At 44.6% G+C, this 72089-nt stretch overlaps 3 protein-coding genes across 3 annotated transcripts; 1 reads left to right on the forward strand and 2 right to left on the reverse strand.

The window, feature by feature from the left end:
* Positions 1–10900: 10900 nt before the first annotated feature.
* Positions 10901–43880, reverse strand: NSFL1C (NSFL1 cofactor). The gene is made up of 9 exons (XM_069751046.1): positions 43723–43880; positions 33971–34068; positions 19590–19664; positions 17831–17996; positions 17591–17683; positions 17368–17477; positions 16322–16459; positions 16055–16219; positions 10901–11289 (listed from the first exon to the last, which is right to left on the reverse strand). The coding sequence occupies exons 1-9, from the start codon at positions 43825–43827 to the stop codon at positions 11127–11129; spliced, it is 1113 nt and encodes a 370-aa protein (XP_069607147.1). The 5' UTR covers positions 43828–43880; the 3' UTR covers positions 10901–11126.
* Positions 43881–54724: 10844 nt separating this feature from the next.
* On the forward strand, positions 54725–56538 carry LOC138664391 (uncharacterized). The gene is made up of 3 exons (XM_069751047.1): positions 54725–54905; positions 55307–55463; positions 55554–56538. The coding sequence occupies exons 1-3, from the start codon at positions 54725–54727 to the stop codon at positions 56536–56538; spliced, it is 1323 nt and encodes a 440-aa protein (XP_069607148.1).
* A 60-nt stretch (positions 56539–56598) lies between these two features.
* Positions 56599–58715, reverse strand: LOC138664392 (uncharacterized). Its single transcript, XM_069751048.1, has 2 exons — positions 58032–58715; positions 56599–57779 (listed from the first exon to the last, which is right to left on the reverse strand). Exons 1-2 carry the CDS (start codon positions 58421–58423, stop codon positions 56879–56881), a joined length of 1293 nt encoding a protein of 430 aa, XP_069607149.1. The 5' UTR covers positions 58424–58715; the 3' UTR covers positions 56599–56878.
* Positions 58716–72089: the final 13374 nt, after the last annotated feature.

Below are 72089 nucleotides of genomic sequence, written 5' to 3' on the forward strand. Positions count from 1 at the left end.
GGTGGATTCCAGGTGTGTGGTTTTGCATTTGGAAGCTGTTGCTGTGAGCAGACAACATGCGGTCAAAGGAACTCTCAATTGAGGTGAAGCAGAACATCCTGAGGCTGAAAAAAAAGAAAAAATCCATCAGAGAGATAGCAGACATGCTTGGAGTAGCAAAATCAACAGTTGGGTACATTCTGAGAAAAAAGGAATTGACTGGTGAGCTTGGGAACTCAAAAAGGCCTGGGCGTCCACGGATGACAACAGTGGTGGATGATCGCCGCATACTTAATTTGGTGAAGAAGAACCCGTTCACAACATCAACTGAAGTCCAGAACACTCTCAGTGAAGTAGGTGTATCTGTCTCTAAGTCAACAGTAAAGAGAAGACTCCATGACAGTAAATACAAAGGGTTCACATCTAGATGCAAACCATTCATCAATACCAAAAATAGACAGGCCAGAGTTAAATTTGCAGAAAAACACCTCAAGAAGCCAGCTCAGTTCTGGAAAAGTATTCTATGGACAGATGAGACAAAGATCAACCTGTACCAGAATGATGGGAAGAAAAAAGTTTGGAGAAGAAAGGGAACGGCACATGATCCAAGGCACACCACATCCTCTGTAAAACATGGTGGAGGCAACGTGATGGTATGGGCATGCATGGCTTTCAATGGCACTGGGTCACTTGTGTTTATTGATGACATAAGAGCAGACAAGAGTAGCCGGATGAATTCTGAAGTGTACCGGGATATACTTTCAGCCCAGATTCAGCCAAATGCTGCAAAGTTGATTGGACGGCGCTTCATAGTACAGATGGACAATGACCCCAAGCATACATCCAAAGCTACCCAGGAGTTCATGAGTGCCAAAAAGTGGAACATTCTGCAATGGCCAAGTCAATCTCCAGATCTAAACCCAATTGAGCATGCATTTCACTTGCTCAAATCCAGACTTAAGACGGAAAGACCCACAAACAAGCAAGACCTGAAGGCTGCGGCTGTAAAGGCCTGGCAAAGCATTAAGAAGGAGGAAACCCAGCGTTTGGTGATGTCCATGGGTTCCAGACTTAAGGCAGTGATTGCCTCCAAAGGATTTGCAACAAAATATTGAAAATAAAAATATTTTGTTTGGGTTATGTTTATTTGTCCAATTACTTTTGACCTCCTAAAATGTGGAGTGTTTGTAAAGAAATGTGTACAATTCCTACATTTTCTATCAGATATTTTTGTTCAACCCTTCAAATTAAACGTTACAATCTGCACTTGAATTCTGTTGTAGAGGTTTCATTTCAAATCCAATGTGGTGGCATGCAGAGCCCAACTCGCGAAAATTGTGTCACTGTCCAAATATTTCTGGCCCTAACTGTGTGTGTGTGTATATATATATATATATATATATATATATATATATATATATATATATATATATATATATATATATATATATATATACACACACACATATATACACACACACACTGCACGTAACCAATTTCCTCCCACATCATAGTATTGTCCTCAATGCACTATTGTTAGTTCTATATTTAAATAATGTTAGAGTGTATAACCTGTATATAGTATACATTAGAGTGTAGATACCCTAAATCCAAGGTTAGATTCTTAAAAACCTTTTTTTTATCTTTCTCTTGCATTTCTGTAGTTAAGACTAAAGTCACAATTCTGCATGCTTTAGAAGGGTGTATTTCATGGTCTGTATACGGCCTGTAAAGCCCATGGACTGACTGCAGGTCCCCCAACCTGAACTTAGAGCCTCGTAAGGGTCTATGAGGCAATGTTTCTGTGGTAAGCCTGTGCATTGCAGTCGGTATATGGACCATGAAATACACCTGTCTGGTCCTGGCCTTAGATCTGAAATTGCCCAGAGTCATCTGCTGGTTCAGTGTGCACAAGGCTGGTTCTACAATTCAGCAAAAGCGTCTGGTCATGGCCAAAAAAAAAGGGAGAAGAGTGAATGCCTGCTGCTCCCATCACTACAGTGTATGGATGTAATAAGAGTAACCATGTCAGTACTGCTCCGGATAGGTGGAGGTCCCATCCTACACATATGCTACAAATGTCTATGGTTGGAATACAGGTGACCTGTTGGGAGGAAGGACCCCCCATTAGTGTATGCAGGCTAGCCACTCTTTCTATGGGAGCTATGGAGCATAATCGGTCTAAGATCAGACCACAATGTACAGATTGGCCACGGATCTCCCGACCCATGCATGACAGCTTGATATATTTCTATGATGCTGGAGGAGACCTGCTGCGGCCAGTCCGTACATTGCGGTCCGCTATTGGACCACTTTGCATGGATGTCTGAATATGCCCTAAAAGTGTTTATGATGGGATTATTCCTTTAATCGTTGCTTCTCGGTGCAGCCACTAATTAGCCTGGCCGCCTGCATTATTAATAGTTCCATTGTAAACCACATTAATAATAAACACGTTCACAAGTCACCCATGGGTTCAGGTTCGCACTCTTGGGCATGTGACATCTCGGCAACAAAGTGTTTTGATCCAAACAAGTACAACCAGATTTGAATAGATCGACCAGCTACAAACCAGCATCACTGACAGATACACGCAAGAGCTGTGACACACTGTAACAAGCCCTGCAGCTATTTTTGGTTAAAAATGGTCAGGACAGGTTCTCCACCTCTGGTTACAGATTACTGCTGTTCACATTCACCGAGGATCTGGCCTGATCATTTCCATCTGAGAGCTTTGTTATTACAAGTCTTTTACCTGTGTCTGAAAACAATTCAGCCTCTGCATGTAAAAGGCATGTTTCAATTCACTGACAGCAAATAGGAGTCTTGAAAATGTTGAGAAACTGAAACAAAATGTGTTAAAAAGGCCAGAAGTTATTGTTATACAAAGAACCTGCTTTACTTGTCTAAAAACGGGAACTAAAACCCACGCATAGTCAAAGCAAACTGTAAAAACATGTGAGGCATTTTATTATCCAACCTCCAGGGGTGTAAAGGCAGCAATTGCATTAACCAAAATGCCCTTTGCTACATTGGATACCTTTATTATAAACAGTACATTCTAGGTATGGACTCGGTTACAGAATTTGTGCTGTGGCCCAGAAGCCTATAGGTACACCTCTGCCTCTTCCTGCTAGCATACCTGTGATGTAGTTTGGTATAGTACACAACTTTTATATCCGAGTTCCACCTCCTCCATTATATCAGGTCCAAAGATTGGGGGTCAATAAACACAGACTTCGTCCTGGTGATCTTTCTAAGCTGATCTCCAGGTTTGCTGCAAAAATTACCTTACCCACATGCCCTGGCAACTTACTGATGAGCCTGGAAAGCGTAACTTTTCTGAGAGATGCCCATAGTTTATAAATCCAGCTGTCTAGGGTTGATGATCTACTGCAGTACAGACTGTAGAATCTGCAAGAGGACTCAGTAAACATGACAAACCCAATGGAATATAATAGGCTTAGCTAAAAGCCAACATTATTTTAAATTCAATTAGTAGAAAAAATGGCGATTGCTGATTCTTTAAAGAGAACCTGATAGGTGATACATGCTGCCCAAACCACGAGACCTCAGCCAGGAATGTATAGACATGCATTCAGGGAGGATAAACATGTCCAGCTAGTCTCCAGTGCTGCTCAGTCCCTGGCGGCTTTTAAAGTATGTAAACTTCTGAAAGGTACCTGGCTGAGATCATGCAGACCGTGGTCCAGCCATGTTTCAGATTTCACGTTCTCTTTAATATATCTGTATATTGGTCAGCTCTCTAAGTCACTTGCATAGACCTAAATAGTGATGAGCGGATCAGGAAAAAATTTACAGTTCCGGGGAAAAAAAAACCTTTACATGTAAAATCTGCCTCAGAATTTCACTTCTTAAACGTGTACACAATGGGGAGATAATCAAAAACAGTCTAATAGCAAAACTGGCTTACCCATAGCAACCAAAGTTCAGCTTTCACTTCTCACACTGCTCTGGTAAAATGCTAAGATTTTGTAGAACTTGCAAAGATTTTTTTTCTGCCAGCACTGTATTTGCGGAGAAGTTATTCTTTGCAAATTTAATGTCCTTTATAATGCAAACATAATAAACGTACAGTTATATGAAAAAGTTTGGGCACCCCTATTAATCTTAAGCTTAATGTTTTATAAAAATTGTTTTTTTTGCAACAGCTATTTCAGTTTCATATATCTAATAACTGTTGGACACAGTAATGTTTCTGCCTTGAAATGAGGTTTATTGTACTAACAGAAAATGTGCAATCTGCATTCAAACAAAATTTGACAGGTGCATAAGTATGGGCACCCCACCAGAAAAGTGACATTAATATTTAGTAGATCCTCCTTTTGCAAAAATAACAGCCTCTAGTCGCTTCCTGTAGCTTTTAATGAGTTCTTGGATCCTGGATGAAGGTATTTTTGACCATTCCTCTTTACAAAACAATTCCAGTTCAGTTAAGTTTGATGGTCGTCGAGCATGGACAGCCCTCTTCAAATGATCCCACAGATGTTCAATGATATTCAGGTCTGGGGACTGGGATGGCCATTCCAGAACAGTGTAATTGTTCCTCTGCATGAATGCCTGAGTAGATTTGGAGCGGTGTTTTGGATCATTGTAACATAGTAACATAGTTAGTAAGGCCGAAAAAAGACATTTGTCCATCCAGTTCAGCCTATATTCCAACATAATAAATCCTCAGATCTACGTCCTTCTACAGAACCTAATAATTGTATGATACAATATTGTTCTGCTCCAGGAAGACATCCAGGCCTCTCTTGAACCCCTCGACTGAGTTCGCCATCACCACCTCCTCAGGCAAGCAATTCCAGATTCTCACTGCCCTAACAGTAAAGAATCCTCTTCTATGTTGGTGGAAAAACCTTCTCTCCTCCAGACGCAAAGAATGCCCCCTTGTGCCCGTCACCTTCCTTGGTATAAACAGATCCTCAGCGAGATATTTGTATTGTCCCCTTATATACTTATACATGGTTATTAGATCGCCCCTCAGTCGTCTTTTTTCTAGACTAAATAATCCTAATTTCGCTAATCTATCTGGGTATTGTAGTTCTCCCATCCCCTTTATTAATTTTGTTGCCCTCCTTTGTACTCTCTCTAGTTCCATTATATCCTTCATGAGCACCGGTGCCCAAAACTGGACACAGTACTCCATGTGCGGTCTAACTAGGGATTTGTACAGAGGCAGTATAATGCTCTCATCATGTGTATCCAGACCTCTTTTAATGCACCCCATGATCCTGTTTGCCTTGGCAGCTGCTGCCTGGCACTGGCTGCTCCAGGTAAGTTTATCATTAACTAGGATCCCCAAGTCCTTCTCCCTGTCAGATTTACCCAGTGGTTTCCCATTCAGTGTGTAATGGTGACATTGATTCCTTCTTCCCATGTGTATAACCTTACATTTATCATTGTTAAACCTCATCTGCCACCTTTCAGCCCAAGTTTCCAACTTATCCAGATCCATCTGTAGCAGAATACTATCTTCTCTTGTATTAACTGCTTTACATAGTTTTGTATCATCTGCAAATATCGATATTTTACTGTGTAAACCTTCTACCAGATCATTAATGAATATGTTGAAGAGAACAGGTCCCAATACAGACCCCTGCGGAACCCCACTGGTCACAGCAACCCAGTTAGAGACTATACCATTTATAACCACCCTCTGCTTTCTATCACTAAGCCAGTTACTAACCCATTTACACACATTTTCCCCCAGACCAAGCATTCTCATTTTGTGTACCAACCTCTTGTGCGGCACGGTATCAAACGCTTTGGAAAAATCGAGATATACCACGTCCAATGACTCACCGTGGTCCAGCCTATAGCTTACCTCTTCATAAAAACTGATTAGATTGGTTTGACAGGAGCGATTTCTCATAAACCCATGCTGATATGGAGTTAAACAGTTATTCTCATTGAGATAATCCAGAATAACATCCCTCAGAAACCCTTCAAATATTTTACCAACAATAGAGGTTAGACTTACTGGCCTATAATTTCCAGGTTCACTTTTAGAGCCCTTTTTGAATATTGGCACCACATTTGCTATGCGCCAGTCCTGCGGAACAGATCCTGTCGCTATAGAGTCCCTAAAAATAAGAAATAATGGTTTATCTATTACATTACTTAGTTCCCTTAGTACTCGTGGGTGTATGCCATCCGGACCCGGAGATTTATCGATTTTAATCTTATTTAGCCGATTTCGCACCTCTTCTTGGGTTAGATTGGTGACCCTTAATATAGGGTTTTCATTGTTTCTTGGGATTTCACCTAGCATTTCATTTTCCACCGTGAATACCGTGGAGAAGAAGGTGTTTAATATGTTAGCTTTTTCCTCGTCATCTACAACCATTCTTTCCTCACTATTTTTTAAGGGGCCTACATTTTCAGTTTTTATTCTTTTACTATTGATATAGTTGAAGAACAGTTTGGAATTAGTTTTACTCTCCTTAGCAATGTGCTTCTCTGTTTCCTTTTTGGCAGCTTTAATTAGTTTTTTAGATAAAGTATTTTTCTCCCTATAGTTTTTTAGAGCTTCAATGGTGCCATCCTGCTTTAGTAGTGCAAATGCTTTCTTTTTACTGTTAATTGCCTGTCTTACTTCTTTGTTTAGCCACATTGGGTTTTTCCTATTTCTAGTCCTTTTATTCCCACAAGGTATAAACCGCTTACACTGCCTATTTAGGATGTTCTTAAACATTTCCCATTTATTATCTGTATTCTTATTTCTGAGGATATTGTCCCAGTCTACCAGATTAAGGGCATCTCTAAGCTGGTCAAACTTTGCCTTCCTAAAGTTCAGTGTTTTTGTGACTCCCTGACAAGTCCCCCTAGTGAAAGACATGTGAAACTGTACAATATTGTGGTCGCTATTTCCTAGATGCCCAACCACCTGCAGATTTGTTATTCTGTCAGGTCTATTAGATAGTATTAGGTCTAAAAGTGCTGCTCCTCTGGTTGGATTCTGCACCAATTGTGAAAGATAATTTTTCTTGGTTATGAGCAGAAACCTGTTGCCTTTATGGGTTTCACAGGTTTCACTTTCCCAGTTAATATCCGGGTAGTTAAAGTCCCCCATAACCAGGACCTCATTATGGGTTGCAGCTTCATCTATCTGCTTTAGAAGTAGACTTTCCATGGTTTCTGTTATATTTGGGGGTTTGTAACAGACCCCAATGAGAATTTTGTTACCATTTTTCCCTCCATGAATTTCGACCCATATGGACTCGACATCCTCATTTCCTTCGCTAATATCCTCCCTTAAAGTGGACTTTAGACAAGACTTTACATAGAGACAAACCCCTCCTCCTCTCCGATTTTTACGATCCTTTCTAAACAGACTGTAACCCTGTAAGTTAACTGCCCAGTCATAGCTTTCATCTAACCATGTCTCGGTTATTCCCACTATGTCAAAGTTACCTGTAGATATTTCTGCTTCTAGTTCTTCCATCTTGTTTGTCAAGCTTCTGGCGTTTGCGAGCATGCAGTTTAGAGGATTTTGTTTTGTTCCAATCTCCTCGCTGTGGATTGCTTTAGAAATGTTCTTACCTCCCATCTGAGTATGTTTTCCTGGGTCTTCTTTGTTCAAGTCTAATGTTTTTCTTCCCGTCCCCTGTTCTTCTAGTTTAACGCCCTCCTGATGAGTGTAGCGAGTCTTCTGGCGAATGTGTGTTTCCCAGGTTTGTTGAGGTGTAGTCCATCTCTGGCGAGGAGTCCATCGTACCAGTAATTCACACCGTGGTCCAGGAATCCGAATCCTTGTTGTCTGCACCATCGTCTTAGCCAGTTGTTTGCATCAAGGATCCTGTTCCATCTCCTGGTGCCATGCCCGTCTACTGGAAGGATAGAAGAAAAAACTACCTGTGCATCCAGTTCCTTTACTTTCTTCCCCAACTCTTCAAAGTCTTTGCAGATTGTCGGTAGGTCTTTCCTTGCCGTGTCATTGGTGCCAACATGTATCAGAAGAAATGGGTGGACGTCCTTGGAGCTGAAGAGCTTTAGTATCCTATCGGTCACATCCTTGATCATCGCACCTGGAAGGCAGCATACTTCTCTTGCAGTTATGTCCGGTCTGCAGATGGCTGCTTCTGTGCCTCTCAGTAGTGAGTCTCCCACCACCACCACTCTTCGTTGCTTCTTGGCTGTACTTTTTGCTGTCACTTGTTGCTGTGTGCCCTTTTCTTTTTTGCTTGCTGGTATTGCTTCATCCTTAGGTGTGCCATCTTCATCCTCTACAAAGATTTGATATCGGTTCTTCAGTTGTGTGGTTGGTGATTTCTCCATGGTCTTCTTGCTTCTTTTGGTCACATGCTTCCACTCATCTGCTTTTGGAGGTTCTCTGACACTTTTTTCACCTTCTGTGACCAGTAGAGATGCTTCTGTTCTGTCTAGAAAGTCTTCATTCTCTTTGATGAGTTTCAAAGTTGCTATTCTTTCTTCCAGACCCCGCACCTTTTCTTCTAAAAGGGCCACTAGTCTACACTTCTGACAGGTGAAATTTGATTCTTCTTCTGGTCGGTCTGTGAACATGTAGCACATGCTGCAGCTCACCATGTAGGTTGTCACATCTGCCATGTTGCTCCTAGATCCTGCTGACTTGCTGTGTGTTTTCCTTCTTGTGTAATCTACTCAGCCAAGCTCTCTTGCAATAATATCCTACAGGCAAAAATTTGCGCGCCGTAAGGCGCGCGGTTTGGCGATGCTTTCCAAGCAGCTGGTCCCGGCAGTACCCAACGATCTTCTAGCTTAGGGAGACTTCGCTTTTCCCAGAAGGCACCTGGAATATGCAAATTAGCCTCCTCAAGCTTGAATCCCTGGTTTGTCTTGCTGAAAGATCCATCCCCTGCGTAACTTCAACTTTGTCACTGATTCATGAACATTATTGTCAAGAATCTGCTGATACTGAGAGGAATCCATGCGTCCCTCAACTTTAACAAGATTCCCCGTGTCGGCATTGGCCACACAGCCCCAAAGCATGATGGAACCTCCACCAAATTTTACTGTGGGTAGCAAGTGTTTTTCTTGGAATGCTGTGTTTTTTGGCTGCCATGCATAACGCCTTTTTGTATGACCAAACAACTCAATCTTGGTTTCATCAGTCTACAGGACCTTCTTCCAAAAAGAAATTGGTTTCTCCAAATGTGCTTTTGCATACCTCAGCCGACTGTTAGTGGCGTGCTTGCAGAAACGGCTTCTTTCGCATCACTCTCCCATACAGCTTCTCCTTGTGCAAAGTGCGTTGTTGACCGATGCACAGTGTCACTATCTGCAGCAAGTTGATGCTGCAGCTCTCTGGAGGTGGTCTGAGGATTGTCCTTGACTGATCTCACCATTCTTCTTCTCTGCCTTTCTGATGTTTTTCTTGGCCTGCCACTTCTGGCCTTAACAAGAACTGTACCTGTGTTCTTCCATTTCCTTACTATGTTCCTCACAGTGGAAATTGACAGGTTAAATCTCTGAGACAACTTTTTGTATCCTTCCCCTGAACAACTATGTTGAATAATCTTTGTTTTCAGATCATTAGACAGTTGTTTTGAGGAGCCCATGATGCCACTCTTCAGAGGAGATTCAAACAGGAGAACAACTTGCAAGTGGCCACTTTAAGTAGCTTTTCTCATGATTGCATACACCTGGCTATGAAGTTCAAAGCTCAATGAGGTTAGAAAACCACAAAAAGTGCTTTAGTAAGTCAGTAAAAAGTAGGTAGGAGTACTTAAAACAAGAAAATGATAAGGGTGCCCATACTTATGCACCTGTCAAATTTTGTTTGAATGCAGATTGCACATTTTCTGTTAGTACAATAAACCTCATTTCAAGGCAGAAACATTACTGTGTCCAACAGTTATTAGATATATGAAACTGAAATAGCTGTTGCAATAAAAACAATTTTTATAAAACATTAAGCTTAAGATTAATAGGGGTGCCCAAACTTTTTCATATAACTGTATTAAGTAAAAAAATCTTTATACTCACCTCCCCAGCTCCTCTGCAACTTACCGCCACCTGTCTGTCCTCGCCGCATCTTGATTCCCCACTGCTCGCATTGGAATCTCAGGGCCTCCTATACTTTACCAGACATCCGGCTGTCATGGCGCCCAGTTCTGCGCAAGTGAGCAGAAAGTCTATGTCATCATGACATCACAGCATTCACCGTAACCTTCTTGCTCAGATGTGCTGAACTCTCCCGGAGCGCCATGACATCTGGAAATCCGGCAACGTGTGAGAGGTCAGAAGATTCCAACACAAGCGGCAGGGAATCAGAAGATTCGGCAAGGGCCGGACAGATTTTGGTGAATAGCAGAGTGGCTGAAGAGGTGAATATAAGGATTTTTGTTTTATCCTTTTAATGGCCCATCATGGTTCAAAAAAAATGGTGACCCGTGGCCTCTATTTTGCTGATTCCACATGGAAGTGACTTACAAAAAAAAAAATCTGGATTTTGGCAAATGCTTATTTTTGTCAAATATGAGTAGAATTCAATTCCATTTGAATGTGTTATCTCATGAGCTAAATATTAAACTTCTGGCTCCCTGGAGCCACTACAAGAGGGAGGAGTAACATGGCAGAATGCAATGCAGTGGGCTCCCTCTAGTGGTGGCTGCAGGCGGACAGGAGTTTATCATCTAAAACTATACGTATGCAGCAGATTTGGAGCTCTGTATCGGGAAGAGAGTGCGATGATACTTCGTCTCCAAAGATATTTTCCAAAATTAATCCACTCAGAATATTGGACCTGAAAGCAACAGTATTAAAATATAGATATTTGCAATATTCCTACCGGATCTCTTATTCAAGGGAACTATTTTTGGATATAGGAAGCTTTTCTATGATCCTTACCTCAGGCATTTGGGATAAATGGCCAAGCTCAGGATTTAGGTCTAACGTGTAAATCATTAAGACAGCGTGGAATGTTTTTTTGGTATTATTTCCTATTTATTTCACTTTAAGTCCAATGCTTATTACAAATCCTGCAAAATGTACGTCTAGAGAGAATATGAGAGTCCACCTGAAGCATTGGGGAACCCAGGACTACAAGACAGAATGGCTTCATGTCACCAGAGGAGGTTAGCACAGAAGGGAAGAGTGGAATAAACTGATGGGATGGGGGGGGGGGGGGGGGTGATGTGATGTCATATTAATCGCTGCACAATGACGGCATTCAGAAGGTTTGCCTCCTTCAGCGTCAGGTTTTCATCAGTCAACTCTTTGTTTGGGAAAGTCGTCATCAGTACAAAGCTGGTGGCAGCCATCGCTGGTCGGGCGCTGGCAATAAACATACGGATGTCACGGATCCTGCAGGAGACAGATTATGTCAATGACAGCAGAAAGTAATTGGCGTAAAGTGTTCGTAACATCTGTGCACCAAGCAGAGCGGACCCTAAATCTTCTCACAGTTGCCCCCGTTCTACTTCTTACATTGTTAAAAATTACTGTTAAATACTCTTTGCAACTATTCCTTCCATTATCTAGTTCCCAGTCTGTGACCTCCTTCTTGCCTTCCTCATATCATGAGCCTGTAACATATACTCTGTGCTGCTTGGCTACTACCCAACAATCTGCTATGAATGCAGCACACTTGCCTCTGTAAATACTCTCTGCTGCTTTTTCTATCGATTCTTAATTCTCGATTTTCCACATTAATGCCTCTTCCATTGCCTATATAGAGATTGGGCCGCTCTGCTCACAAGATCAGTACACGCTCTCCTAAAATACTCTGTCTGTACTACTGGGGACATTTTTTTTAAAGATACATAGTTATTAGTCATTGAGCTGTCACTGGTCTCTACTGACCTTCCTTACTCCCCTACAAATAGAACCCTGTTCTTATATGAGACATCATTGGAGAGAAGAGGTCTTGCTTCATCCATAAAACAAAAATCAATATAGACCTCTTTTAATCACTTCCCGGTTGGGGTGAAGTTTCATCTTTGTGCTTTTGTTGTTCTTCCCATCCTTTCAAAATCCATAACTTCTTTATTTTTCTGTCAATAGCTGTATGGACTTGTTTTATGCAGGACAAGCTGTAGTTTTTATTGGTATCATTTTGGAATACACATGGCATTTTGTTCTTTTATTTTTATTCCATTTGTTTTGGAAAAGTAGAATAAAGTCAAAGTATTTCATTGATTGGACTTTTACATACTCAAAATATGTTTATGTTATTTCATTTCTTTATTTTTAATTTGAGAAATGAGAGACGACTTTGGCATATACCGTATTTTGCGGATTATAAAGGTGCATTGGTTTATAAGACGCACCTTAAAGGGCCACTGTCACCCCCTCCAGCCGTTATAAACTAAAAGAGCCACCTTGTGCAGCAGTAATGCTGCATTCTAACAAGGTGGCTCTTTTAGTTTTTGGTGCATGTATTCCAAAAATAAAGCGTTTTATTGCTTCTCCAAAGTACCTGTCTTTATCCAGGGAGGCAGGTCCTCACCCCCCTGCTTGAACCGCCACACTGCCGTCACTCAAATATTCAGGGGCTCCGGGTGCCGCCCCCTCCGCGCTGTTTTTGCTTGAAATCCGGCGCCTGCGCTGTGTACTACTGTGTGGGGCAGGAGCAGTGAGGTCTGGCCGTCTGACGTCATAGCCAGGCTTGCAGACTGCCTATGCCCTGCCCTGCCTATGAATCCCAGCCCCGCACTGTGCATAATGCATAACACACTGCGGGGCTGGGATTCCCAAGGTGGGTGGCCGCACATGCGCAGTCTGCAAGCCTGGCTGTGACGTCACACGGCCAGAGCTCACTGCACCTGCCCCACACAGTAGTACACAGCGCAGGCGCCGGATTTCAAGCAAAAACAGCGCAGAGGGGGCGGCAGTTCAAGCAGGGGGGTGAGGACCTGCCTCCCTGGATAAAGACAGGCAATAAAACGCTTTATTTTTGGAATACATGCACCAAAAACTAAAAGAGCCACCTTGTTAGAATGCAGCATTACTGCTGCACAAGGTGGCTCTTTTAGTTTATAACGGCTGGAGGGGGTGACAGTGGCCCTTTAAATTTTGGGGAGGAGAGAAAAAAAAAAGTTTTAATAAAATGGTGGTGCGTGTTATAATCCACTTTTACGGCAGCTTACCAGGGAGTGGGTCAGGGGCAAAGGAGATGGAGCGGGGTCCTAGGTGGCAGGGCCACTGCTGTATATAGGAGATGCTGCGGCCCACAAGCTGGTAAGACAGGATGTTCCGCAGTGCAGGGGCTCCGCTGACATTTTGTGAAAGCCCAGAGCCCCACACTTTTCATATTCAATGGCCGCTGGAGGCAGCGCATGCGCAATTGAGATCTTGGGAGCCGAGATCACAATCTGCGCATCTGCTACCTCCAGCGTCTATTTTCCCGGAGTCCACCACATTGAAGAGTATGGAAAGTGCGGGGCTTTGAACTTTCACAAAATGTCGGCGGAGCCCCCGCACTGCCGAACACCCCGTCCTACCAGCCTGGGGTCAGCAGCATCACCCCACTCCTGCCTACGCTAGAATCTTCCTGCAGCAGGCACCCTGGGAACCTGCTCCACCGCAGCTGGTAAGTTCCACTGCAGCTACAATTCGGATTATAAGACGCACCCCCATTTTCCCTCGAAATTCTTTTGGTGATTTTTTAAATATTTTTTTACATTTATTAATTTATTTTTCTGTTCTATTAGGATACTTGAACCTGCATTAAAAAATGGAGCAAAAACATGCTAACTCCAATCGCTGCAGTTACTGGCAGATGCTGGCTGTATAACACAGCTGAAACATGCCATGGGTGGAGGAGTGCGCCACACACCTGTACCTGACATAGGATATATACATAATACAGGAAAATACTTAGGTTCATATATATTTGGACAAAGACATTTTTCTAATTTTGGTTATAGACATTACCACAGTGAATTTTAAACAAAACAATTCAGATGCAGTTGAAGTTCAGACTTTTCAGCTTTCATTTGAGGGTATCCACATTAAAATTGGATGAAGGGTTTAGGAGTTTCAGCTCCTTAACATGTGCCACCCTGTTTTTAAAGGGACCATAAGTAATTGGACAATTGACTCCAAGGCTATTTCATGGACAGGTGTGGTCAATCCCTTCGTTATGTCATTCTCAATTAAGCAGATAAAAGGCCTGTAGTTGATTTGAGGTGTGGTGCTTGCATTTGGAAGGTTTTGCTGTGAAGTAACCATGCGGTCAAAGGGGCTCTCCATGCAGGTGAAACAAGCCATAAGGCTACTTTCACACTAGTGTTTTCTGCAATCCGTCACAATGCGTCGTTTTGCAGAAAAAACGCATCCTGCAAAAGTGCTTGCAGGATGCGTTTTTTCCCCATAGACTTGTATTGACGGCGCATTTGCGACGGATTGCCACACGTCGCATCCGTCGATTGACGGATGCGTCGTGCTTCTGCGGACCGTCGGGAGCAAAAAACGCTACATGTAACGTTTTTTTTGCTCCTGACGGACCGCTTTTTCCGACCGCGCATGCGCGGCCGGAACTCCGCCCCCACCTCCCCGCACCTTACAATGGGGCAGCGGATGCGCCGTAGAAATGCATCCGCTGCCTCCATTGTGCAGTGCGCTAAACGCTAGCGTCGGAATCTCTCCCCGACGCATTGCGACGGGGAGATTCCGACGCTAGTGTGAAAGTAGCCTAAGCTGCGAAAACAGAAAAAGCCCATCCGAGAAATTGCTACAATATTAGGAGTGGCAAAATCTACAGTTTGGTACATCCTGAGAAAGAAAGAAAGCAATGGTGAACTCATCAATGCAAAAAGACCTGGGCGCCCACGGAAGACAACAGTGGTGGATGATCGCAGAATAATCTCCATGGTGACAACAGCCAACCAAGTGAACAACACTTTCCAGGAGGTCGGCGTATCAATATCCAAATCTACCATAAAATGAAGACTGCATGAAAGTAAATACAGAGGGTTCACTGCACGGTGCAAGCCACTCATAAGCATCAAGAATAAAAAGGCTAGGCTGAACTTTGCTAAAAAACATCTAAAAAAGCCAGCACAGTTCTGGAAGAACATTCTTTGGACAGATGAAACCAAGATCAGCCTCTACCAGAATGATGGAAAGAGAAAAGTATGGCGAAGGCGTGGTACAGCTCATGATCCAAAGCATACCACATCATCTGGAAAACACGGCGGAGGCAGTGCGATGGCTTGGGCATGCATGGCTGCCAGTGGCACTGGGTCACTAGTGTTTATTGATGATGTGACACAGGACAGAAGCAGCCGAATAAATTCTGAGTTATTCAGAGCCATACTGTGTGCTCAGATCCAGCCAAATGCAGCCAAACTGATTGGTCGTCATTTCATACTACAGATGGACAATGACCCAAAACATAAAGCCAAAGCAACCCAGGAGTTTATTAAAGCAAAGAAGTGGAATATTCTTGAATGGCCAAGTCAGTCACCTGATCTCAACCAAATTGAGCATGCATTTCACTTGTTAAAGACTAAACTTCAGACAGAAAGGCCCACAAAGTAACAGCAACTGAAAACAACCTGGCAGAGCATCAAAAAGGAGGATACACAGCGTCTGGTGATGTCCATGAGTTCAAGACTTCAGGCAGTCATTGCCAACAAAGGGTTTTCAACCAAGTATTAAAAATGAACATTTTATTTAAAATTATTGAATCTGCCCAATTACTTTTGGTCCCTTTAAAAACAGGGTGGCACATGTTAAGGAGCTGAAACGCCTAAACCCTTCATCCAATTTTAATGTGGATACCCTCAAATGAAAGCTGAAAGTCTGAACTTCAGCTGCAACTGAATTGTTTTGTTTGAAATTCATTGTGGCAATGTCTATAACCAAAATTAGAAAAATGTTGTCTCTGTCCAAATATATATGGACGTAACTGTAACTATCTCTATATCTCTAGAAATAATGAGTATTTGTATCCTGAACTGGATCTTCACTATCACTTAGATCTTCAGTGAGATGTGAAACCAGATCGCCTTTGTCCTCTCTACTGGTGAAGGTGCCTTGCAAACATGATTTTACAGCATCTATCATTGAAATGTGAACATTGGAAAACCGCTGTGGCTATACACGATGGAAGTGGAATGATTACCGGTGACTGTGATTGAACTTTTGGACCAGTCTTCCCCCATCTGCCAGTCGAATCTGAATGTTAGTAGTGGGGTCGGAGTTGTCGATGTTCACTGAGGAGCTGGCCCGGGCTTCATTTTCAGCCTGCTGAGAGGGGGACGCTGTGCTCAGGACATTGGGGGTCGTACTGGCAGCAACCAAAAAGGAGGAAAGCAAAAAAATAAGTGTTAGGAAAACTATTAATGTCTTCATAAAGAGGCATCAATATAATTGTGGACATATCTCTCACCTGCCCAGTTTCTGTCCTTCTCCTGTGAAAGCTTTGAAGGACATTTTTGGCTTCACAAAGTCTTCATCACGGTGGTCTTCCATATCTAAGTTCACCTGTCCGCCCTGGGCTAGCCTGCGGAGCTCGCCTGGAATCTCCCTGATTTTATATATTTGGAGAAACAAGGTTATGGAAGTAGCATTCTGTTTCCTATTAAAACGAGTGGCCCCCAACACTCACCTCAGTGTTAAGTAGCAGTTTTAAAGCGAACCTGTCACCAATTTTGGCCAATGCGAAGTAAGGCCACATCCTTTCAGCGCTGGTATACAGCATTCTATAATGCAGAGTCAAATACTGCAGTGCGCAGGAGCTGGGAAAGGTCCCCGTACATGCACACGGCAGTACTTTGCTCTCACAGGTCAGAGAAGTACGCCTGTGCAGGAGCGCGATGACAAGTAGATTTGTATGGATGACGAAAGGACGTGTCATCTACACGAAGCAAGCAGGAGGACGGCGATCGTAGGAAGATGGGAGGCGCCGGACCAAGACCAGTGTTACTCCTCAGACCGACCAGACCGCCCCGCAGGTGAGTATAATAAAAGTTATTTTTCCTCTCTTACAGGTCAGGGTGGGAGCAAATATACAGCTTTATAGAATGCTGTACATCAGCCCTGAAAGGTGGTGGCCTTACTTCATATCGGCCAAAACTGGTGACAGGTTCGCTTTAAGAGGATTTATACCATACAATATGAGCTAATGGGCCTTGGCCAAGTCTTTTCGGCCATTTAGACATTAGTGGTATATTGAGTAGAAATACAATAAATATGTGAATGTCACAGTTGCCTAAAACAAAAGGCTCTAGTCACTAGTGAAGTGATAATATTGCCTAAAAATCATCAAAAGATAAAGTGGCATTTTACTAAGCTTTTTTTTATGGGTTCCCAGCAATTGGAGCCCCAGTAGTTTATCTAATCATACATTCAATCTCCTGAATGTTTAACATTACAGAGTCCTTTCTTGTGACCCCAGATCACTAAAAAACACAAAAACTATCCCCGAATTCATACCCTCTGCGTATGGCTTCCAAGAATTGCGCATTGCTAGGATCCTGATAGCTACGCAGTTCACCTTCGTCCATGCTGAATCCGTTCTTCCAGAGCTTTAGGACCACATGGACCTGCAGCAGAGGATGAGAATTTAACTACCCACAAAACTGCAGAAAAATCTAAGCGGCAGCATAGCGCCAGCAAATCCAAGAAATATTCAGACAGAATATTGTCAGACACTCACATCCTGTCCTTGGTGATGTTTGCGAGCACCAGCTACATAGGCAGATTCCTCCTCCGGGGCTGCCCCCAGCCTGTACCCTCCGCCTGCAAATGGCTGAAAAGAGAAAAGATTATCAGCCAAAGCAGAGTTCTCAATTACTTGGACCTACAGGAGATTATAGAGCACCAGCGTCAGCAGGTGCCAATAGAAACTGGAGTATCAGCTATTATGATGCAGTCTGCATCCTATCACTGGGCTCACTGATGATCGGCTGCTTTCTCCAGGGCTTTTGGTAGTTCTATCCACAGCAACAGCTCCATGTTCTTTGGCTCCTTTGAAGAGATCTTCCACCAGCTCATTAGGGCTCCTCTTTCTTGGAGGACCAACAATTTGCTGCCCGCTTCTCTCTGAACCACCAGCATAAAACCTGCAATATCATAATCCACGGACAAATATTATATTACTGTCCTTATGTACTAGAATATAACTACTATAATGCTGCCCCTATGTACAAGAATATAACTACTATAATACTGCCCCCTATGTACAAAAATATAACTACTATAATATTTCCCCATGTACAAGAATATAACTACTATAATACTGCCCCATGTACAAGAATATAACTACTATAGCACTGCCCTATGTACAAGAATATAACTACTGTAATACTGCTCCTATGTACAAGAATATAACTACTATAAAACTGCCCCTATGTACAAGAATATAACTACTATAATACTGCCCCATGTACAAGAATGTAACTATTATAATACTGCCCACTATGTACAAGAATATAACTACTATAATACTGCCTCCTATGTACAAGAATATAACTACTATAATACTGCCCCATGTACAAGAATATAACTACTATAATACTGCCCCATGTACAAGAATATAACTACTATAGCACTGCCCTATGTACAAGAATATAACTACTATAATACTGCTCCTATATACAAGAATATAACTCCTATAATACTGCCTATTATAAAGGTCTATGATTGGAAAAGCCCTGTATTTAAATCTTCCTTCCTCACTACACACCACATTCAGAGCAGCCAAAGAATCTACGCTATATGGAGCTATTTGACGACATGCCATGTGGAAACTCTCTCTTGACCACCACAGAGGGAAATAAAACCACAGGCAACTGTTAAATTAAATTACTTTGAACACAAACCTAAAGGTACCTTCACACTAAACGACGCTGCAGCGATCCAGACGACGATCCGGATCGCTGCAGCGTCGCTGTTTGGTCGCTGGAGAGCTGTCACACAGACCGCTCTCCAGCGACCAACGATGCCGGTAACCAGGGTAAACATCGGGTTACTAAGCGCAGGGCCGCGCTTAGTAACCCGATGTTTACCCTGGTTACCATCCTAAAAGTAAAAAAAAACCAAACGCTTCATACTTACCTTCCGCTGTCTGTCCTCGGCGCTGTGCTTCTCTGTACTGGCTGTGAGCACAGCGGCCTGAAAGCAGAGCGGTGACGTCACCGCTCTGCTTTCCGGCCGCTGTGCTCACAGTGAGTGCAGGAAAGCACAGCGCCGGAGGACAGACAGCGGAAGGTAAGTATGAAGCGTTTGTTTTTTTACTTTTAGGATGGTAACCAGGGTAAACATCGGGTTACTAAGCGCGGCCCTGCGCTTAGTAACCCGATGTTTACCCTGGTTACCAGTGAAGACATCGCTGAATCGGCGTCACACACGCCGATTCAGCGTTGTCAGCGAGAGAGCCAGCGACCAAAGAAAGTTCTGGCCTTCTAGCACCGACCAACGACATCACAGCAGGATCCAGATCGCTGCTGCGTGTCAAACTGAACGATATCGCTAGCCAGGACGCTGCAACGTCACGGATCGCTAGCGATATCGTTTAGTGTGAAGGTACCTTAACAAACACCTGCTTAAATCTTATCTTATTGCAACCATGTGTTGTTTGGGTCACAAAGCTGTGAAATTAGCATTGCCACAAATTTTCTGAATCACACAACTGGTGAATATATAAGAAATCTGACCTTTGCCCTTCCTCCTCTTCTTCCTCCTCTTCCTGTGCGTGCACCAAGTCTCTGAAAGACGTCACCCTGTGATCGCTGAGATGGAAAACAAATGATGAAAAGTCAGTGCTTGGAATGAGTCTCATGTTATCAGTCTGTCAGGGTTTAGGAGTCAACCTGACTTTTATAGTAGCCAGAATAGAATATATAAATCAGATGTTGTCAGTACTGTCTCACTTTACTGCTACACTAACTTTAGCTTAGACAGTCCAACCTCCAACGAGTTTTGTGGTCAAACAGAAAGGAGCATTAGCCTATGTGCTCACGCTGCGGATCCGCAGCGTTTTTTCCGTGCGGAATTGCACCAAATCCACAAAGGAGTGCTCAAGAAATGTTAATCAATGGGAATCGAGAATTGGTGTGCACATGCTGAGGAAAATTCTGCACTGATTCGCAGCGTTTTATTTTCCACAGCATTTCAATTCTTTTTGCGGATCTGCAGCGTTTCTGCATCCATTGACTTACATAGAGTCAGTCAAATCCACAAGCAGACTAATACTCCCATCCGGCTATGGCTGCTGTCACATGTAACAGTGACATCATGAGCCGATGATGGGACAGTAGTCCCATCATCCTATGACTGTGTGCAATTGTAAACAAAAAAAAAAAAAAACAACACAAAAAACATTCCTACTCACCAAACACCTAATCCCCAACGCCCACATCTCCTGCAACAAAAATAAAATAACAAACCAACATATACTTGCCTTTCCACTGTAGTCCATTTAATAACGAGTGTCCCACAACGATCTCACATGTACAACAGTCACATCGGGACTACTTGGCTTCCGGTGATACACTACGGGAGGAATCACCTCCTTTCAGTGTATCACTGCGCCGCCGCGGGAGATCACCAAAGTTCATCAGCTGATCAGCTCCGATTCTCGCTTGCGGCACCGCTGCGTGAGAAAATTCTCAAGCAGCGGTGCCGTGAGAGCACAAACTCTGGTGAACTCTCAGTGATACACTGCGGGAGCGATTAGCTCCTGTCAGTGTATCGCCGGAGGCCAGGAAGAGTAGTCAGATCTCCTGATGTGACTGTTCTACATGTGAGATTGCCGTGGGACACTCGATAATGGACTACGGTGGACAGGGAGTATTTATGTTGGTTGATTATTTTATTTTTGTTGTAGAAGATTGAGGGATTCGGGGATTAGGCGATGCAGTAAGTATGGTAAATTAAGATTCAAGAAAGGAGTCTGTGTGATTATTTCAATTAAAGGACTTTATTCTGGCTGTGTCTTTATTTACCTTATAACTATAGGATTAGTAATGGATAGGTGTCTTATTGACGCTTCTCCAGTACTAAGCCGTGGGTTTGATGTCACCGGACAATACGAAGGTGACATCAACCCTACAAATATGAACCCCACCTGACACTGCTACAGGGCAAGTGGGAAGAGCAAGGCTAAGTGCCAGAATTGGCGCATCTTTAAGATGCACCATTTCCGGGGCGGCTGAGAGCTGATGTTTTTAGCCTGGGGGGTGCCAATATACATTGTCCTTTCCCAGGCTATTAATATCAGCCCACAGCTGTCTGTCTAGTCTTAGCTGGTTTGATTTTATAGGGAGACCCTATAAATAATAGCCTGGGAACCTTTACGGCTTTTCCCAGAATATTAACATCAGCCCACGCAATTTTTTTTTTTTTAATAAAGAGATATTTAATTTCACGCAGATTTCTGAGGGTATGTTCCCACAGTCAGTAAACGCTGCGGGTTCGACGCTGCGGACATACACAGCATCCAACTCGCAGCGGCCAGATGTTACAGCATAGTGGATGGGATTTCAAGAAATCCCATGTCCACTATGTGTGCATCGACGCCCGTGGCTTTCCTGCGGAGACAGACATACAGCGCATCTTTCCAGACTGCAGCATGTCTATTTATCTTGCGGAGACACTCAGTCTCCGCAAGATAAATATCACCTGTCCAATGTATAGGGCACGGTGATTCCGCATGATTCAATGAACACATGCATTCAAAACCAACAGCGCTTTGGACACAGTGGACATGTGCTGCGTCAAAAGCACTGCCAATTACTAACTGTGGGGATATAGCCTAATAACAGTTGCTGTTTTGTTACAGCATATGTAGGTTAATTACGTTAATGCTCCTACATAGGCTGGTGACTGAGTGTGTGTGTTTTTTACCCCCGGTAGCAGAGACCCCAGAGAATTTCTGACTCTGGGGGGTGCTATACACTAATTCCACAGCGCCATTAAAAAGCGGCGCTGTGGTTTAAGTACCCTTAACTGCCGCCATTAAAAGGCGTATGGGCCGTCGTTAAGGGGTTAAAAACAGCACCAATATAAACTGCTGTCATGTAGTTTATTAACCCTTCAGATGATTTTCTGGAATTAATGCAAAGTGGAATGAGAAATTATATCTTTACCACTTAAAAAGTTGCAAGGATCTGAACAGGTCACTAAAGCTGGCATACACTATGGCCATTAGATGGCTTTTGATTGTGACGGCAACCATGAGGACCACACAATTGTGATCTTAGGGGGCTGATGGTGTTAAAGAGGGAGCCTCCATGCTCTGTTAGCTATCTAGATGCTGCTCTCAATATTGATAAAATCATCTAGGGGGTTAAACGACCACTTTTGGTGCCAACATCAATCATGGCTGATGCAGCAGGGTGCTAAATATAGTGTACAGCGGCAGCTTTTTCACCAGTTGGGGGGATGCTTATCGCAGGTCAGTAAAAAGACGTATTGGTGGTCAATAAGGGGTTATTCGTTTTGTATAAGAAGAATGTAACACCAAGATCCACCTTTCTGTAATGGGGTAAACCTTTCTATTCCAACTAATTTAACCCCTTAGTGACCGAGCCAAATTTTTGAAATCTGACCAGTGTCACTTTATGTGGTAATAACTCTGCAACGCTTCAACAAATCCCAGTGATTTTGAGATTGTTTTTTCGTGACACATTATACTTTATGATAATGGTAAATTTAGTTCAACATTTTTTGTGGTTATTTATAAAAAATATAAAAAATTTGAGAAAAATGTTAAAAAATTAGCAATTTTCTAAATTTGAATGATTATCCCTTTAATCCAGATAGTCATACAACAGCAAACCATTAATAAATAACATTTCCCACATGTCTGCTTTACATCAGCACCATTTATAAAATGTTATTTTATTTTGTTAGCATTTTAGGAGGTTTAAAAATGTAGCAGCAATTTTTCATTTTTTCAAAGAAATTTACCACATTTATTTTTTTAGGGGACTATCCAGGTTTGAAGTGACTTTAGGGGTCCCATATATTGGGAAACCCCCAAACGTGATACCATTTTAAAAACAGCACCCCTAAACATATTGAAAACTGCTGTCAGGTAGTTTATTAACCCTTCAGGTGCTTTACAGGAATTAATGCAAAGTGGCATAACAGAAATGAAAATGTGTATTTTTACCACCTAAATGTTGCTAACTTCTAAACAGATTACTATAGCCGTCAGACTCTAAGGCCGCTATTTGGTCATGAATTGCCATCGCAAACATCAGGACAACAAAATCGTGATCTGAGGGCACCAATTGGGATAAAGAAGAAGCCCCCACACTCTGTTAACCATTTATAATGATGTAGTCACTATTGACAGCAGCATCTAAGGGGTTAAACAGATTTAGAAGGTGCAAATACTGATCGTGGCTGATACAGCAAGTTGTCAGCTATAGTGCACAACCAACAGATGCTGGATTGTCATCTGTATGGGGAGGCCATTCTCTTATATCTCAGGTCAGTTAAAAGACGTATTGACGGTCATTAAGGGGTTAAAGCTTGCAACATTGATGCCCATTTACAAAATATTTTGATAAATTAGAGGGATTTGTGGCATTGGGGTTATTCGAATCTCCAATATGTTCATTCATTCTTTGTAATAGTTTACAAGTTGTACACCTTTAAGGGGATACATGCTGACAGACCCACGGGCAGCCATACACTAGCTGCATGACTGCATCCATGTGTGCTTGACTCTGAACGCTGCAGGATTTCAGAGAGAATACCATTTTAATCTTTTCGTGCCACAGCTTGTATAGGAAAATATTAAAGTTTCTTTTTCCCACAAAAACATTACTTTAGCCCCAACTTTTTTATTCTCACAAGGGTAAAAGGAGAAAATGGACCCCAAAATTTGTTGTGCAATTTCTCCTGAGTACACGGATACCCAATATGTGGTGAAAATTTACTGTGTGGGAGCAAGACAGGGCATGGAAGGGAAGGAGTATCATTTACTTTTGAATGCAAAATTGTCTGGAATCGATAGTGGACGCCATGCTGCCCCTGACGTGCCTAAGGAATGGAAACCCTTCTACACAATTTTGGAAACTACACCCCTCAAGGAATTTATCTAGATTTGTGGTATAAGTGATTAGACAATTTTATTCTTCAGGTCGGTGCGATTACAGTGATACCAGATTTATATTGGGTTTTTCTTGTTTGCCTGCTGTCACACATTAAGAGATGCTTTTTATACCAAAAATCTAGTTTTTGCATAGCCATATTTTGAGAGCTATAATTTTTCCATATTCTGCCGACAGTCATGTGATGGCTTGTTTTTTTTGCAGGACGAGTTGACGTTTTTATTGGTACCATTTTCAGGCACATGATCACTTTATTTCGATTCTTGGGAGGCAGAATGAACAAAAACCAGAAACTCAGGATTTGTTGGGAGTTTTTTTTTTTAGTGCCGTTCACCGTGTGCTAAAACTAGTAAGGCAGCTTTATTCTTCAAGTCAGTACGATTACAGAGATACCACATTTATATAGGTTTGTTTTATGTTTTAACTCTACACAAAAACAAGTTTTTTTGAAAAAAAAAAAAGTTGTTTTTGCATCGCTTCATTCTGAGAGCTATAACTTTTTTTTAATTTCTCTGCTGACTGAACTGTATTATGGCTTGTTTTCAACAAGAAGACGCTTTCAGCAGTACTATTTTTAGATTTATTTTTTATCACGTTTTAGTCCACTTTTTTCCGGCGATATAATGAAAAAGCATAGTTTTTTGCCACATGTTTTATTTAACGTGTTCAACGAAAGGGTTAACTACTGTTTCATAGGTCAGGTCGTTCCGAACGCAACAATATAAAATGTGTATTTTTTTTTTGTTTTTACATAAAATATTCATATTTATTAGCATAATTTAATTTTTTATTTTGTGATTTAAAAAAAAAAAAAAAATAGTTTAAAAACATTTTTTACTTCACCCGTATGGGACTTCAACTTTTATATGTCTGATCACTGGTCTCATGCATTGCGATACACATGTACTACATGCAACGCGCGAGAGCTGTCAGTCTTACTGGCAGATCGCCTGAATACCTGGCAGACCCTGAGGTCATCATGTGATCTCCAGTTGCCTTCACAAAGCTCGGCTCCTCCGTGATCACGTCAAGGGGATGCCGGAAAGGTTAGAGACGAAGCACTTTCCCTCTATCTTCTAAATTAGAAGATCGCAAAGGGTTAACATCATGGGAACCTTATCCAATCAGATCTAAATGATGTCACCAGTTACAGCAATTGCAGCACCCTGATCGCTACGGGACCGCCTGCCGTTGATAAACGTCAGCGCTGCACAAAGCCCAGCAAGTGCCAACCTTTATCTACAGTGGGCGGTCACAAAGCGGTTAAAAGCTGCCAGAGTCAGAGCCGCGCTGTAGACTAGTCGGGTAGGCGAGTCCCTGATGGCTTCTGCTTGTCCGCTCCCCTGGAGTGACCGGTCTCTCCCTGCGTTCATGTACAAACATACCTTGCGGAAATCATGCAGCTAGTGTCTGATAAATACTGTCCGTGGTTCGGGCAACACGCATCAGCTCTCAGGTTCCCTTTAACATTGCACAGTGGGCGCTGTGCAATAGACAACGTGCGCTGCTACATTTAAGTGAACCGATTTAGATTGCGTTGCTTGTTGTCAATAACCGTTTTTACGTCTATTACTTGCATTGTATAATTTCAGGATTTTCTTGTAAAATTTTCTTTTTGTTACCAAGCTGGAAGCCAATATCTTGGCCAAAGTGGGAGATTTGCTTGCAGAAAGATGACAGCCATCTTGTTTTATACCACAAAGTGAGGCATCGCCTGAGCAAATGTTTGTTGATAATGCTTTTACATTTGGTTAACCCCTTAGTGACTGAGTCAATTTTGACCTTAACGAAATTCAAGGGAAAAGAAAGCGGTCACTAGGGAGCGCTGTGAAAGTCACAGTTAGAATTGAAAGCAAAAGGTCCACCGCAGCTCCAGCCGTTAACCTTCTAGGAGGATACAAAATGCAGTAAATAGTAATAACGGTCCTAGGAGCGCTGGAAATGAGACCAAAACAAGGATTTTAGTGTTGAACCACAACGCGTTTCAACGGTTAAACCGTCTTCATCAGGTGGAAGTTTTGAAATTTTGACCTTGACGACCAAGCCAATTTTTACAATTCTGACCACTGTCACTTTATGCGGTAATAACTCTGGAACGCTTGCATGGATACCACTAATTCTGACTGTTTTTTTTGTGACATATTGTACTTCACAATAGTGGTAGAATTTATTCAATATGACTTGTGTTTATGAAAAAATAAAAAGAAAGAAATTTGTCAAATTTTGAAAATTTTGCAATTTTCAAGCTTAATTTTGGTGGCCTTTAATCAGAGTTATGTCGTACAAAATAGCTCATAAATAACATTTTGGAAACAATTTTTTTTTTTTTTTAATTTAAATAGATTTTTATTGAGAATAAACATGAACATTATATTTTATGCATTTTCCAATATATTACAGTTTCTTCATTTTCCAAACCCCCAACAATCCCAACTAACCCCAAACCTCCCCCTCCCATGACAGCTCCTTCCCAATTATATTTTATTACCAGTATTGATGGCTCTTTGAGCCGCTTGACTCACTTATGACCGCTTATTCCCCTAGCAATCTCCTCCCTTCAAAGGCCCTCATCCTCCCATTTCCCATACCTACTCATCCCAGCTCGAGCCACGGAGACCACATTTTGTCAAACATTTCTGTTTTCCCACGTCTTTTGTAGACCCCTTTTCCAGATTGAGACCATGTTTAACATATTTCAGGAATTCACCCCTTGTAGGCGGCTCCTCCTTAATCAAATTCCTTGCCATCACCTTCCTAGCCATATATAATAGCCTAGCTATTGCTATCTTCCAGGTGTTATCCACTCTAATTTCCTCCACATATCCCAGTAGGCACACTATCGGATCTCTCGGCACTCTGCATTTATACGCCTCTTCCACACGGCTCAGTACCACCAGCCAAAAAGCAACCAGTCTTGGACATGTCCACATCATGTGGTATATTCCTGCATTCTCAGTCCTACATCTCGGGCATTCAGAGTCAGCACGCAACCCCGCTCTGTGTAACACTTCCGGTGATTTATAGACTCTGTGCAAGATGTACAGCTGCGATAGTCTATACGGCTCACTTAGTGACACTCGTGGAACCCACTCCAACACCGACTCCCAGGTTTCATTCTCCATTGGGCCTAAATCTCTTCCCCACGTAGCTCTCGCTTTTAGAGGGAAATCCAGCAAATATACATGCAGTAGGTCCTTATAGAGGGTGGAAATGACTCCCCTTGTGGACCCTTCCCCACACACGTATTCCAAAACTATATCCTCTTGGATCCCGATACCGTCGCCCTTGTTTTGAGCTCTAAAAGCATGCTTCATCTGGGCATATTGATACTCCCCAGTTGGTCTCAGTCCAAACTCCCCCTGCAGCTGCGAAAAGGACTTTAACACTCGTTGTTGAATTATCTGAGCAACAAAATGGATTCCTTTAGCCTGCCACTCTGTCAGCACTCCCAGAGCCGCAAACTCTACCAATTATTAAGCCATATCGGTGTAAATTTGGTCAGTCCCGTAACCCCCCCGAATCTGTCGCAATCTGGTCCATAGTTTACGTATCAAAAACATAGTTGGATACATTTTCCCCAATACGCCCAAGGAGCCTTCCTCCAGACACTGCACCACCGGTCGTCGGTTTGTCACCCCCTCCATCAAGTGTTGTACCGCACTGGAGGATGCCTCCCGCGCCCAGCCCTTCAAATGCTGACTTTGGGCTGCAAGAAAATATAACTCAGGGTTAGGCAAAGCCAAACCCCCATCTTCCTTGGGTCGCTGAAGCGTCTCCAGGCTAATACGTGGGTATTGCCTCCCCCATATCAAGCTTCTAAAAAGAGCATTAATCTGCCGGAATTTCCCACGTGGAATCCAAACTGGCGCGTTATGGAGGACGTAGAGTATTTTGGGCATCAGAACCATTTTAATAAGATTAACCCTACCCACCACCGATAGGTGTAATTTGTTCCACGCATCTACTTTTGCCTTAAGCACGCCCATGAGAGGAGTCAAATTCCTACACAAAAACTCCGTAACTGGCATCGAGATCCATATTCCCAGGTATTTAAAGAGGGATGCCACCTTAAGCCGCCCCTCTCCCAATGTCTCACTCCCACTCTCCTCCACCCCATCCACATCAAAGAGGACCGATTTCTCCCAGTTTATCCTCAGTCCCGACAAGGCTCCAAATTTTTCAATGATCTCGATGGCCCCTTTCAAGGCGTCATCCGGGTCCGCCAGAAACAATAAAATGTTGTCCGCATATAGCGCAATCTTCTCCTCAACACTCCCATATCTGAACCCAGGGACCTCATCCGACTGTCGGATCTTGGCGGCCAGTGGCTCCACAGCTAGGGCAAACAGAAGGGGCGACAGTGGGCATCCCTGCCTCGTACCTCTGGCCAACTTTATAGGCTGAGAAAGTTCCCCATTCACTCTGATTCTAGCTGTCGGTAATGAATATAGCAATTGAATCCACGACACAAATTGCGGTCCAATACCCATACACTTCAGCACCCGCCAGAGATATCCCCACTCCACACTATCAAACGCCTTATGGGCATCCAAGGACGCAACAACCCTCCGGCCACAATTGTCAGACTTCAGCTGCAGATTCATATTCAGCCTCCGCAGATTAACCGCTGTAGACCTGTCAGGCATAAAGCCGGACTGATCCGAATGTACAAGGTTAGTAATGACACTGGACAAACGGGAAGCTAACACCCTGGCCAAGAGCTTGACATCGATGGTTAACAGAGAGATTGGGCGTTATGACTCAGGTTTCCCCAGATCCTTATCCTCCTTCGGAATAACCACTATAATGGCCTCCCTCATAGATGCTGGGAGATACCCCTGGCATCCAGCCTCCTCCAGTACAAGCTTTAATCTGGGAATCAACACCTCCCCCAAGCTTTTATAGATTTCGGCTGGTAACCCATCGACTCCAGGTGCCTTCCCATTGGCCATAGACTTCAGCGCCCGACTCAGTTCCTCCTCAGCGATAGGGGCATCGAGGCTCACCCTATCCTCCTCACTCAATTTCGGGAGACCCAGACTCTCCAGGAAAGTCTCCGTATCTCCGACTGACTCATTGACCATGGAGGAATATAAGTCCGCGTAAAAGTCCACAAAGACCTTTATAATTTCAGGTGTTTCAGATATCCTGCTCCCCCCATCCGAAACTAACGAATGCACATATGAGGTACTACGCTGAGCAGAAGCTACCACCGATAGCATGTGGCCCACTGTTTCTCCCTCCTGAAAATAAGTCACCTTTTGAAACTCCCGCTTCCTTTCAGCTTTTCCCAGCAGAATCTTCTCCATATGAGTTTGCGCTGTTCTCAACCTTTTCCCTGCCTCGGAAGTCCCCAACACTACCATCTCATCCTCTGCAGCCTTCAACTCCTCCACCGCCGCTCTCTCTGCCTCCCTCGTCTTCCGCTTACACCTACTAATGTCTCTAAATAGTAGCCCTCTCAGGTACGCTTTCATTGCATCCCAAACAGTTAGAGCATCTGTACTCCCATCGTTTAAAGCAAAGAATTCCGTCACCTCCTTCCCTATACCCTCCAAGTCAATACTCTGTAACCAGTTAGGGTGGATCTTCCATTCTCTCCCGCTTGCGGTCCGTGTCCCGAACAACCTAACCTCCACCTCAATTGGACTGTGGTCCGAAAGGGCCCTCGGCAGATAACGCACCTCCCCCACCATTGTGTCCAACAGGCGGTTACCCAGCGCCATATCAATTCTGGATAGCGTAGCATGAGCCGGCGAGTAGCACGAGTACCCTCTCTCCCCAACATGTCTAACTCTCCATAGATCAATCATGCCTATTTCACGCACATAGGTACCAAATGTTGTAATGTGCCCCTCCGACCTGTTCTGGATGTTCTTATTTTTATCCCAAAAGTCATCACAGATATTGTTCAAATCCCCAATAATTAAAAGTGGTAGCGGTCCCCATCGTTCCACCTTCTCCAACACCTCCCTAATCTTCTTACTTGAATATGGAGGTGGAATGTACATTGCCGCAACACACACTCTCACTCCATATAATATGCACTGTATCACCACATACTGACCCTCAGCATCCACGTATACCTTCACCTCTTCATACTGCACTCCCACCGGCACCAACACTGACACACCCTTTGAGTACGTCGAAAAGGTAGAGTGATACACTTTCTGAATCCATCGTCTATTCAGTACGTCCACCTTCTCCCGTATCAAGTGCGTCTCTAGCAAACATATCATAGAGGCCCGTTGATCCTTCGCATACTGCAAACTCGCAGCTCGCCTAGACTTATCCGCCAGACCTCTCACATTCCAACTCAGTATCTTAAAGCGGTCCCCTATTATGTGACTCATCATCTTTAGTTATGTCGTTACTCCCAGTTCTGAGCTGTCTAACTTCCCTCCCATCCCTTACCTCTACCCCCCCTCCCTCCCCCCCCCCCCCATACTATACATTCTGCCTCTTATCAAGAGTGGGGCACCATCACCCATTGCGAACACTCTTGTTAACGTAACCTTCTCCTTCCGCCTCCCGCTACCGTTTATAATAGAATTCGGCGCAATTCTTAGAAGAACAAAATAATTCAACCTGTATTAAATTACAATTGCAAGAAACTAAATAAACTTTTAGTACTCTGCACACCCTTCCTCCCTCGTACTTCTCCGCAGTATCAGCACTCCCAGGGAGTTCCCTGCGTAATGCCCAGCTCCACCCTCAAACCTTCACATCTCAATTACCAATGTACTGTCAGTCAATCTCTTTTTCCTTTTTAAAGAGAGTAAAATACCTCCCGACCAACCCACCCCGTATTTTCAATCTCCTTTCCCTTTAAGCCTTTTAGCATTGAGATCTATCCACTGGGTAGCGTCCTCCGGCGTCTGGAAAAAATGAATCTTATCCAACGCCACCACTGTCAATCGTGCCAGAAACATCATGGAGTATTGCACTCCCCAGCCAGTTCCCTCAGTCGTCTCTTGATACCCGTGAACATCATCCGTTGTTTCTGTACCAGGGCGGAATAGTCGGGGTAGATAGCAATTCTTTGACCTCCAATTGTCAAATCTGTCATGTCTCTAGCCTTCCTCAGGATAATGTCTCTGTCTCTGTAGTTTAGGATTTTGGCAAGCATGGTACGGGGACTTGCTCCAGGGACAGGTGGTTTCGGTGGGACCCTGTGGGCTCTTTCTACCGCAAATACTTTTGTCAGTGCTGCATCCCCAAAAGTCTCAAGGAGCCAGCTTTCAACATACTCCGTGGGATTCCTCCCCTCAGTTTTTTCAGGGATACCCACTATACGAATGTTATTTCTTCTGGACCTATTCTCCAGATCCTCATTTTTTGCAGCTAGCTCAGATATTGCTTGAGTAAACTTCTTCTCCGCTTTCTGCAGCTGCACTATATGATCTTCTGCAGTACTCACTCTTTCCTCCACAGCCCCCACACGTTTGTCCATCTTCTGCAGGGCTGCATTTATCTGGGCTGTGTCCCCCTTGACCTCCTGTAGCTGCTGGGTCAGGGATTGTTTGCATGATGACACCAGTGCAAAAACGTCTCTAAGGGTGGGCTCTGCTCCTGGCTCCTTATCTTCAGATCCCCCTACTACCACCGCCATGCCATTATCCCTGCTCCCCTGCTGTACCTCTTGCTCCTCTGCTGGGCTTTCCTCCTCTCCTTCTGTGTCCGTGTCTGCTCCGGCGTCCTCCTCTGCTTTTTCTCCGTTCCCTGCGGCCTCCACTCTAGCAAACTGCTGGAGCTTTGCCGCCGCTGCCATTCGCTTCTGACATGCAGCGTTGTCCTTCTCCGCCTTCTCCCTGGCGTCGGCGCCATCTTGGCCGGTCCCAGCCTCGCCGCCTCCGGCGTCTCTTTGCCTCCTCCTGGTCATATTTGCTGACCTCGGGGGCACCGCTATTCACCGCCGCACTCCCGGGACTCTCCTGCAGCCGGTAAGCGCCGTGAATCGCCGCTCAGCTGCGGCTTATGAGGATAATTACAATGTTAGCAGCGGGAGCGCTCTGCCACACGTCCGCTCACATGGACATTCAGGCCACGCCCCCCCAATTTTTTTTTTGTTAGGTAGTTAGAAGGGTTAAAAGTTTACCGGCGATTTCTCATTTTTCCAACAAAACCATTTTTTAGGGACCACATTACATTTGAAGTCACTTTGAGAGGTCTATATGACAGAAAATACCCCAAAGTGACACCATTCTATAAACTGCACCCCTCAAGGTGCGTAAAACCACATTCAAGAAGTAAATTAACCTTTCAAGTACTTCACAGTAACTGAAGCAATTTGTAAGAAAAAAAATGAACATTTAACTTTTTCTACAAAAAAAATCTACTTTAGACCCAAACTTTTCTATTTTCACAAGTGTAACAAGAGAAAATGGACCGCAAAAGTTGTTGTGCAAATTCTCCGTAGTATGCCGATACCTCATATGTGGGGGAAAGCCACTGTTTGGGCACACGGCAGGGCTCGGAAGGGAAGGAGCGCCGTTTGACTTTTTGAAAGCAAAATTGGCTGGAATCGATGGTGGGTATCATGTGGCGTTTGGAGACTCCCCTTGATGTGCCTAAACAGTGGAAACCCCCCACAAGTGACCTCATTTTGGAAACCACACCCCTCAAGGATTATATTCAGGGGAATAGTGAGCATTTTGAAGCCACAGGTACGACAGAGAATTTGATAACATTAGATCAGTGGTCCCCAACTCCAGGCCTCGAGGGCCGCCAACAGTGCAGGTTTTCAGGATTTCCTTAGTATTGCACAGTGGTTGGATTCCACAGTGGTTGGATACTAAGGAAATCCTGAAAACCTGCACTGTTGGCGGCCCTCGAGGCCTGGAGTTGGGGACCACTGCATTAGATTGTCATACTGAATATATTGTCATTAGTGTTGAGCGCAAGTACGCGCTACTCCAGTTTGCATCGGGTGCTCGGGTATGCACCGAAAATCACAGGAGCTTGAGTGACATGCTCAAGTCCCCGCTCTGCATGTTTCACAACTGGTAGACACCCCAAAAAAAAACATGCGGGGATCCCTGATACTCCGTGCACCCAATCCAACTCAAGAGCACTTTCTGTTTTTTTCCCAAAACGACGGATGGCAAAAAACGGAAGTGTGAAAGAGGCCTAAGGCTTAGGCTAGGTTCACATTGCGTTAATGGGTGTCCGCTAGCGAACTCCGTTACATGGCGCAATTGTCGCAATTAACGCTATGTAACGGATCCGTTAGCGCACCCATTGACTGCAATGTGCTAACGGATCTCTAGCGCATCGTTAGCCAATGCCATTTTTGGCATGCGCTAGCGGGATCGCCAAACGCGATCCCTTTTGGTACATTGCGTAATCCGCTATCGTATGCGCTAAACGGATTGTCATAACGCAATGTGAACCTAGCCTTATTTCACACTTGCGTCGTTCGGCCTCCGTCGCAATGCGTCGTTTTGGGAAAAAAACGGATCCTGCAAAAGTGCCCGCAGGATGCGTTTTTTTGCCATAGACTTATTGACGACGGATGGCCACACGCCGCATCCGTTGTGCAACGGATGCGTCGTGTTTTGCCGGACCGTCGTGACAAAAATACCTTTAAGGGAACATTTTTTCATACGTCGGATCCTGCATTTCCTACCGCACATGCGCTGCCGGAACTCCGCCCCCTCCTCCCCGGGACTTTAGAATGGGCAGCAGATGCGTTGATAAACTGCATCCGCTGCCCACACTGTGCCGAATTTTCACAACGTGCGTCTGTACGTCGCGCCGACGCTTAGCGCAAGTGTGAAAGAAGCCTTAGACCTCTTTACGAAATGAACAAGTTTCAATGCTATTATTATTTCTACCCTCAGAACCAAATACAAAACAAAACAGTATTTTTATTCCAAGAATGAGTTAAAAGAATAAAATAAAATTGGTGATGCATCCCATGTATCAGTGATCTTAAGTGAAAGGAAGCATGTCATTGTCAGGGCACTTACCTGGGTCCCGAACCACGTGAAGTGGGACCTTGGGGAGGCTGTGGAAGTGTCACTATGTCATCATCTCCTCCGTCCTCATAGAAACTGGCCAGAGCTAGCTGGAAGGAGGAGAAAATCAAATTAATTTTTTTCTCTACCAAAACGTTTGATACTTAGAAGGATTTGGGTATTTTATGAATCTCCCCCCCCCCCCCCCCTTCTCCGTTCTATAATATATTGGGAAGTTACAGACACTGTTAGATGATTAGATAAGATGAACTACAAATTCCATTGCCCTACACTGTCAATACGCTATGATCTTTTGCAAGTGCTAACGAGGCAAGCGACTGTCAATTCCGGAAACAATGCAAGTCCTTTTGATAGGGCCATATATCAGTGCAGCTACGCTTGCTGACATCAGGATTTTATTCTGCAGCCATGTCAAAACACAGAAAATAAAATTAATTGCTTTGCGCACAAACAACCTAGATACAAATGTGCTCATAGTCTATACAAGCAGAGCTACAGTTTAAAGCATGGAGGAGGAGCAGCCTAAGTCTCTGATGTAACTGGGGATGGATTTCAGACTTCCCCAAACTGCAGTAGATAATGTAGCTAAGGCCACTTTCAGACGTTCAGTATTTAATCAGTATTTGTAAGCCAAAACTAGGAGTAATCTGATAATAGAAACATATGCGCCACTTCTGTATTTATCACCTACTCCTGGTTTTGGCTTACAAATACTGATGTAAAATACTGACCAAATACTGAACATGGCCTAAGCAGAAGTTACCCTCACTGCAGGTAAATATTCCCCAAGATACTGATTTATACACACTAGAGCGTCCTGCAGAGCCACTGTTCTACAGCCAAATTGGTTCAGAAACTACAATAGTTGAACTTAACTAATTGTGTGGTGCTGAAAACAAATATGATACTTAAATTTGCCAATTGGCTCTAATTATCAAGATCCATAGAACCATTATTTTGTTATTATTGCATTGTTAGTAGCTCTTCTATTCTATCATCTTCGGTCGATCAGCCAACTCAGCTCCAATAATGTAACCCTGATTACAGCTGCATCACCTACTTTTATAAATGCTCTGTGTAAGGTATACAGTTTGAGAATTTCGTAGCATATTGACAGGTTTCCATATGTTTTTTCAGATATGCCTCGTTCTTGCATTAACAAAGCAGACTGTTTTTGCTAAATATGCGTTAGAGTCTCTTCTGCGATACAAAAGGCGAAACTTTACTACCATGATAAGGAAAGCATTCAACTTGTATTTTGGCTGCAGAATAGGAGAATCAGTAGTAATGAGCGAGGGTGCTCGTTACTCTGGTTTTCCGAGCATGCTCAGGTGGTCTCTGAGTATTTGGATGTGCTCGGAGATTTAGTTTCTGTCTCCGTAGCTGCATGATTTGCGGCTGCTAGCCAGCCTGAGTACATGTGGGGGTTGCCTGTTTGTTAAGGTATCCCCACATGTATTCAGGCTGTCTAGCAACCACAAATCATGCAGCTACGGAGACAGAAACTAACTCTCTGAGCACATCCAAATACTCGGAAGACCACCCGAGCATGCTCGGAAAATCTCAAGTAACAAGTATACTCGCTCATCACTAGAGATCAGGACAAGAACTGGGCTTTACACATATGCTGTAATAGATGTGTATCAGGTCTTAAGCAGTGGTTGCCTGGTAAGAGGCAACCTGTGCCATCTGCAGTCCCGGCGATCTAGAGAGAGCCAACCCATCACACTACCAATTGCTATTTCTGCATGGTGCCCCCAATATGACAGGAGTTTCAAGGAGGAAGTGGACTTTACAGAATCCAAACATTCTATCTGCAATAAGCCCAGTACCACATACAAAAGAACTGCCGGTTCCAAAAGCACCAGAAACATTTTCAGTCAAGTCAAGTGAAGAAGAAGAGGGCACTTGGTGTCATGTAGCTTCTTCTGCTCTCTTCCCAGACTTTGGGTCAGCGACCTTAAAAGGAATCTGTCACCTACTTTTTCGTATGTAAGCTTCGGCCACCGCCATCAGGGGCTTATCGACAGCTTTCTGTAATGCTGTAGATAAGCCCTCGATGTATCCTGAAAGATAAGGAGAGCAAGTTAGATTATACTCACCTGGGGGGGGGGGGACGGGGACGGTCCGGGTCTGGCGCCTCCCATCTTCACACGATGACGTCCCTACTGCAGTGCGCAGGCGCTGGGCTTCTCGGACCTTTCCCGGCGCCTGCGCACTGCAGTACTTTGCTCTGCCCTCAACAGGGCAGAAAAAGTATGCCTGCGCAGGAGCCACAACAGGAAGCAAGGAAGAGGATGCCATCGCATGAAGATGGGAGGCGCCGGACCGCAAGGCCCATCGGTCCGGACCGCACCCCCAGGTGAGCATTGTTTTCCCTATCTTTCAAGTTACATCGGGGACTTATCTAAGGCATTACAGAATGCTGTAGATAAGCCCCTGATGGCGGTGGCCGAAGCTTATATACGAAAAAGTAGGTGACAGATTCCCTTTAAGTGATCCACACCTTAAAACACAGTGACCTGAATGATCTTCTTAGAGATTTGAATATGCCCAAGAGTAAGGCTTAGGGTTCAGTGCAATCTCTTCACTAGCGATGTTCGGATTTCTTTGTTCCGCAACTGTGTTATACACGGTGTTCCAAATTATTATGCAAATTGGATTTAAGTGTCATAAAAATTTAATTGTTTTGTTTTTCAAATAAACTTGTGGATGGTATTGTGTCTCAGGGCTCAATAGATAACTGAAATCAATCTTAAACACGTGATAATTAGTTTTCCAGGTGATTCTAATTAAAGGAAAACTACTTAAAAATGATGTTCCACATTATTAAAGCAGGCCAAAGGTTTCAAGCAATATGAGAAATAAAAAGGATCTCTGCTGCTGAAAAGCGTTAAATAGTGCAATGCCTTGGACAAGGTATGAAAAAATTAGATACTTCACAAAAACTTTGTGATCATTATACTGTGAAGAGATTTGTGACTGAAACAGAGCACAGACAGAGTTCATGCAGACAAAGGCATAATGAGGAAGGTTTCTGCCAGACAAATTCATTGGATTAAGAGAGCAGCTGCCAAAATACCATTACAAAGTAGCAAACAGTTATTTGCTGGTGCCTCTGGAGTCCCTCGAACCTCAAGGTGTATGATCCTTCAAAGGCTTGCTGTGGTGCATAAACCTACTATTCGGCCACCCCTAAACAGTGTTCATGAGCAGAAACGGTTGTAGTGGGCCCAGACATACATGAAGACTAATTTTCAACAGTCTTGTTTACTGATGAGTGTCGAGCAACCCTGGATGGTCCAGATGGATGGAGTAGTGGATGGTCACCATGTCGCAACAAGGCTGAGACGTCAGCAAGGAGGTGGAGAAATCACGTTTTGGGCTGGAATCATGAGGAAACAGCTGATGGGGCCCTTTAAGGTTCCTGAAGATGTGAAAATGATCTCTGTAAAGTAAATAGCGTTTCTGACTGACAACTTTCTTCCATAGTCTAAAAGCAGAAACGTACCTTCAGGAGCAAAATCATCTTCATGCATGACAATGCCCCATCTCATGCTGCAAATAATACCTCTGAGTCATTGGCTGCTATGGGCATAAAAGGAGATAAACTCATGGTGTGGCCACCATCATTCCCTGACCTTAACCCTATAGAGAACCTTTGGAGTATCATCCAGCACAACATCTATGAGGGTGGGAGGCAGTTAACATCAAAACAGCAGCTCTGGGAGGCTATTCTGACTTCATGCAAAGCAGAAGCTCTCCGAAAACTCAAGAATGCAAAAATTGTGAAGGTGATATCAAAGAAGGGGTCATATGTTAACATGTAACTTGTTTTGGAGTTAAATAGCTTTTTTGTTCAGCGAATGTAACATAGTAACATAGTTAGTAAGGCCGAAAAAAGACATTTGTCCATCCAGTTCAGCCTATATTCCATCATAATAAATCCCCAGATCTACGTCCTTCTACAGAACCTAATAATTGTATGATACAATATTGTTCTGCTCCAGGAAGACATCCAGGCCTCTCTTGAACCCCTCGACTGAGTTCGCCATCACCACCTCCTCAGGCAAGCAATTCCAGATTCTCACTGCCCTAACAGTAAAGAATCCTCTTCTATGTTGGTGGAAAAACCTTCTCTCCTCCAGACGCAAAGAATGCCCCCTTGTGCCCGTCACCTTCCTTGGTATAAACAGATCCTCAGCGAGATATTTGTATTGTCCCCTTATATACTTATACATGGTTATTAGATCGCCCCTCAGTCGTCTTTTTTCTAGACTAAATAATCCTAATTTCGCTAATCTATCTGGGTATTGTAGTTCTCCCATCCCCTTTATTAATTTTGTTGCCCTCCTTTGTACTCTCTCTAATTCTATTATATCCTTCCTGAGCACCGGTGCCCAAAACTGGACACAGTACTCCATGTGCGGTCTAACTAGGGATTTGTACAGAGGCAGTATAATGCTCTCATCATGTGTATCCAGACCTCTTTTAATGCACCCCAAGGTCCTGTTTGCCTTGGCAGCTGCTGCCTGGCACTGGCTGCTCCAGGTAAGTTTATCATTAACTAGGATCCCCAAGTCCTTCTCCCTGTCAGATTTACCCAGTGGTTTCCCGTTCAGTGTGTAATGGTGATATTGATTCCTTCTCCCCATGTGTATAACCTTACATTTATCATTGTTAAACCTCATCTGCCACCTTTCAGCCCAAGTTTCCAACTTATCCAGATCCATCTGTAGCAGTATACTATCTTCTCTTGTATTAACTGCTTTACATATTTTTGTATCATCTGCAAATATCGATATTTTACTGTGTAAACCTTCTACCAGATCATTAATATGTTGAAGAGAACAGGTCCCAATACCGACCCCTGCGGTACCCCACTGGTCACAGCGACCCAGTTAGAGACTATACCATTTATAACCACCCTCTGAATGTGACCTCCTAATGCTGCAAATTCCACAAATGAGCATTTTCAGTTCTTTAAAACATATCAAATGTTTAGAAATTCTACTGTGCCTAATAATTTGGAACAGTGCATTTTGAGTTTTTATTCATTTTGGAGATTATACTGTTATCATTGGGAGGTTTCTCCAATAAAATTCGATGTATACTCTAACGGGTGATGACTTTTATTAGACTGTCTGTCATTTGCACTGACCATTTAGGAAAATCTGAGAAAAATGTCATCTGCATAATAATTTGAAACAGTGTAGATCTTGCCCAATATTTCCGAAGCGCCGGAGTCCCTCCTCTTCTGAAGCTGCCTGGGGCACTGTTCTTAGGCAGTGAGCGCTCCCTCAAAGGAGCCGTGCACGCAGTCCTAAAGTGTCCCTAGCCAATGGCTAGGAGACACTTATTATTTAAGGCACCTCCATCTGCTTGGAGGTGCCTGTGCAACGTTGTTAGTCTGTTCCTAAACACTCTAGTTCTCAGGTCCCAGTTTGCTAGTTCCTGCTAGTGCACCAGCCGGACCAGCCAGCACCTGCGGTGCCAGTCAGCGCATCAGCCGGACCCGCCAACACCTGCCGTGCCAGTCTGCACGTCAGCCGGACCCGCCAACACCTGCCGTGCCAGTCAGCACATCAGCAGGACCCGCCAACACCTGCGCCGTGCCAGTCAGCACATCAGCAGGACCCGCCAACACCTGCGCTGTGCCAGTCAGCACATCAGCAGGACCCGCCAGCACCTGACATGCCAGTCAGCACATCAGCAGGACCCGCCAGCACCTGCCGTGCCAGTCAGCACAACAGCAGGACCCGCCAGCACCTGCCGTGCCAGTCAGCACATCAGCAGGACCCGCCAGCACCTGCCGTGCCAGTCAGCACATCAGCAGGACCCGCCAGCACCTTCCGTGCCAGTCAGCACATCAGCAGGACCCGCCAGCATCTTCCGTGCCAGTCAGCACATCAGCAGGACCCGCCAGCACCTTCCGTGCCAGTCAGCACATCAGCCAGACCCGCCAGCACCTGCCGTGCCAGTCAGCACATCAGCCGGACCCGCCAGCACCTTCTGTGACAGTCAGCACATCAGTCGGACCCGCCAGCACCTTCTGTGCCAGTCAGCACGACCCGCCAGCACCTGCCGTGCCAGTCAGCACATCAGCCGGACCCGCCAGCACCTGCCGTGCCAGTCAGCACATCAGCCGGACCGCCAGCACCTGCCGTGCCAGTCAGCACATCAGCCGGACCCGCCAACACCTGCCGTGCCAATCAGCACATCAGCCGGACCTACCAGCACCTTCTGTGCCACTCAGCACGTCAGCCAAACCCGCCATGCCAGTCTGCACATCAGCCGGACCCGCCAACACCTGCTGTACCAGTCTGCACGTCAGCCGGACCCGCCAACACCTGCCGTACCAGTCTGCACATCAGCCGGACCCGCCTGCACCTGCCGTGCCAGCCCGCACCAACATCTCCTGTTCATTCCCTCTGGGCCATTCCAGCTGGCGGTCTCTTGGAGGGGGGGGGGGGGGTCAGCTGCTGTGCTACGCGGGCTGTCCTGGAGTAGCATGTGTTGTTTATCGGGAACCAAGCCAACCCCATCCATCAGGGGCTCTAGTGAAAAGTCAGGTGCTCACCTAGTAATGCCCCTCCAGCATCTCCTCGGACCACGACACAGTGGTTCCCGTTACAACTTCTTCATGGGGGGCAATCTTGTGGCATGCAACAACATCAACAGTTTAATGGACTCTGTGAAGATAAGTCATAACCAAGAGGAATGGAGGCTCTTCATCGATTGGCCCAAAACAAGCCTAAAAGCAGTCTGGCTGCATAATAGCAATGCACAAACTTCAATTCCAGATGGTTATGCAGTCTACATGAAAGAAACCTATGACAACATGAAACAGCTGTTGAGGTGCCTGAACTATGACCAACCATTTGTGTCCCCTCTGTGGTGACTTAAAGGGGGATGTCCTCTTACTTGGTCTCCAGGTTGGGTACACAAAGTACTGTTGCTTTCTGTGTGAGTGGGATAGTCGTGCAAGAGAACATCACCACAATAAAAGAGACTGGCAGTAAAAATGTCCTGCACTTGTTGATCCACAAGATTTTGTCACCACCATTGCATATCAAGTTGGGCCTAATGAAGAACTCAAGTATCTCATTGATAAATTTCCAAGTTTTAATGAAGCAATTATAAAGAAAGAAGTCTTTATTGGACCTCAGATTCATTAACATCTTGAAGATGAGGATTTTCTCCTTTTTTTCTCATTTTTTTGCTAACTCAAGAGCAAATAACTATGAAGAGTTGGGTGAGAATCTCCCCGAAACATAAGGATCTTGGCTGTAACATGTCCTTACAGATTCATTTCTTACATTCACATCTAGACTTTTTTCCACCATACTGCGGAGCAGTGTGCAACGAGCACGATGAGAGATTTCACCAAGATATTGCGGCTATGGGAGAAAGGATATTAAAAAAATGAAATCCATCAATGCTTGCAGATTACTGATGGACAATTGTAAAAGGTCCGAGGTCACTGAATGAGGACCAAATTTTGTGGTGCAATTACTGTAACTGTTTATAATTCGCAATAGTGATTAAATTTGATTTAGTTATTTTAATTGTTGCTAACTTTCCTCTAAAATATTGCAAAATTGTCAGAAAATTTTCGGCATCTTCATATTTGCAGAAATAACGTTTCAAAGAACAAACTTATGCATGAATTATATGTACCAGTAAAAAGAAAACGCTTTGAAATCACAGAAACAAGAGCCAACTAAAACTATTCATGATATGAATTTAGGAGTTCAAAATCATTAAAAAATGGCTCATACCTGAACCTGCCAACTATTGAAAATATGTAGAACAGTGAACATTTCTCACCTCTTGATCCATTCTGGCCATTGCTCAGTTACAGGAAATGTAGTTAATGGGACACAAGATTTCAGAGCTCTACCTGCACATGGAGGAAATGTGTTCGCTAGCACCCGGGCAGACTCCAACAGGAAAACGGTCCCTGGGGTCCCAAATGTGGATTACATAGCAAGTATTTAGTCTAAAGGCGATTTCCATTACTTTAAACCTAATGGGCTAACTTAAAGATAGAAGTAAACACCTAAGGGGAGAAGTTGGCAGTGGGTCAGTACAGAACTTTACATAGCAGTTAGATACATATTCCTTGCTGTGGTTCCCTGGGTCAGTACAGAACTTCACATAGCAGTTAGATACATATTCCTTGCTGTGGTTCTGTGGGTCAGTGCAGAACTTTACATAGCAGTTAGATACATATTCCTTGCTGTGGTTCTGTGGGTCAGTGCAGAACTTTACATAGCAGATAGATACATATTCCTTGCTGTGGTTCTGTGGGTCAGTGCAGAACTTTACATAGCAGTTAGATACATATTCCTTGCTGTGGGTCAGTACAGAACTTTACATAGCAGTTACATACATATTCCTTGCTGTGGGTCAGTACAGAACTTCACATAGCAGTTAGATACATATTCCTTGCTGTGGTTCCCTGGGTCAGTACAGAACTTTACATAGCAGATAGATACATATTCCTTGCTGTGGTTCCCTGGGTCAGTACAGAACTTTACATAGCAGATAGATACATATTCCTTGCTGTGGTTCTGTGGGTCAGTGCAGAACTTTACATAGCAGTTACATACATATTCCTTGCTGTGGGTCAGTACAGAACTTTACATAGCAGTTACATACATATTCCTTGCTGTGGGTCAGTACAGAACTTTACATAGCAGTTACATACATATTCCTTGCTGTGGGTCAGTACAGAACTTCACATAGCAGTTAGATACATATTCCTTGCTGTGGGTCAGTACAGAACTTTACATAGCAGTCAGATACATATTCCCGGCAATGGTTCCCTGGTGCAGTGAGTATCAGTTCGTCCTGCTTTGCATCTCTGTGTGCACAGCCTCCTGCCATCTGCCGGTGTTTACCACTGAGCCCGGGTGTGGTGCTGAGTGACAGCTGGCAGGCAGGTGACATCTGGTTCTCTTGTACGAAATTCCTGAACTTTCTCATCCTTTTTTTATTTCTTCCCCATTTTCAAGGTTTATATTTGCACTTGGTGAATGGGAACGTTCTAGTTACATTGAAACCAGTACAACCCTGGTACTTTTTTACAGCTGGAGCTTTGGTGCATTTTTTCCCATGGTTACACGTTCCTCTGAGATATCCAACCTGATACATTGTTAGGAACGATCCGGATCGGAGAGATTTATGCAGTTGATGTGCTAGATACAACTGTAACGGACCCTCAGCTGTGAAAAGCATTAGGTCTGCACAGGTTCTTAGCTCGCTCGCTTCTTTCCACGGACAGGCTCCTACATCCTTATTGTCACTGATTGATGGGACATCTTTTTTTCCGCAGTGATGGTGCTGATTCAGCAAAATGTGGCCGATTTACCTCAATTTCACAGCACACACAATTCTCATGCAGGGTCACTAAGTGGTGAGAGCTACACTGTAAAAATCCCCCTTTAACTAACTACAATGGCGTGGAACTATAACTCCCAGCATGCCTTACAATCGAAAAGAATGCAAAAGTACACTGGGACTTGTAGTCCAACAGGAGCTGCCTAGATGGAGGTTTATCGGGGGCAGTGATAGAGGGACTGGGGTGTATAAAAGAAAAATCATCGGCGGGGAGGAGCCGTGGATCGGTCTCGGGTGGGTCAGGCAGATGACAGTGCGTTCTGCTCCCCGGGTGTTCACACTTCCCTTCCCTACGTCCGCGCCTTTCCTCCTTTTTTCCAACTTCCGCCTCACAGTACCTGCAGGTCCCAGCCGGCGGACTCAAGAAAAAACCGCGCTCTCTCCTCCTCCGAGCCGGTCACCAACACAAACTCTCGCACCGCTTCCTCCTGCTGAGCCGCCATCTTACTGTGCGGCAACAATGACGGCCCCCGGAAACTGTGCCCCAGCGCTCAACGTTCCCAGGGCGCCGGCGTGTGTCCCCGCGTAACCTTCCCCCCCGGAAACTCAGCCTCTCTGCTGCCATAGACCTGAGTAGGCAGCCCTCTGTAGCTAGCTGACTAGCTGTGGTCTCCGGGCTGTGGCTCCATAGTGTTTACGTTACTACATCTTTCAGTATTACCATACCAGGCATGCTGGGACTTGTAGTTTGTAACATTTAAGGGAGTCACCGCCTGAGAACTGCTGTATAGTATTAGTGGTGTTCCTGATATTGGAGGGGGTCCCCCAGTACCAGTGCACAACGTGCTGAAAAAGGGGGCAAAAACTCAATTCTGCCATTTTGGAGTCTTAAGATTTTACAGCGTTCACTGTACTGTAAAAATGAACCGGACTCAAGTTAGTCTGCAGTTAAAGGGAACCTGTCACCCCGTTTTTTGAGATTGAGCTATAAATACTGTTAAATAGGGCCTGCGCTGTGTGTTCCTATAGTGTATGTAGTGTACCCCGATTCCCCACCTATGCTGAGAAATAACTTACCAAAGTCGCCGTTTTCGCCTGTCAATCAGGCTGGTCAGGTCGGGAGGGCGTGGTGACATCGGTGGTTCTTCCTCAGCTTTACGTTGGTGGCGTAGTGGTGAAGACACAGCGCGCGATCTGCGCTGTAATCCCTTGCATCGGTGGGGGCGGCCATCTTCCTGGGGCCGCGCGTGCGCAGATCGAGTGCTCTGCTGCACGGGGCTTCAGGAAAATGGCCGCGGGATGCCGCGCGTGCGCATTAGAGATCGCGGCGGCCATTTTCCCAAAGCCGAGTTTGCATCTCGGCTTTGGGAAAATGGCCGCCGCGATCTCTAATGCGCACGCGCGGCATCCCGCGGCCATTTTCCTGAAGCCCCGTGCAGCAGAGCACTCGATCTGCGCACGCGCGGCCCCAGGAAGATGGCCGCCCCCACCGACGAAAGGGATGACAGCGCAGATCGCGCGCTGTGTCTTCACCACTACACCACTACGCCACCAACGTAAAGCTGAGGAAGAACCACCGATGTCACCACGCCCTCCCGACCTGACCAGCCTGATTGACAGGCGAAAACGGCGACTTTGGTAAGTTATTTCTCAGCATACATAGGGAATCGGGGTACACTATATACACTATAGGAACACACAGCGCAGGCCCTATTTAACAGTATTTATAGCTCAATCTCAAAAAACGGGGTGACAGGTTCCCTTTAAGACATTAGATATTCATGTATGGTGAATTATACATAGAGTGGATATTGTTTGAGTAAAATTTTGTTCAGGACGTTGAGATGTTTATTTTGAAAACTTGTGGTCTTGGGTTAGTCACGTAAATCGCTTATGCATAATCCAACGTACTCAATCGTACATAAGTTCAATTTGAAAAGAGGTACCCTGGACCACAAGTACTCAAAATAACCAGCTCAATGTCCTGAATAGTGTTGAGCGATACCTTCCGATATCCAGAAGTATTGGATTGGATCGGCCGATATCCCAAAAATATCGGATATCGCCGATCCCGATACCAATGCAAGTCAATGGGACACAAATATCGGAACGTAAATAAGCCCTTTATGTCCTTCTATATCCTGTTCCGGAGAGGGGAAGAGTGTGGGCGGACACTGTGTGCTGCCGAGGCTGTATGCAACCTGCCCGGGCTCTACGCGGCCAGCTGGGGCTCTGTGCGTGTGTGCAGGCAACGGGACTACAAGTCCCATCGGACGATGCCTGTTACACTGACAGTGATTGATACATTAGCCAATGATGGGACAGTAGTAGTCCCATCATCCAGCTAATGTGTTGAATAAAAAAAAACACATACATACTCCATACAGTACATTCATACATTACATACAATACATATATAGACATACATTAAACATAGAGTTCATACTCACCATTACTTGTCACTTTGTTCCTCGAAACCAGTGTCAACCTGTAAAAAAGATTAAAATAACAAACAACCAATATACTCCCTGTCTGCAGAAATCCACGAGCGTCCCACGACGATCTCCCGTAGAGAACGGCAGCATCAGATGATGCGACCGCTCTCCAGGGGCTTCAGAAACACAATGACGGGAGGAAGGTATCCTTCCGCACTGTATTCCTCCGCCGCTGTAAAAAAAAAAATAGTCCCTAGTCTCACTTATGGCATTGCTGGGTGAGAAATCTTCCCACGCAGCAATTGCCATAAAGTGACACTGTGTCCTAAGGTAACCTCTCAGTGATGCACTGCAGGAGCCATTCTCTCCTGTCAGTGTGTCACTGAGGGTCCTATAGAGCAGTGACATCACCCGATGTCACTGTTCTAAAGGGGAGATCGTCGTGGGACACTTGTTATTAATTGGACTACGGCGGACAGGTACTATACGGTTTATTATTTTACGTTTTTTGCAGGCGCTGAAGTATGGTAAGTATGGTTAAATGAAGAATATTAAAATACTTTTTTCCTAATGTGTACGCGTTTTATTAACCCTTTCTTACTATTGGATTAATAATGGATAGGCGTCTTATTGACGCCTCTCCGTTATTAACCCGGCTTAATGTCACCTTACAATAGCAAGGTGACATTAACCTCTTATTACCCCATATCCCACCGCTACACAGGAGTGGGAAGAAAGGGGCTAAGTGCCGGAATTGGCGCATCTTACAGATGCGCCATTTCTGGGGCGGCTTCGCACTGGTATTTGTAGCCGGGGGGAGCCAATATCCATGGCCTCTCTCTAGGCTATGAATATCAGCCCGCAGCTGTCTGCGTAGCCTTTCTGGCTATAAAATATGGGGGGAACCCACGTCATTTTCTTTTGGGGGGCCCCCTATTTTAATAGCCAGAAAAGGCTACACAGACAGCTGCGGGCTGATATTCATAGTAGGCTACAAATATTGGCCCCCGGCCGTCGGCTTTCCCCCTCTGGCGCAGAAAATTGTGCGGGAGTCCATGCCGTTTATCTTTTTAATTAAACGCTTATTAAGGCCTCTTTCACTCTTGCATCGATACGAGTCCGTCGCTATGCGTCGGGCCGACGTACCGGCGCAAGTTGTGAAATTTGTGCACGACATGGGCAGCGGATGCAGTTTTTCAACGCATCCGCTGCCCATTCTGAAGTCCGGGGAGGAGGGGGCGGAGTCGCACATGCACGGTGGAAAATGGCGGGCGCGACGGCCCAAAAAACATTCACTTGAACGTTTTTTCGTGCCGACGGTCCGCCAAAACACGACGCATCCGATGCACGATGGGCGCAACGTGTGGCCATCCGTCGCGATCCGTTGCTAATACAAGTCTATGGGTAAAAAACGCATCCTGCGAGCACATTTGCAGGATCCATTTTTTTTCCACCGGATCCGTTTTTTTCTCATAGAGTTGTATTAGCATCGGATTGCGGCAGATGGCCACACGTTTCATCCGTTTTTTGCAGGATCCGTCAAAAAAGCTGTTTCCGCCGGACGGAAAACACATACAGAGGAAGGGTTTTTCTGTCCTGAGAAAAAACGCACAGTGACGGATCCAGCAAAAAAAACGGATGAAACTGAGATGTGAAATGATGAATCCGGCCTCCGAATCCGTTTTTTCATGCATGTTTCCATTCAAATCATGCACATTTTCCGTTTATTTATTTATTTCCAAAAGCTGCATCAAAACAGCACCAAAAACCTGCATCAAAAACTGCACCAAAAACAGCACCAAGATGCGCCAATTTATTGTTTTGCTTAGGTGCGGATTACATGCATTTTTTATGCATTTCCACCTCAGAAATGTGCGTTCTTTACATGCTGATTTTTCACATCTAATGTAAGTCTATGGGGAAAATCCACATAGAAAACTCACAGTACCAGCAAGAGAAATGGACCTGCTGCGGATTTAAAATGCACCGCAGATCAGTTTACGCTGAGTAAAAAAAAAGCACAGAGGGCAGGAGATGTCTATAAATCCCTTTGGTGAAAGTGTAAGACACAGTTTTTATGCAGCAAAAATATGAAACATCAAAAACAGACTAAAAGATTATCGTGTGAACTTAGCCTCAGGGATAAAGGGACAGAATGACTGTTGATTTTTTCAAAATCTGCACCAAAAAGCGCGGGTATTAGGTTTTGCAGCATTTTTTGTGCCAAAACCTGATTAAATGGAATGAGATTTTTTTGCACTCAACTTTATCAGCATGCACAAGAGACAAAACCACAGCAAGAAAAACCAAGCAAAGCCTGATTTTTTTTCTTCAGCTTCTTTCCTGCCAAGAGAGCAGGTTTTATTGCAGAAAAAAAACACTGAAAAAACACCTAGTGTGAACATACAGGTCCTTCTCAAAAAATTAGCATATAGTGCTAAATTTCATTATTTACCATAATGTAATGATTACAATTAAACTTTCATATATTATAGATTCATTATCCACCAACTGAAATTTGTCAGGTCTTTTATTGTTTTAATACTGATGATTTTGGCATACAACTCCTGATAACCCAAAAAACCTGTCTCAATAAATTAGCATATCAAGAAAAATTTCTCTAAACGACCTATTACCCTAATCTTCTGAATCAACTAATTAACTCTAAACACATGCAAAAGATACCTGAGGCTTTTATAAACTCCCTGCCTGGTTCATTACTCAAAACCCCCATCATGGGTAAGACTAGCGACCTGACAGATGTCAAGAAGGCCATCATTGACACCCTCAAGCAAGAGGGTAAGACCCAGAAAGAAATTTCTCAACAAATAGGCTGTTCCCAGAGTGCTGTATCAAGGCACCTCAATGGTAAGTCTGTTGGAAGGAAACAATGTGGCAGAAAACGCTGTACAACGAGAAGTGGAGACCGGACCCTGAGGAAGATTGTGGAGAAGGACCGATTCCAGACCTTGGGGAACCTGAGGAAGCAGTGGACTGAGTCTGGTGTGGAAACATCCAGAGCCACCGTGCACAGGCGTGTGCAGGAAATGGGCTACAGGTGCCGCATTCCCCAGGTAAAGCCACTTTTGAACCATAAACAGCGGCAGAGGCGCCTGACCTGGGCTACAGAGAAGCAGCACTGGACTGTTGCTAAGTGGTCCCAAGTACTTTTTTCTGATGAAAGCAAATTTTGCATGTCATTCGGAAATCAAGGTGCCAGAGTCTGGAGGAAGACTGGGGAGAAGGAAATGCCAAAATGCCTGAAGTCCAGTGTCAAGTACCCACAGTCAGTGATGGTGTGTGGTGCCATGTCAGCTGCTGGTGTTGGTCCACTGTGTTTCATCAAGGGCAGGGTCAATGCAGCTAGCTATCAGGAGATTTTGGAGCACTTCATGCTTCCATCGGCTGAAATGCTTTATGGAGATGAAGATTTCATTTTTCAGCACGACCTGGCACCTGCTCACAGTGCCAAAACCACTGGTAAATGGTTTACTGACCATGGTATTACTGTGCTCAATTGGCCTGCCAACTCTCCTGACCTGAACCCCATAGAGAATCTGTGGGATATTGTGAAGAGAAAGTTGAGAGACGCAAGACCCAACACTCTGGATGAGCTTAAGGCCGCTATTGAAGCATCCTGGGCCTCCATAACATGTCAGCAGTGTCACAGGCTGATTGCCTCCATGCCACGCCGCATTGAAGCAGTCATTTCTGCCAAAGGATTCCCGACCAAGTATTGAGTGCATAACTGAACATAATTATTTGTTGGTTTTTTTGTTTGTTATTAAAAAACACTTTTATTTAATTGGATGGGTGAAATATGCTAATTTATTGAGACAGGTTTTTTGGGTTATCAGGAGTTGTATGCCAAAATCATCAGTATTAAAACAATAAAAGACCTGACAAATTTCAGTTGGTGGATAATGAATCTATAATATATGAAAGTTTAATTGTAATCATTACATTATGGTAAATAATGAAATTTAACACTATATGCTAATTTTTTGAGAAGGACCTGTAGCCTAATGATTATCCCCACAATGATGCACCGTGCACCTGAACTCGAACAGTCATTCTGTGCTGACAGTGTCCCTTTAACCCCGTTCTGACATCGGACGTACTATCCCGTCGAGGTGGGGTGGGCCCCTATGACCACGGACGGGATAGTACGTCCAGCGCGATCGGCGGCGCTCACGGGGGGAGCGCGGCCGATCGCGGCCGGGTGTCAGCTGCCTATCGCAGCTGACATCCGGCACTATGTGCCAGGAGCGGTCACGGACCGCCCCCGGCACATTAACCCCTGGCACACCGCGATCAAAGATGATCGCGATGTGCCGGCGGTGCAGGGAAGCATCGCGCAGGGAGGGGGCTCCCTGTGGGCTTCCCTGAGCCCCCCGCAGCAACGCGATGTGATCGCGTTGCTGCGAGGGTCTTACCTCCCTCCCTGCCTGCTCCAGACCCGGATCCAAGATGGCCGCGGATCCGGGTCCTGCAGGGAGGGAGGTGGCTTCACAGAGCCTGCTCAGAGCAGGCACTGTGAAGCAGCCTGCACTGCTATCAGATCGGTGATCTGACAGAGTGCTGTGCAAACTGTCAGATCATCGATCTGTGATGTCCCCCCCCCCCCCGGGACAAAGTAAAAAAGTTAAAAAAAATTTTTCCAAATGTGTAAAAAAAAATAAAAAAAAATATTCCTAAATAATGAAAAAATATATATATATTATTCCCATAAATACATTTCTTTATCTAAATAAATAAAAAAAAACAATAAAAGTACATATATTTAGTATCTCCGCGTCCGTAACGGCCTGACCTATAAAACTGGCCCACTAGTTAACCCCTTCAGTAAACACCGTAAGAAAAGAAAAAAAAAACGAGGCAAAAAACAACGCTTTATTATCATACCGCCGAACAAAAAGTGGAATAACACGCGATCAAAAGGACAGATATAAATAACCATGGTACCGCTGAAATCGTCATCTTGTCCCGCAAAAAACGAGCTGCCATACAGCATCATCAGCAAAAAAATAAAAAAGTTATAGTCCTGAGAATAAAGCGATGCCAAAATAATTATTTTTTCTATAAAATAGTTTTTATCGTATAAAAGCGCCAAAACATAAAAAAATGATATAAATGAGGTGTCGCTGTAATCGTACTGACCCGAAGAATAGAACTGCTTTATCAATTTTACTAAACGCGGAACGGTATAAACGCCTCCCCCAAAAGAAATTCATGAATAGCTGGTTTTTGGTCATTCTGCCTCACAAAAATCGGAATAAAAAGCGATCAAAAAATGTCACGTGCCCGAAAATGTTACCAATAAAAACGTCAACTCGTCCCGCAAAAAACAAGACCTCACATGACTCTATGGACCAAAATATGGAAAAATTATAGCTCTCAAAATGTGGTAACGCAAAAAATATTTTTTGCAATAAAAAGCGTCTTTCAGTGTGTGACGGCTGCCAATCATAGAAATCCGCTAAAAAACCCACTATAAAAGTAAATCAAACCCCCCTTCATCACCCCCTTAGTTAGGGAAAAATAATAAAATATAAAAAAATGTATTTATTTCCATTTTCCCATTAGGGCTAGGGCTAGGGTTAGGGCTAGGGTTAGGGCTAGGGTTAGGGCTAGGGTTAGGGTTAGGGCTAGGGTTAGGGCTAGGGTTAGGGCTAGGGTTAAGGTTAGGGCTAGGGTTAGGGCTACAGTTTGGGTTGGGGCTAAAGTTACAGTTAGGGTTTAGATTACATTTACAGTTGGGAATAGGGTTGTGATTAGGGTTAGGGGTGTGTCAGGGTTAGAGGTGTGGTTAGGGTTACCGTTGGAATTAGGGTTAGGGGAGTGTTTGGATTAGGGTTTCAGTTATAATTGGGGGGTTTCCATTGTTTAGGCACATCAGGCGCTCTCCAAAAGCGACATGGCGTCCGATCTCAATTCCAGCCAATTCTGCGTTGAAAAAGTAAAACAGTGCTTCTTCCCTTCCGAGCTCTCCCGTGTGCCCAAACAGGGGTTTACCCCAACATATGGGGTATCAGCGTACTCAGGACAAATAGGAGAACAACTGTTGGGGACCAATTTCTCCTGTTACCCTTGGGAAAATACAAAACTGGGGGCTAAAAAATAATTTTTGTGGGAAAAAAAAGATTTTTTATTTTTACGGCTCTGCGTTATAAACTGTAGTGAAACACTTGGGGGTTCAAAGTTCTCACAACACATCTAGATAAGTTCTCTGGGGGGTCTAGTTTCCAATATGGGGTCACTTGTGGGGGGTTTCTACTGTTTAGGTACATTAGGGGTTCTGCAAACGCAATGTGACGTCTGCAGACCATTCCATCTAAGTCTGCATTCCAAATGGCACTCCTTCCCTTCCGAGCCCTCCCATGCACCCAAACGGTGGTTTCCCCCAACATATGGGGTATCAGCGTACTCAGGACAAATTGGACAACAACTTTTGGGGTCGAATTTCTCCTCTTACCCTCGGGAAAATACAAAACTGGGGGCTAAAAAATAATTTTTGGGGGAAAGATTTTTTTTAATTTTCACGGCTCTGCGTTACAAACTGTAGTGAAACACTTGGGGGTTCAAAGCTCTCACAACACATCTAGATGAGTTCCTTAGGGGGTCTAGTTTCCAAAATGGTGTCACTTGTGGGGGGTTTCTACTGTTTAGGTACATTAGGGGCTCTGCAAATGCAATGTGACACCTGCAGACCATTCCATCTAAGTCTGCATTCCAAATGGAGCTCCTTCCCTTCCGAGCCCTCCCATGCGCCCAAACAGTGGTTCCCCCCCCCCACATATGGGGTATCAGCGCACTCAGGACAAATTGGACAACAAATTCTGGGGTCCAATTTCTCCTGTTACCCTCGGGAAAATATAAAACTGGGTGCTAAAAAATAATTTTTGTGGGAAAAAAATTTTGTTTTATTTTTACGGCTCTCCATTATAAACTTCTGTGAAGCCCTTGGTGGGTCAAAGCGCTCACCACACATCTAGATAAGTTCCTTAGGGGGTCTACTTTCCAAAATGGTGTCACTTGTGAGGGGTTTCTACTATTTAGGTACATTAGGGGCTCTGCAAACGCAACATGGCGTCTCATCTCAATTCCTGTCAATTTTGCATTGAAAAGTCAAACGGCGCTCCTTCCTTTCCGAGCTCTCCCATCCGCCCAAACAGTGGTTTACCCCCACATATGGGGTATCAGCGTACTCAGGACAAATTGTACAACAACTTTTGGGGTCCAATTTCTTCTCTTACCCTTGGATAAATAAAAAAATTGGGGGCGAAAAGATAATTTTTGTGAAAAAATATGATTTTTTATTTTTACGGTTCTGCATTATAAACTTCTGTGAAGCACTGGGTGGGTCAAAGTGATCACCACACCTCTAGATAAGTTCCTTAGGGGGTCTACTTTCCAAAATGGTGTCACTTGTGAGGGGTTTCAATGTTTAGGCACATCAGTGGCTCTCCAAACGCAACATGGCGTCCCATCTCAATTCCTGTCAATTTTGCATTGAAAAGTCAAACGGCGCTCCTTCCCTTCCAAGCTCTCCCATCCGCCCAAACAGTGGTTTACCCCCACATGTGGGGTATTGGCGTACTCAGGACAAATTGTACAACAATGTTTGGGGTCCATTTTCTCCTGTTACCCTTGGTAAAATAAAACAAATTGGAGCTGAATTAAATTTTTTGTGAAAAAAAGTTAAATGTTCATTTTTATTTAAACATTCAAAAAATTCCTGTGAAGCACCAGAAGGGTTAATAAACTTCTTGAATGTGGTTTTGAGCACCTTGAGGGGTGTAGTTTTTAGAATGGTGTCACACTTGGGTATTTTCTATCATATAGACCCCTCAAAATGACTTCAAATGAGATGTGGTCCCTAAAAAAAAATGGTGTTGTAAAAATGAGAAATTGCTGGTCAACTTTTAACCCTTATAACTCCCTAACAAAAAAAAATTTTGGTTCCAAAATTGTGCTGATGTAAAGTAGACATGTGGGAAATGTTACTTATTAAGTATTTTGTGTGACATATCTCTGTGATTTAATTGCATAAAAATTCAAAGTTGGAAAATTGCAAAATTTTCATAATTTTCGCCAAATTTCCGTTTTTTTCACAAATAAACGCAGGTACTATCAAAGAATTTTTAACATTGTCATGAAGTACAATATGTCACGAGAAAACAATGTCAGATTCACTGGGATCCGTTGAAGCGTTCCAGAGTTATAACCTCATAAAGGGACAGTGGTCAGAATTGTAAAAATTGGCCCGGTCATTAACGTGCAAACCACCCTTGGGGGTAAAGGGGTTAAATAATTTTAAATGTGATAGATCAGACTTACAGATGTGGTGATGTTTTAGATTTTTTTTATGGTTAAAGTGGAATTATTAAAAAAATTTATATTATTCTTTTAAACTTTCTATGGTACACTTTTTTTTTCAGTTGCTTGATCACTTGAACTATACATTACATTATGTATGCTTAGACCACAGTCACACATTCAGTATTTGGTCAGTATTTTACCTCAGTATGTGGAAATTAAAACCAGGAGAGGAACAATTAGGCCGCCGTCACACATGCGAGTTTTACGTGCGTAAGAGCGCATAATCTACGTACGTAAAACTCGCTAAACATACGGCACCATGATTCTCAATGGGTCTAGTCCTTTTAGGCGTATATTACGGATCCGTGTTATACGTTCCTCTACGGCCGTACAAAATCGCAGCATGCAGCGTTTGTCAGCGTATTGCGCAAAAAAAACGCCAATGCAAGTCTATGGGAGAGCGTATAATACGGAATGCATACGGACCATGCGTGTGCATTGCGAGAAATACGCACCTCACTGGCAGATGTCCTGAACTTTCGAAAGCCATCAATCAGGCAGGTGAGACATGCTAATTAGCTGAAAAAGCCAGACAGTGAACCCGGAAGTCTGCTGCACGCCTCCACGGAGTGAGAGATTCAGCATGGCCCGCATAATTAATGTTGACATGCTGATCATTTTGATCCAGGAGAGGCCAGAAATCTGGGACCAAAGAGACCCCAACTATGCCAACAGGGCAGTAAAACAAGCTGCATGGAGGAGCGTGTGTGGGTCCCTCTTCCCCCAGTATGACCAGCAGCCACGTGCGGCCCAGCGACAAATAAGTAAGTACACCCATGTTTGCAATGTAATGTTCTTGCTAAACAGCAGGCCCTTACTACTTTGAATTGCTAAACCTTAATTTATTAATTCATCCTTAAAGTTATATATATCCAAGCAGTATATACATGGTGCTGGATATGATAAATGGATTTGATTAAGGTTTAGAACAGGTGTTCCCTTAATAACATGGTTTTCCAGTAATTTGTTTTTCTGTGATAGAGGTTAGCTGACTCTGTCCTTGTGGCCTTTCTTCCTAATTTGTATTTTTTTGAGGAAATTCTGGCTTAATGTGAGCCACAAAAGCCTCTTTCTATGCTACATTGCAATCTGTGTACTCCATTACACCTTGTGTGAGCACTCTGCATAATGGTCTAAGCAATGTGTGTATTTTTTGTTGTTTCAGTGGATGATGTTACAACAAGGTGGCGGAGTATCCGGGACCAGTATAGGAGGGAGAGGCAGCAGCGGGAGAGAAGTGGAGCCGGGGCCCCTCCTAAAAAAAAAAAATACATCTACTTTGACCGCCTAACCTTCCTTAACCCCAGCATGGACCTCAGGCCGTAAGTAAAAACATCTCAAAATGGGTTAATTTTTGAATGTTGAGAGATGATTCCAAAAAACATAGTAACTGGTCAAATTTATCTTTGCAGAACTCAGTCTAACCTCACTGACAGGGAGACAGGGTCGGACTCAGAACTGGTCATTGACCCAGTTGGAGAAGGTGAAGAGGTGGCTGGTCCATCTGCTGCTCCCTCCTGCGCAAGACCTACAGCATCTTCATCATCTGCCCACCCAGCTCCAGCTGCTTCTGAAGAAAACCCAGAGGGCCCACAGTTCTCTTCTGCAGCAGCAGCACCTAGCCAGGATGACCCTGGTAATAGCAGCAGCCCAACTGTTGCCCTGGACCGATCCCCACAGGCTGCAGTCAGACCCCAGCGTGCACGACGCAGGAGAGAGCTTCGCCAAAGCAGGCAAAACGTGGATGCTGGGGTCATGAACTATTTGGCCCGGGTTCGAGAGGATGATGGGGAGGAGGGATTCACACGGAGCCTTGCCCAGTATTTACGCTCCATAGAGCGGGAGTTGAGGCTTCGTTTGAGAGGGTGTTTTCAGATCCTTATTGACGCATGCACCCCCCCAAATAACCCATACAATCTGATGCAGATGATTGAACAGTGGCAGATGTCACCTGAAAATATTCTGCGGCCTCCGAGACTACAAGGCCAGCATGCGCACCAAGGATCTGAAGCACCCCCTCCACGTCAGCCAACACCTCCACCCCAACCACCAACTAACCAACAATGGCAACATCAGCACCATATTGCAGGATATCATCAACCATCCCAATATGGCCACTTGTCCGCACCCAGTGCTGGAGGCTGGTCCCAACCTGGGTTTGGACAATATGGTCATTTTGGGTTGGGGTATGATTCCCGCACATATGGGCTGCAACATCAGGGTTATCTCCCAAATCCAGGCCCCACTCATCAAAGTGGCCAGCATCAGAGCAGGCAGAATTTCCCGCAAGCCACTATAACAGCCGCACAGGCTGCTGGACAATTGGGCCTGCAAAGGCCATCTGATGGTGACCCAGACCAATCCACTTCTCCCCTTCCTACGTACCAGGACTTGTAATGTTGGGTACAACTTTTTTTTAATTTGTTTAAGACATTTGGTTTGGTTTGTGCTTAAAAAGCAAGCTGTAATGCTTTTATTTTACTTTGTTGTTTTTTTTTTGTTAAAAAAAAGCTGTTCTTTTTTGTGCACAAAGATTGGTTATGCCAAAACAAACAAAAAAACCAAAAACAAGTTTAAGAAGTAAAATTGCCTTTACTTAACAAAAAACTATGTATGCACTCTGTTCATTCTTCTTAACTCACACACACATGATATGATCAGAACCATATGTCAACAAATTAAACACAGCAGACATATTTTCAAACTTGATAATGGCAAAATTTAGGTACATAAATAATTACACATGCAAAATTGCATAGTCTTGCCAGGGAGTGGCACCCTGAGGAGTCAAAAAATAATTGGTGAACACATCCCGAACTTTTAGGCCAGAAAGGGGACGTCGCCGAGGAGGGACATATGGGGGAGGCCTACTATGATTGGTCATGACGTGATTTTGCAAATTAGTAGACAAACAATCATGTATTCTGGTGAAATTATGTAGAATTACACAGGCTTTGATCACTTCATTGATTGAAGCCTCACTCAGCTGAATTGCAGACTGAAGAACACGCCATTTGGCTACAAGAATCCCAAAGGCGCACTCAACCAGTCTCCGTGCCCTGGTAAGTCTCAAATTAAAAACCCTCCGCCGGTGGTCAAGGTTGCGCCTGGGGTAAGGCCTCATGACGTGCCTCGTCAGTTGGAAGGCCTCATCTCCAACCAAAACAAAAGGCACTGCTTCCGCATTGGAGCCTGGGAGTTGTTGTGGTGGTGGGAGGTTCAACTGGTTGTCACGTAGCCGGCGACCCATTATGGACGAATTGAAGACCCTAGAGTCTCCAGTTCGGCCATAGGCCCCAATGTCTACAATTATAAACCTGTAGTTGCTGTCAGCAACTGCTAACATAACTACAGAGAAAAACTGCTTATAATTGTAGAATTGGGAACCAGAGTTCGGCGGCTTACGCACCCTGATATGTTTCCCATCCACAGCTCCAATGCAGTTAGGGAAGTCACAAGTATTTTGGAATCCAGTGGCGATTTTGAGCCAATCATCCATTTTTGGCTCTGGCATCACAACTTCGTTAAGTTTCAGCCATATTTGGGAACAGGTTGTCCTAACAATGACTGAAATGGTAGAACGCCCAATGAGAAACTCCAGGTGTAGACCCGCATAGGACAAGCCTGTGGCCAGGAAGCTGAAAAACAAGGAAAACAAAATAAAGGAACATGAGGAATATGAAAACAGGACGAAACACAAGTGTCTAGTAAATTTTCTCTGTGATTATTGAGTAAGCAAAAAGGGACATTTCACAGTATTACTATAATCAAATATTAAACACATTTTTAGAAATGTGCTTGTGGCCTCATGTCTAAGTTAAGGAACTGAAACATAGTAGGACAAAACACATTGGCCAACACAACAAAATCTAAAAGGTCTAAATACATACCGTAAGGTTAGGAGCAGACGCTCCTCAGCAGAGATGGCTTTTCTCATCCAGGTGTCCTGATAGGTGAGTCCAGGACGTAAGATCTCCAGCAACATGTCAAAAGTCCTGATGGACATGCGAGTATACAGGAAAAATTTGTCTGGATGGGCCCTCAAAGATGAATAGAGTCTCTGGAAATGTCCTTTACTCGGGCGTTGGGTCAATAGAGGATGGACCCACAATCTTTGTCTCCTCCTTCGCGGATCTGCATTGACCGTATATGGCTGGCCAAAGCGACGAGACAACACCCAGTGAAGCAACACCCGCTGAGTTGTGCTTAAATACACATGGTCAGACATGTTTGGGAGCTCCAAGTACCACAGCCAAAATATGCTTGAGAACATATAGGGCATATGGGAGGGGTACACCTGTTGTCGAGGGCTTAAATAGTGTTGTTAATGATGGTTTAAATGATTTGCAGGCCAGAAAACCGTTAAATGTCCATTTTGGAATGGTGCGTGGTAAAAACGCCATACGGATCACATACGGATTACACACGGACCAGTACATGCGCAAAATACGCGACCACACCTAGGCGACGCAAGAACTACGGAGAGAGATTACGGAGACATTTTGGCGTATCACGCGCGTATTACGGACGTAGAAAACGTACCGTAATGTCTTACGCCAAGTGTGACGCCGGCCTTAGAGGAAAAGTATTAGGCTATGTGCACACGTTCTGGATTTTGCTGCGGATCCACAGCGTTTCCGCAGCTGCGGATCTGCAGCAGTTCCTCATGAGTTTACAGTACAATGTAAACTTATGGGAAACCAAAAACACTGTGCCCATACTGCGGAAATGCAGCGGATTATTTTCCGCAGCATGTCAATTGTTTGTGCGGAATCCGCAGCGGTTTTCCATCTGCTCCAACAGAAAAATGCAGATGGAAAACCGCAGCAGAATCCGCATTAAAAACTGCGATAAATCCGCAGCGGATTTTTCTACGTGTGCACATACCCTAATAGAAACACGTCGCCACTTCTGCATTTATCACCCACTGCTGGTTTTGGCTACAAATACTGAGGTAAATAAACTCACCAAATAGTGAATATGTGATTGTGGCCTAAGGGAACAAAAAATTCTTCTTCTGGAAAAGAAAAAAAAATCATCGAAGTACGAGCATCTCCTGCAGTAGTTTTGGTTTGAAATATTTGTGTTTTTTTTCCAAAGCCCCCTATAATCCGAGTGAACTTATCCTTACGGTATGTGCATATTATGTCTTTAAAACAAACACACCCGCTGAGGTTTTCCTGAGAGAAACCTTATAACGACAAAGTTGGTTGTCTTTTTCGTGAAGCAGCTTGGCTGGCAATGTTATAATCGGTTTCAAAAAACAGCCAGCAGGTAAAAAGAGTGACGACCATTTCTGTGGCGTTTTCCGCTAGGAAGACGCTCTGTAATTTATAATACAAGTCAATGGGAAAGCTCATACTGATGTAAAATACTGAATGTGTGAACGTGGCCTTACTTGGTATTGTAGCATATAAGACACCTTTACCATGTACCGTATGTACTCGCCTATACCACTGCTAAAGAAAGACGTACAAGGCAAATATCTCAGCATCTTTATTAATACATCGAATATAAAAGTCATAGACAACACAGGCATAGCACACTAATGCAGACACATAAAATGGGGAGACACCTGGATAAAACATACACTGGGAAATTCATTGCCTACCACAAGATGACTGTGTATAAGGCTCATGCAGACGTCCCGTTGTACACCGCCTGAGCACGGACCGCAATGCACGGACTGTCCTCGGCTCTCCTGACCCAAATGTGACAGCCTTATAGAATTATATGACACGGTCACACTCAGGTCGGAAGTCCCACAGCCAGTCCGTGGATTGAGGTCTGTGCTTGGACCGACCCTGTTACACAGACATCTTTTTTCTTCTTTTTTATTTTTATATAGCGCTAACATATTCCGCAGCGCTTTACAGTTTTTGCACACATTATCATCACTGTCCCCGATAGGGCTCACAATCTAGAATCCCTATCAGTATGTCTTTTGAATGTGGGAGGAAACCGGAGTGCCCGGAGGAAACCCACGCAAACACGGAGAGAACATACAAACTCTTTGCAGATGTTGTCCTGGGTGGGATTAGAACCCAGGACCCCAGCGCTGCAAGGCTGCTGTGCTAACCACTGCGCCACCGTGCTGCCCATGGCAACAATGGCTGCGGGATGGGGGGGGCATACCTGCAACCAAATCAAGACATCTGCTTGATCTCTAAGGGCAAAAAAACCCCCATAAAATGTGCCCTGTCAAGGAGAAAAAGTTTAGGAAATTGGTCAATAACATAAAACTAAGAAACATAGGATGTGACCCAAATTAAGCATCCAAGAAAGGCTGATAAGTAAGAGTCTCACCTCAAAGAAGCAGTACTGCAGTCAAAGTGAACAAGGTAGAAAGGGGGCTAGGATCATGGGGACACGAGCTCCATTACCGCTTCTAGGAACTTCCACTGCATGATGGTGGTCACATTGCACTCTGTTTGCTCTGCATTATCCTCTGCTAAATGGTTCCTGGCCCCGCACCACCTGGCTGGCCAGTTACTGCTCATTTGTGGCCCTGCATGGCTTGAGACCTCTCTTTCACAATGGGCCTTGCATATAAGTTAGGCTGTGCCTACCTAGTCGCTTCCACTCCAGTGCGCGCCATTACTAGGCCTCACCCGCCTCCACAAATCCTACTGCTAAGAAGGGCCTCATTTCCCAAGCACTGGATGCACCACACTAAGCCTAGGAGACTGCTTATCTGCATTGTGCCCAGCAGACGCAGACTAAGGCTGCCGTCACACTAGCAGTATTTGGTCAGCATTTTACATCAGTATTTGTAAGCCAAAACCAGGAGTGGGTGATAAATACAGAAGTGGTGCATATGTTTCTATTATACTTTTCCTCTAATTGTTCCACTCCTGGTTTTGGCTTACAAATACTAATGTAAAATACTGACCAAATACTGATAGTGTGACGGCAGCCTATCTCCAAAGCTGCATGTAGCTTGTGTCAGACACATAAAGGGCCCATGTTCTGTACCTGCACAAGGGCCTTCTTCAGTCTGTGTCCGCCCCTGACCTGCAGATATAGTGGTCTGCAGATAGTGTTTACATCTTGTTTAGCCAGCTTACTGAAAGCACGGATACACAGAGAAAGTGAATGTATATCTTCCCTGCAGTCATCAGGGCGGTGCACACAGCAGTTACAGTCACCACGCAATATACGGTGTGTGCCTGTTACCAATTCCTCTATTTTTTTTTAATACATTTTATCTTGCTTTTTGACACTGCAGTTTTTGTCTCTTTTGCCTCTCCTACTACACCTCACCAACAAGTCAGGGGCGCCTCACTGATGAGACCGTCCTAGTACTTTGAGAAGCACTGATTTAGTGTACTAAACATTATGCACTTGTTATCTTCTGATCCCCCACAAGATGGCGATCTGCTCATGTCTTTTCACCTACATTGTACAGTATATGATGGAGGCTTGAAATATTCTTCTGTCTGCATAAAAAATTGAATCAGATCCTGTCAGAAGTAAACAGAGAAATGCGCCCAAACCTATCGTATAGAACAGGCTTTCATCTGATCATGTGCAATACTGTCTGCTGAGCTGCTGTATCTAATCATATCATGTAGATTGTGAGCCCTCGCGGGCAGGGTCCTCTCTCCTCCTGTACCAGTTGTGACTTGTATTTTTCAAGATTATTGTACTTGTTTTATTATGTATACCCCTCCTCACATGTAAAGCGCCATGGAATAAATGGCGCTATAATAATAAATAATAATAATAATATCATGTGTAAAAATGGTGAGGTGCATCTAATATCTCGTGATAGTATCTGCTGCGCTGCTGTTTCGTAGTACTCAAGCGTGATATACTGCATCTAATATGTATGTCTAGCTGCAGTATCTAAGCCTGTCGTGGGTGATACTGTCTACTCAGCTGCTGTCTCTAACCACATCCTGTGTGATCCTGTCTGCTGACTTCTAATCCTATAATGCGTGATACTGTATGTTGTGCTATGTATCTAGTCTTGTCAGGTGTCATATTGCTTACTAACATGCTGTATCTAATCCTATCATTTGTGAATCACACACTTAGGTAGGAAAAAAGGATCATCCCTGCGCTGCCGCAAGAAGAATTCCTAAAATTGTAGAGGTTTCAACGTGGTTTAGTGTACGCGTTTCAGGGTTCAGATGACCCCTTCATCAGGACATACCACAAATATTTTGGAATTCTTCTTGCGGCAGCGCAGGGATGATCATTTTTTCCTACTTAAGCGTGTGTTTCAATCAGGTCCTGCACTGACCTGTGGATCTGCAGCAGCCGCCATTAATATACTGTATGTCCTTCCTTCAATCTCACCAGGTGAGTAGTTCTCTTGGTGGGCAACTTTGTGTAACGTTTGATAAGACCCTATTTGCGCTTTTGTGTCTCCCTCTTTTCTCTGTCTATCATTTGTGAATATGATACTGTGTACTGAGCCACTGTGTCTAATCCTGCCATGTATGATACTGTCTTCTGTGCTGTGTATCTAATCCTATATAATATTGTCTGCTGAGTTGCTGTATCTAATCTTATCATGTATGGTACTGTCTTCTGAGATATGTATCTAATTCTACCTGATACTGTCTGGCTGAGCTATGTATCTAATCCCATCATGTGTGATACTGCCTGCCAAACTATGTATCTAATCCCGTCATGTATGTTACTGTCTGCTGAGCTATGTATCTAATCTCGTCATGTGTTGTACTGTCTGCTGTGCTGTACATCTAATCCTATATAATATTGTCTGCTGAGTTGCTGTATCTAATCCCATCATGTGTGATGCTGTCTGCTGAGATGTGTATCTAATCCCACATTGTGTGATACCGTGTATCTGATGAAGTGACGCTTTGTACAGCAGTCCCAGCAGAGTTGATGCTGCGGGGGTTTGGGAGCAGTGATGTCCTATGATAAATCTTCTTGGCACGTTGTCCATTAGCCGCTTATATTCTCCATCGGATTTTACGTTCATGGATTCATCACATTTTCTCCCCATTGAGACCAGTTTTCTAATTTGTTTCCAGGGAAACAAAGATCAAATATCAGGCGTCAAGTAAGGAATGTATATAGGTGTTCAGTGTATTTAACCTTGTTTATAAATGGACACGGAATAACAAGCGCGGCGTATGAAAAGGCAGAATGCGGGGACAGCGGGGGAAGGCGAGCGCTGCACATAAATGGGGTCACTATAGAAGAAGGTCATCCATTAGAAGCTGAAAGGAGCGCTGTACATAGAATATATTGACACATAGATCCGCCATCATTTGGGCTACAGCCACGACAGTTCTGGACCCAGCGCAGTACAAGTGTCCACAGCCCGGTCTTCCTCCTTACATGTTCCTTCCAATTAACCCAACAAAATGACATTTGTGTGAATATGGGATGTGTGGACCGCCACTACTGCAGCCGGATCCAAAATAGGCCTGATCATGTGTTTGAACATGGATAGAAATAACAGAAAAACTGACCGGCACATCAAGAACTAGTCTGAACAGGTGCATACCAAAAAAATCAGCTTATACAGTACAGACCAAAAGTTTGGACACATCTTCTCATTTAAAGATTTTTCTGTATTTTCATGACTATGAAAAGTGTACATTCACACTGAAGGCATCAAAACTATGAATTAACACACGTGGAATTATATACTTAACAAAAAAGTGTGGAACAACTGAAATTATTAGGTTCTTCAAAGTAGCCACCTTTTGCTTTGATGACTGCTTTGCACACTCTTGGCATTCTCTTGGTGAGCTTCAAGAGGTAGTCACCGGAAATAGTCTTCCAACAATCTTGAAGGAGTTCCCAGAGATGCTTAGCACTTGTTGGCCCTTTTGCCTTCACTCTGCGGTCCAGCTCACCCCAAACCATCTCGATTGGGTTCAGGTCTGGTGACTGTGGAGGCCAGGTCATCTGGCGTAGCACCCCATCACTCTCCTTCTTGGTCAAATAGCCCTTACACAGCCTTTTGGTCTGTACTGTATATAAAAAAAAAGGAAAATGGTTGCACTCAATTGTGTCAATGTGAAATGCATTAATTTGATTCCTGGTAGTAAGTTTCCTAAGGGCCGTCTGTTTAATTTATCTGTGCCAGAGCACGCCGCTATGCGGAGTTATATAAAGGAATCCTTGGAGAAGGGTCATATTCGTCCGTCGTCGTCACCATTGGGAGCAGGGTTCTTTTTTGTGGCCAAGAAGGATGGTTCTTTGAGACCTTGTATTGATTACCGCCTTCTTAATAAGATCACAGTCAAATTTCAGTATCCTTTGCCGCTGCTGTCTGATTTGTTTGCTCGGATTAAGGGGGCTAGTTGCTTCACCAAGATAGATCTGCGTGGTGCGTATAATCTTGTGCGAATTAAACAGGGTGATGAATGGAAAACGGCATTTAATACGCCCGAGGGCCATTTTGAGTACCTGGTTATGGCATTCGGGCTTTCTAATGCTCCATCTGTGTTTCAGTCCTTTATGCATGACATCTTCCGAGAGTACCTGGATAGATTCATGATTGTATATTTGGATGACATTTTGGTCTTTTCGGATGATTGGGAGTCTCATGTGAAGCAGGTCAGAATGGTGTTCCAGGTCCTTCGTGCGAATTCCTTGTTTGTGAAGGGGTCAAAGTGTCTCTTTGGTGTTCAGAAGGTTTCATTTTTGGGTTTCATTTTTTCCCCTTCTACTATCGAGATGGACCCTGTTAAAATTCAGGCCATTCACGATTGGACTCAGCCGACATCTGTGAAGAGCTTGCAGAAGTTCCTGGGCTTTGCTAATTTTTATCGTCGCTTCATCGCTAATTTTTCCAGTATTGCTAAACCGTTGACTGATTTGACCAAGAAAGGTGCTGATGTGGTCAATTGGTCCTCTGCGGCTGTAGAGGCTTTTCAGGAGTTGAAGCGACGTTTTGCTTCTGCCCCTGTGTTGTGCCAGCCAGATGTTTCGCTCACTTTTCAGGTTGAGGTTGATGCTTCTGAAATTGGAGCAGGGGCTGTTTTGTCGCAAAGAAGTTCTGATGGCTCAGTGATGAAACCATGTGCTTTCTTTTCTAGAAAGTTTTCGCCTGCCGAGTGTAATTATGATGTTGGCAACCGAGAGTTGTTGGCTATGAAGTGGGCATTCGAGGAGTGGCGACATTGGCTTGAAAGAGCCAAGCATCGCGTGGTGGTCTTGACGGATCACAAGAATTTGACTTATCTCGAGTCTGCCGAACGGTTGAATCCTAGACAGGCTCGATGGTCGCTCTTTTTCTCCCGTTTTGATTTTGTGGTTTCATACCTTCCGGGATCTAAGAATGTGAAGGCTGACGCCCTGTCAAGGAGTTTTGTGCCTGACTCTCCGGGTGTTCCGGAGTCGGCGGGTATTCTTAAAGAAGGGGTAATTTTGTCTGCCATTTCCCCTGATTTGCGGCGTGTGCTGCAAAAGTTTCAGGCTGATAGACCTGACCGTTGTCCTACAGAGAAACTGTTTGTCCCTGATAGATGGACTAGTAGAGTTATCTCTGAGATTCATTGTTCAGTGTTGGCTGGTCATCCTGGAATCTTTGGTACCAGAGATTTGGTGGCTAGATCCTTTTGGTGGCCTTCTTTGTCACGGGATGTGCGTTCTTTTGTGCAGTCCTGTGGGACTTGTGCTCGGGCTAAGCCCTGCTGTTCTCGTGCCAGTGGGTTGCTTTTGCCCTTGCCGATCCCGAAGAGGCCCTGGACGCATATTTCCATGGATTTTATTTCAGATCTCCCTGTTTCTCAAAGGATGTCGGTCATTTGGGTGGTTTGTGATCGCTTCTCTAAGATGGTCCATTTGGTACCCTTATCTAAATTGCCTTCCTCCTCTGATTTGGTGCCATTGTTTTTCCAGCATGTGGTTCGTTTGCATGGCATTCCAGAGAACATCGTCTCGGACAGAGGTTCCCAGTTTGTTTCGAGGTTTTGGCGGTCCTTTTGCGCTAAGATGGGCATTGATTTGTCTTTTTCTTCGGCTTTCCATCCTCAGACTAATGGCCAAACCGAACGAACTAATCAGACTTTGGAGACATATCTGAGATGCTTTGTTTCTGCTGATCAGGATGATTGGGTGTCCTTCTTGCCTTTGGCTGAGTTCGCCGTCAATAATCGGGCCAGCTCGGCTACTTTGGTTTCTCCTTTTTTCTGTAATTCTGGTTTCCATCCTCGTTTCTCTTCAGGGCAGGTTGAGCCTTCGGACTGTCCTGGTGTGGATGCGGTGGTGGACGGGTTGCAGCGGATTTGGACTCATGTGGTGGACAATTTGACATTGTCCCAGGAGAGGGCTCAACGTTTCGCTAACCGCCGACGTTGTGTTGGTCCCCGACTTCGTGTTGGGGATTTGGTTTGGTTGTCATCTCGTCACGTTCCTATGAAGGTTTCCTCTCCTAAGTTTAAGCCTCGTTTCATTGGGCCGTATAAGATTTCTGAAGTTCTTAATCCTGTGTCATTTCGTTTGGACCTTCCAGCTTCTTTTGCCATCCATAATGTGTTCCATAGGTCGTTGTTGCGGAGATAAGTGGCGCCTATGGTTCCCTCCGTTGATCCACCTGCCCCGGTGTTGGTTGAGGGGGAGTTAGAGTATGTGGTGGAGAAGATTTTGGATTCTCGTGTTTCGAGACGGAAACTTCAGTACCTGGTCAAGTGGAAGGGTTATGGTCAGGAAGATAATTCCTGGGTTTTTGCCTCTGATGTTCATGCTGCCGATCTTGTTCGTGCCTTTCATCTGGCTCATCCTGATCGGCCTGGGGGCTCTGGTGAGGGTTCGGTGACCCCTCCTCAAGGGGGGGGGGTACTGTTGTGAATTCTGTTGTCGAGCTCCCTCCTGTGGTCGTGAATGGTACTTCAGCGAGTTCTGTCTATGGGCTCCCTCTGGTGGCTATGAGTGAAGCTGCGGCTTCTGAGGTTCCTTACACAGGTGACGTGGTTTATCCTTTGGTTGGCTGCTCTATTTAACTCCTCTCAGATCGTTACTCCTTGCCAGCTGTCAATGTTTTTGCATTTGTTCAGTTCGCTCCTGTATCTCTCTGGTAACCTGCCTTCTCCTGCAGAAGCTAAGTTTCTGATAGTCATTATTTGTTCTTTGTTTTCTTGTCCAGCTGGTTATCACGGTTTTGTCTTGCTAGCTGGAAGCTCTGGGATGCAGAGTGGTCCCTCCGCACCGTGAGTCGGTGCGGAGGTCTTTTTTGCACACTCTACGTGGTCTTTTGTAGGTTTTTGTGCTGATCGCAAAGTTACCTTTCCTATCCTCTGTCTATTTAGTAAGTCTGGCCTCCCTTTGCTGAAACCTGTTTCATTTCTGCGTTTGTGACTTTCATCTTTACTCACAGTCAATATATGTGGGGGTGCTTCCTTTACCTTTGGGGAATTTCTCTGAGGCAAGGTAGGCTTTATTTTCCTTCTCTAGGGCTAGATAGTTCTTAGGCTGTGACGAGGCGCCTAGGTCTGGTCAGGAGCGCTCCATGGCTATTTCTAGTGTGTGTGATAGGATTAGGGCTTGCGGTCAGCAGAGTTACCACATCCCAGAGCTCGTCCTGTATGAGGTTTAACTATCAGGTCATTCCGGGTGCTCCTAACCACCAGGTCACAACAGGGTCCCTGACCTAACTGCCCAGTGTGAACACTTTCCTATAGCTAATATTTGAATGCATGGGTAAATATAAACACTTCTCTTGGTAAAGCCTACATTTATGGCCCGAATTAAAGTGCCTAGTGATGTGCCTGGCAGTACACCACTGGATGGGGGCCCTTGAAGGAGCGGGGGTCGTAGGCATTTGCCTTGTCTGCCTGCCCCTAATGCCATCCCCGCTTAGAGAATGTCAGAGTCCAATTCTCCTTTCTGAGAAGGTTCGCTGCATGTCATCTCTGTGCCCGAAGAATATTAATCTGGTGTTACTGTATTACTGCTGTTTCAAGTTGCAAGCACATTTTTGTCTTATAGAGACAGACCCTTGTTTAAACCCACTATGGCTAGTTTCACACTAGCGTTTTGAGGAGCTGCGGAGGGCTGAGGTCTTCCTCCGTGAAGCCCCGCCCTCGTCCGCACCTCTGCCGTTAGCTCTGCCTACTTCTGCATGCGGCCCGCGTACCTATCTTTAACATTAGATACGCAGGTCGTGCGGCTGTATGCGGATGCTTCCGCATGCAGCCGCACGACCTGCGTACCTAATGTTAAAGATAGCTACGCAGGCCGCATGCAGAAATAGGCGGAGCTAGCGGCGGAGGTGTGGACGAGGGCGGGGCTTCACGGAGGAAGTCTGCAGCTCCTCAAAACACTAATGTGAAACTGGCCTTAGACTTGAATTGTAAATGCCGCTGGTCCGGAACAGGACTCTGGTTGTGAACGATGATGGTGACATACATGGTTTGTACCAATGTGTCTGTTATAGTCAGGAAATAATTTCAGTAGTGGCCTACAGCGTCGGACTGGAGCACCTTGGGCCCCTCAGTGAAAATCATTCTTAGGGCCCACTATGTAGCTGCATAGAAATAAATACAAGACCACCAATTGTGCTGTAAAACATGCTAATATCAGGGTATAATATAAGGTAGTACATGTCTTAATGATATAGCAGGGGTTGGCGCCCACATTTTGGTGCAAACCAAATGATACATGTCTCCTGGTGTTTATTAACCACTAAGCCAATGTGTTATAGCACCAGGGTAGTGGAGGGATTTTATAACATCTGATCTATACTCTGAGAGTCAATTGACAGATGTTCATGTTAAATCTGCAATGTGTCAATTCATGCTGCGGATATTCACCACTGATTTAATCCTTTGCAATACAAAGAATCAGGTCGGTGGTAAAGGTCATCATTACATAGCAGTAAATGTAGCAATATCTGCACAATCTGTGAATATTTCAGCTGCAAATACATTATGTGAATATCCCCTCTTATAGTGGTGGAGGTCCGAAAGAGCTTTCCCTCACATCCCCCCCTCCCCCCCCATACACTTTTTACAGAAATCTCTCTGCCACCTATAAGGCCATAACTTTTTATGAAAGGCCTCATTTTGTTCGTAGTAGGGAAAGAAAAGTTTTAGTAAGGGGTGATAAAGGGGGAAAGGGGCTCAGTCATGGTGATACAGAGGGAGGTGGCGCAGCCAGGGGTGATACAGGGGGAGGGGTAATACAGGGGTAATACAGGGGGAGAGGGGTTTAGTCAGGCGTGATACAGGGGGAGATGGTGCAGTCGGGTGAAACAGGGGGAGGGGTCACAATTAGTCAGGGGCAATACAGGGGGGGGGGACACAGTCACAAGTGATGGAAATCAAACAAAGTCCAGCTCACCATGGTCGACATCCTTGGAAAATTGGAGCACGGAACCGCTGTGTCAGGGCGTGGAAGAATCAAAGAAATGATGAGGAATCCAGCTCAACGAGATAGTGAAAAAAACCTTTTCTTTATTCAATTGAAAAATGTGTTCAGTGGAACATAAAAACATCAGCAATAACAGAGAATAAAATGCTATATCAATAAGTTTCTGGTGACCAAGCACCTTTAGTCATTATATCCCTTGACTAAAGGTCCTTGGTCACCAGAAACGCATTGATATCGCATTTTATTTTCTGTTATTGCTGATGTTTTTATGCTCCACTGAACACATTTTTCAAGTGAATAAAGAAAAGTTTTTTTTTACTATCTCATTGAGCTGGATTCCTCATCATTTCTTTGAGTAAAGGTACCTTCACACTGAGCAACTTTAGAATGATAACGATAGCGATCCGTGACGTTGCAGCGTCCTGGATAGCGATATCGTTGTGTTTGACACGCAGCAGCGATCAGGATCCTGCTGTGACATCGCTGGTCGGAGCTAGAAGGCCAGAACTTTATTTCGTCGCTGGATCACCCGCTGACATCGCTGAATCGGCGTGTGTGACGCCGATCCAGCCATGTGTTCACTTGTAACCAGAGTAAACATTGGGTTACTAAGCGCAGGGCCGCGCTTAGTAACCCGATATTTACCCTGGTTACCATTGTAAATGTAAAAAAAAAAAAAACACTACATACTTACATTCCGGTGTCTGTCATGTCCCCCGGCATCAGCTTCCCTGCACTGTGTCAGCGCCGGCCGGCCGTAAAGCAGAGCACAGCGGTGACGTCACCGCTCTGCTTTACGACTGGCGCTTACACAGTGCAGGGAAGCTGACGCCGGGGGACGCGACAGACACCGGAATGTAAGTATGTAGTGTTTTTTTTTTTTACATTTACAATGGTAACCAGGGTAAACATCGGGTTACTAAGCGCGGCCCTGCGCTTAGTAACCCGATGTTTACCCTAGTTACCTGGGGACTTCGGCATCGTTGGGCGCTGGAGACAGCTGTGTGACAGCTCTCCAGCGACCACACAACGACTAAACAGCGACGCTGTAGCGATCGGCATCGTTGTCTATATCGTTGCAGCGTCGCTTAATGTGATGGTACCTTAAGGAGTAATACAGGGGGAGGGGGTTTAGTTAGTCAGGGTATACAAGGGGAGGGGGGCACAGTCCATCAGAGGTAATACAGGGGGAGAGGGATTCAGTCAGGAGGATACAGGGGGAGGTGGTGCAGTCAGGGATAATACAGGGGCAGAAAGGCTGCTGCCTGTTTTTAGCCAGGGGGGGGGGGGGGGGCAATAACCATGGTCCCTCTCTAGGCTAATAATATCTGCCCTCAGTCACTGGCTTTCCCTCTCTGGAGGAGACAATGGCGCGGGAGCCCACGCCAGTTTTTCTTTCCGTGAATTAATCCTTTAATTTAACACCTACAGCTCCAAAATTTTACACACACACTACTAACATTATTAGTGAGGGACATATAAAAATCTAACTGATATGCAATGGCTTACTGTATGTAAACTATGTCTCATATCCTGTCGGGTTCGTTAATGATTTTACAGAACCCGACAATTGAATTACCAGCTATTCTGCTATCTAAAGGTACCGTCACACTTAGCGACGCTGCAGCGATACCGACAACGATCCGGATCGCTGCAGCGTCGCTGTGTGGTCGCTGGAGAGCTGTCACACAGACCGCTCTCCAGCGACCAACGATCCCGAGGTCCCCGGTAACCAGGGTAAACATCGGGTAACTAAGCGCAGGGCCGCGCTTAGTAACCCGATGTTTACCCTGGTTACCATCGTAAAAAAACAAACAGTACATACTTACATTCAGCTGTCTGTCCCTTGCCGTCTGTTTGCTGCACTGACTGCTGGCCGTAAAGTGAAAGCAGAGCACAGCCACAGCGGTGAGTCACCGCTGTGTGACTCACCGCTGTGCTGTGCTTTCACTTTCACTTTGCGGCCAGCAGTCAGTGCAGGAAATAGACGGCAAGGGACAGACAGCTGAATGTAAGTATGTACTGTTTGTTTTTTTACGATGGTAACCATGGTAAACATCGGGTTACTAAGCGCGGCCCTGCGCTTAGTTACCCGATGTTTACCCTGGTTACCAGTGAAGACATCGCTGAATCGGTGTCACACACACCGATTCAGCGATGTCTGCGGGGAGTCCAGCGACTAAATAAAGTTCTGGACTTTCTTCCCCGACCAGCGACAGCACAGCAGGGGCCTGATCGCTGCTGCCTGTCACACTGGACGATATCGCTAGCGAGGACGCTGCAACGTCACGGATCGCTAGCGATATCGTCTAGTGTGACAGTACCTTAACTCTGAAATATGAAGATATACAGTACAGACCAAAAGTTTGGACACACCTTCTCATTTAAAGATTTTTCTGTATTTTCATGACTATGGAAATTGTACATTCACACTGAAGGCATCAAAACTATGAATTATCACATGTGGAATCATATACTTAGCAAAAAAGTGTGAAACAACTGAAAATATGTCTTATATTCTAGGTTCTTCAAAGTAGCGACCTTTTGCTTTGATGACTGCTTTGCACACTCTTGGCATTCTCTTGATGAGCTTCAAGAGGTAGTCACCGAGAATGGTTTTCACTTCACAGGTGTGCCCTGTCAGG

The sequence above is a fragment of the Ranitomeya imitator genome, chromosome 2 (assembly GCF_032444005.1).
Source record: "Ranitomeya imitator isolate aRanImi1 chromosome 2, aRanImi1.pri, whole genome shotgun sequence".
Taxonomy (NCBI): Eukaryota; Metazoa; Chordata; class Amphibia; order Anura; family Dendrobatidae; genus Ranitomeya; species Ranitomeya imitator.

Coding starts and splice junctions, on each gene's coding strand:
- LOC138664391 (XM_069751047.1), top strand. CDS start 54,725: ATGGCCCGCATAATTAATGTTGACATGCTGATCATTTTGATCCAGGAG. Junction 54,906..55,306: donor TGCGGCCCAGCGACAAATAA/GTAAGTACACCC, acceptor TTGTTGTTTCAG/TGGATGATGTTACAACAAGG. Junction 55,464..55,553: donor CCCAGCATGGACCTCAGGCC/GTAAGTAAAAAC, acceptor TTATCTTTGCAG/AACTCAGTCTAACCTCACTG.
- NSFL1C (XM_069751046.1), bottom strand. CDS start 43,827: ATGGCGGCTCAGCAGGAGGAAGCGGTGCGAGAGTTTGTGTTGGTGACC. Junction 17,684..17,830: donor GAGAAAGCAGCCGATCATCA/GTGAGCCCAGTG, acceptor TTCTCTTTTCAG/CCATTTGCAGGCGGAGGGTA. Junction 17,478..17,590: donor AACATCACCAAGGACAGGAT/GTGAGTGTCTGA, acceptor CCTCTGCTGCAG/GTCCATGTGGTCCTAAAGCT.
- LOC138664392 (XM_069751048.1), bottom strand. CDS start 58,423: ATGCCCTATATGTTCTCAAGCATATTTTGGCTGTGGTACTTGGAGCTC. Junction 57,780..58,031: donor CGTCTGCTCCTAACCTTACG/GTATGTATTTAG, acceptor CTTGTTTTTCAG/CTTCCTGGCCACAGGCTTGT.